Below are 64,259 nucleotides of genomic sequence, written 5' to 3'. Positions count from 1 at the left end.
CTGAAAAACAAACTGAGGGTTCTAGAGGGGAGGGGGGTGGGAGGATGGGTTGGCCTGGTGGTGGGTGTTGAGGAGGGCACGTTCTGCATGGAGCACTGGGTGTTGTGCACGAACAATGAATCATGGAACACTTCATCTAGAACTAATGATGTAATGTATGGGGATTAACATAAGAATAAAAAAAAAATTAAAAAAAAAATAAAAAATAAAAAAAAATAAAAAATAAATAACAACAACAACAAAAAAAAATACTGGTGCCTGAGCCCCACCCCAGTCAATTATATCAGAATCTATGGGGTTGGGGCCTGGGCATCAGGGTGACTTAATATACAGCCAGGATTGAAAACTGCTCTTGATGACAGTGCTCAAAAGAAAAAGATTAAGTGGTTTACAAAAAGTTTGCTTTTCCACAAAGCAGATGACCAGTTATAAACGAAGGGTAATCTATGTAAACTGCATTTAAAGAATCTCTGACCTCCAATTTTTTTTTTCTTTCTTCTTTTTCTAATATGGCTACTAGAAATTTTTTTTTATTAGTTTCAAAGATAGAATGTAGTGATTCATCAGTTGCATATAATACCCCGTGCTCATTCCATCAAGTGCCTTCCTTAATGCCCATCACCCAGTTACCCCATCCCCCCACCTCCAAAATTGTTAACCAAATTATAAATCTCATTCCAAGTGTTAACCTTTTAGATCAACAGGGCCTTGAATATCATGGGTGTTGCAAAGCCAATTTGGTGGTGCACACTCAGGTTCTTTTTGGTAGATTACGGTAACTACCAAAGAAGTTTAAGGTAAGAATTAGCTATGCCTGCCCAACTTGGTATGAGATACAATAAGAGCAAGTTTCAGACTAAATTCTGCATAAACAAACATACACTGGCAAGCAAAAACAGTTTGTTAGCTTGTTCCATTAGCTCAATGAAGTCCTGACTGGACATCCTTCCGGGAGCTCCAATACACCCCATATGAAAGGCTCACTGAAGGCAGCAACATGCCCTGATAGGGTGCTGAGCCCTGTGGGAGGTGCACTCTGTCAAAAATGCACTTGAACCAAGAACTGGACGTGGCACTGATCTAAGATCAAGCGTCAGGTACCCTTCCCTTCTAATGTTAAGTTAGTTATACACCTAGTAGATTTTTATCACCTGTTCTTACAATGGGAAGCAAGGAGGTGTCTCTAAACTATTTTAGCCAATCCACATATTTAGAATATCTGTAATTTCACCAATGAGATTTCATTTCTAACATTTATTATGCTAATTTAGAAGTTACTTGCTTTACCAATAAAACCCATTTTTGACATTCAGAATGCTGTCAAAGCTTCTGCTGTAGAAAAATAGATCACTGAAGAATTTGTAGTGGCCAGGAGTGTGGCCCTTTCTGATACAATGCTACTTGACCAGTCAACCTACTATTCTTGGCAGCATGCTAGCTGAGCAACCATGTCTAAAAGTAAAACTTTAACTGCACATATATTATGTCACTCAGATTATAAATTACAGCCCTTATAGCACAATATACAGTCCTGTATAATATACAGCCTTGTATAACACAAGGCCCATTTTGTACTAACTATATTGGGCCTGATAACACTATGAATGTGAAAGAAAATATTTCTTGGTAGCTAGTGGAAAACAGAAACTATGTGTATATGAAGTTATCTGATTTATTTGGAAAATGCTGATATTGACAGGGTTTCTAATACATGGGCCTGTAAATGAATTCTTTCCATAGCTTAGGATACAGATGAACTCATGCTAACTAGCCTCTTTCTACTCCCAGAACCACTGTAGAACCAGGCCTGGGCTAACAGCAGTGGAGTTCCCAAGGATAAATGATAAAGAATAAGTGGCTTTTCTAACCTCAATTGGTTATTTGCACATGATACCTGCATCTGTTACTTCTCTGATTTAAGGAAGTTAGACTGATGTTCTTAAATTAATGTTGTCTTTAATTTTGGGGGGTCTTAATAAAGCCAATTTGCAATATATACTTTAGTGCACTGCCAATTGAAGAACATTTTTGAAAAAAATCAGTAAAATGTATATTACCTTATATTTTTGTCTTCCAAAAGCAAATCTACATTTTCACCACTTCCTAGAAGCAGATGTTCAATTTTTAAGATTTTTTTAAAACCAGCATTTACTGTAGATAAAGCAATATACAGACCCGAAAGGATGACAGACAGACATCCCTTGAGAGACATGCAAATTTCAGAGTGCATATCAAACTGAAGAGAAAGAACAGGGAAGCAGAGCTGCCCATGACTTTTTAGCAGGCCATAATGGCATGGTATCTCTTTAGAAATTGCCATTAAATAGCTCCCCAAAACATTTTCGGACAGAAAGTAAAAATAGAAACCAGCATTTAACTGTAAAACAGGCCAGCATGCTGGAGCAGAGCAGCGGCAGAGAAAAATGAAACGTGGCCTTTTTATCGTTGGTGGTAAGTGGACACAAATGTATCAGGCACATTTTTTATGGGAAGCAGCAGGGTTTTCAAGGTCAGCTCCAGACGACATTATTCCTTTCCTGCATTAAACAATGGCAGCATCATTTAGGGCTAAGTAAATCTTCCCAGGGCTTTGTTATGACTAATGAAGCCTGACTTGTGGATGCGAGTTCAGGGTTAGGTGGTGGGCAGAGTCCTGGACTGCAGCTTCTATTTCTGAGTCTGCCATTACAAAACCACTTTTATTTCTAGTGTTACAAGACCAAATCATTTCAACCTCTCCCTGGGTTTTTATACGTGTCACTGCGCTGTTTACATCTATTCTCTATAAAGAAAGGCCGTGGGAGTAAATCTGGCCTCCTGGGGAACAGGTGCTGTGGGCCGGATTGTCCCCAAGGAAAGCGCTGGAGGAGAAGGGTGAGAGCTCACTCCTGCGGCCAGACCCCAAGCCTACCTCGCTTATTCTGCCTGCCGTGCTTCTTGGCCAGGGTGAGTTCCCTCTGGATTCGATTTTCCAGGTACTCTTGTTTCTTGCTCAGCATCTCCTCGGTCTCCCGAAGTCGGGCCAGGGCCTCCTGGGGGCTTGGAGCAGCTCGGCTTTTAGAAGAGCCTCCCCCTTTAAAGAACTTGCCCAACTTGCTCATGGCTGTGGATTTGAGGGGCGAGCGGTCCCGGGAGTGTCTCAGGAGCTCCCCGGGCCGCGTCGGGGTAGCAGGTAAGCGAGATCGTCCTCTGGCCTCCGGGGGGGGAGGGGAGGGAGGCCGAACTAAAAGGCAGCGCTCCTGGGAATCAACAAGTCTTCGGGGGCAGGTGACACAGACTCCCGGGCATTTCCTGGCGGCCGGCTGGGCCCCGCCCCTCGGCGCGGCTGGGGCGGGGAGGGCCCTGGAGTCGGAGGTGCGCGTCCCGGCCGGCGCCACCCGGCCCTCTGGGAGTTAAAGGAGAGCAGGGGGAAAGAGAGAGTCGAAAAGATTGACAAGACTGCAACTAAGTTGCCCTTCGATCCGCACTGAGGACACACCCAGGGTTGAAGGACTGCCTAGTTGGCGAATGGCTCAGAGAAAAGCGAACCAATTTCCCAGGGGTCTCCTCTGAGTCCTGAAAGTGTGCTTTACCGACCCAGATTAAATTAAACAACAAACGAAACTTGATTCCACACATGTGTTTTTGCTTGCGAGTGTGTATGAGCACAGTGTTTCTGTATTCAGGTCTCTGTCCTTGTGAATAAGAATATTCAGGTATGTTCGTGCAGGTGTATATTGTGTGTGAGGCAAGGGCTTCCAGGCCATTTGTCTGCCGCTCGGAAGCAGGTCTGTGGGCAAGCGGTTTACTCTAGGAGCAACTGGTCTGACTGGGCTTGTCTCTGCAGATGTAGACTCCGGGCAGGTAGATGTGTGCCTGGCTGCCAGCTGGCATGGATCGATTCTAGATCATCCTCACATGGCTTGAAGTGGGTGAAAGATGGTATTCCTCTCTTTTCCTAATGTCAGGACTGAGTGTGATTGCTACATTCAATTCTGTAATTAAGCATCTGAAGCTTTCAGTGTGGATGTTGGTGTATCAAAAACCTTTAATGGAGTGCCCTTGTGTTTGTAAATATCTTCACAAAGACACCTAAGAACAAAAAGGAGAGAGCATCCTAGAAAAAAGAAACATTCTGTTCATGCTCACTATCTCAGTCCTGTTTATTAGAGCTGCAGGCAGAGAGTTTGGTAAGATGAAAGGACAGCAGCAGATAATGATTATGGATGCTGTAATACAACTGAAAACCTGTGCTGAGCATGCTACAAAGACATGGAATATGGAATTGAGCCTATGTTCTAGTTTTGAAGGGCTAGTAGATACTCCCACATAATACACCCCTATTTGAGCAACATTACCCAACATCATCAGAACCTATTTGTGATGTTAGCTAACCACTGATTGTTAAAGGGGAACAAAGCCTCCATTACTATAACAAAGACACCGTGATACCCACGATCAATAACCCAATTTTGTCTGCCATTATAGTAACACAGAAGCAGCAGGTTGATCCATTTTTTTTTAAAGATTTTATTTATTTATTTGAGAGAGAGAATGAGAGACAGCACAAGAGGGAAGAGGGTCAGAGGGAGAAGCAGACTCCCCGCCGAGCAGGGAGCCCGATGCGGGACTCGATCCCGGGACTCCAGGATCATGACCCGAGCCGAAGGCAGTCGCTTAACCAACTGAGCCACCCAGGCGCCCAGGTTGATCCATTTTATCCAACATTGGTGTAGCCAGCATCAAATTTGACAAAGAAATAGAACATTTTCACAGAAGGCTCACTGGTAGAGATCTTACACACACAAACATGTGAACTTATCATTTCCCAATAACTCTAGCCAGCCACCTCTGATCATTTCCTGCCTGGCCTTGTAAGGCGCTTATGGCCTGAGACACATATGTTACTATAATCTCATATGTGTCATAAACTGTAGTAAGTATTGTATTTCATTATTATCTAAATATTTCATGAATCTGTCTCGCAACTTATTTTCTTGAGAGTTCAGAAGGAGCACATATTCTGCTATGGTTCCCATTGCTGGTTAGTTTAACCAATCTTTATTAAAAGTATTCTATATATAAGGTACTAGAAATGCAAGTATAATCTGCCTTCTAGGAGCTTACCTTCTAGTGAGAGTAGTAACAACTGCCATCTTTTGAGCACTTACTATGTGGCAGGCACACTACATGGATCATTAATAACCCCTACATAAACCACAAGAAATAGATATTGCTATTTCTATTTGACAGATAAGGAACCAAAGGCTCAACTGGTAACTTTGCCAAGCTCACACAGGCAGTTAGAGGGTAAGAGATCTTTCTATTTTAAGCTTATGGTCTTCTCATTATTTACATGATCTTCTTTCCCTCTATGTGGCTTGGTCCAGAGGAGAAACCCATTAAGTACTTACTTAATTAAATAAAATGGGGGATGAAGAGGCTGGTATGATGCATTAACATTAAGGGATCCTCCAAGCATTATTGAATTCACTGAGGGGCATATTTGAAAAGAACTTCTCCAGTATAGCAAAATATTCTTTTGTAGTTCACTAACAACTGCTTTTTGTTGGGAGAACATTGAAAAAGTGGAAAGTTATAATGAGGAGTTGCTTACTCATCCTTCCCTCCATGTTTTCATTTAACAGATATTTATTGAGCATTGAGCATCCCTTTGTTCCAGGCATTATGTTAGATGTTGGAAAGACTATTAAGAACAAGACAGAGGGGCACCTGGGTGGCTCAGTTGGTTAAACGGCTGCCTTCAGCTCAGGTCATGATCCCAGGGTCCTGGGATCCCTGCTAAACAGGGAGTCTGCTTCTCCCTCTACCCCTCACCATGCTCTTGTGCTTTCTCTCTCTCTCTCTCTCAAATAAATAAATAAAATCTTTTTTTTAAAGAAAAAGAGATATTTTATAGTTTAGGGGGGAAGATAGGAGTTAAGCAAATTATCTCACAAAAAGTACACTTTATAAGCTAAAATTCTAATAAGTTCTATGGAGAACTTAGAAATACAGAGAACTGTAAGAACGAATAATAGAGAAAGCTGATCTTGTCTTAGGGATCCACAAGAGCCAAACTGTGGAAGGAGTCAAGATGTCCTTCAACAGATGAATGGATAAAGAAGATGTGGTTCATATATGCAATGGAATATTACTCAGCCATCAAAAAGGATGAATATCTACCATTTGCATTGACATGGATGGAACTGGAGGGAATTATGCTAAGTGAAATAAGTCAAGGAGAGAAAGACAATTATCATATGGTTTCCCTCATGTGGAACATAAGGCATAGCTCGGGGGACCACAGGGGAAGGGAGGGAAAACTGAATGGGAAGAAATCAAAGAGGGAGACAAACCATGAGAGACTCTGGACTCTGGGAAACAAACTGAGGGTTACAGAAGGGAAGGCGGGTGGGAGGATGGGGTAACCAGGTGATGGGTATTAAGGAGGGCACGTGCTGTGATGAGCACTGAGCGTTACACTCAACTAATGAATTGTTAGTTCTAAACTCATGATGCACTATATTTTGGCTAACTAAACATGATAAAATAAATTTTTTAAAAAGGTGGCCTGAAGAAGTGACATTTAAGCTGGAATGTGGATGATGAATAGAAGTTTCCTAGATGTAGAGAAGGAAAGTTGGTATTCCAGGATAAGGAATCATTCATTCATTCATCATTTTTTCTGAGTACATACTATATACCCAACACAATTCTAGATGCTAGAGATTCAGCAGTGAAAAAGAAAGACTAAAAGCCATGTATTTTTTGGAGTCTACTTTCGAATTAGGAGAAGACAGGCAATTAATTAATTAAGAAAGTAATAAAGCAGGCAGGGCTAAAGAACTAAAATTTTAGACAATATGTGCAAATATCTTGAGTGTGAAATATTAGGATTTGAAAGAAGGCCAGGGTGGCTGGGGTTTGGAGACAGAAGAGGACAGTGCTGTAAGATTGCCTTTAAAGGTAGGCAGAGTCCTGATCACATAGGGGCCACATGATGGATGAAGCATCATGTATTTTATCCAAAGAGCAAATGAAAATCAATCAGAAATTAAAACAAAGGATTTAGTCATTAATTTATAATTCAATAAAAAATCAGTTTTAACCAATTTAATGTGTAGAAATGCATGTGGTGTGCAAAGCAAGATACATTTGAATTAAAAATCATTCCCTTCAATTAATACATAACCTCAATAGGGAAAAGATAATTCTTGTAAGCAAGTAAACCATCCAAATATATATTAGTGTTTAATCCAGCAATGGGATATAGAGAATACATTTTTAAACCAATGATGTAGAAGCTGAAAATAACACATTTATCATCATTCAATACTCATTCTACAACTGTGGTTTCATAAAGAGTTCTCAGCATCTAGTGTATTTTTCATTTTCTAATCTCAATTGATCTCAGTCAATAAGGAGGCTGTTGTTCAAAAGAATGATCTTGTTCAGGATGATTTACCATGGTTAAGATGGCAAAGGAAATTGGAAATTTATAGATCTGTTAAAAAGACCTAGATGTCAGGCTAATTGATACATTTTGGCCACTGCTTGAAATTACATCCATTTTTAGAATGCCAAATGAATTCTCTAAAGCAACAGAAGAAGAATTACCCTTTAAACACACTGCAGAATCATCATCAAATAGTTATTTGTTAAGCAGCTCAACAAGCATGTACACATTCTTTTCATCAGCAGTTCCTTTTGTTTCTTAGAACCAAATATTCATTGTATATAATAATCACAATAATGAGTACAAAGGTAGCCCTTGTGAAAAAATAATAACTTTGCAAAAATAACTTTTATTGCCCTCATTCATAATGAAGATATACGGTGCCTGTGACTCAGTTTTGCCTGCATAGCTCTTTATCCATGTTTTCCCATATCTCTGCCTATTCCTGATCAGAAAGAAGTTACAGAATCTAAGAGTTATCAGATTTGGCTGTAGAATGTTTTCTATACCAACCGCTTAATGAATATAAAATGAGATGTAGCCCTCTACCTCAATATCACCCTTATTGCACAATCTACCCAAAGCTGATTCTTGCACTTTCCTTTACCTCCAGAATTTCCTTATACCTGAGTGCAATCACATGAGATTTTGTACCTCATCGAGGAACACACAAATTGTTTCTTTTTTTCTAAATATTTTTATTTATTTTTTTTTATTATGTTATGTTAATCACCATACATTACATCATTCGTTCTTGATGTAGCGTTCCATGATTCATTGTTTGCGTATGACACCTAGTGCTCCATTCAATACGTGCCCTCTTCAATACCCATCACCAGGCTAACCCATCCCCCACCCTCTCCCCTCTAGAACCCTCAGTTTGTTTCTCAGAGTCCGTAGTCTCTCATGGTTCGTCTCCCCCTCTGATTTCCCCCCTTCATTTTTACACAAACTGTTTCTAATTCAGCTCCTTCCCTTCTCAAATAATGATGCCTTCCTTTTGCTCAGTCCAAAAGCTCTGGAGTCATCCTTCACACCTCTCTTTCTCTCACTCCATCTAATCCATCAGCAAGCCCTACGTGCTGAAACTCCTACAGAAACCTGATCACTCCACCACCACTAACCCTGCTAACATCCTGCTCCCAGCCACTCTCATCTCTCAGCTAGACATCACGGACTTCTAACTGACTTCCCTGTGATCATCTTGACCTTGCTGCTATTTCCCTATAAAGCAGCCAGAGTGAGCCTGGGTCAGACCTCTCCACCCCCAACTGACTTCCCATCTCATTTCATTAAAAAGCCAAGCCCTTCACAGTATCTGCAAGTCCCCGTAGGGAGTGCTACTGTCACATCACTGTCAAATCACCAGGACCTCCCTGCCCACATATCCAGCCATTCTACACTCCCCCAACCCCAACCCTGTCCACTCTGCTCCAGTCACACTGGCCTCCCCAGTCTGACTGGAATTCACCAGGCACATTCTCACTGCAGAGCCTTTGCACAGCTCTTCTGCCTTGAAACCTGTCCCAGACACCCATGTTGTTCACTCCTTCATGTTCTATAGGTCTTGATTTATGTCCCACCTTCTCGCTCCACCCTCTTTAAAATCGCAGGCCTCTCCCCTCACCCTCCTACTCCTACAGAACTCCTACTCACTTTCCCAGCTTTATTTTTCTCATAGCACTTACCACCATCCATCATATGCTGCATTGGTTTTGTTATTGTTTATTTTTCATGCCCCTCCCCATGAGAATGCTCCCCATGAGAGCAGGGATCTTTGTTTTGTTTACCAGTGTATTCCCAGTTTCTAGAACAGATCCCGGCACATCAAAGGCTCTATATCAGTATTTGTTGAATAAGTGAATGAAGAAATACAACATAAGTGAGAAAATATTCAAATGGTGGTATAAAATATGAAAATATTGGGAAGCACATTCTCTAGATCCAGTAATCTGTGTTATCATTCTGATACAGAAGAGAAACCTATATTTTGCTTTAAATCTCTGAGGCCAGTATGCAAAGGTTCTCACAAAATTTCTGGCCTTATTAATTGGGGCAATGGAAAAACTCTGGACAGATGTTGCACTTAGCACTTGAGAAGGAGGTAATCACTTTCTCATATTTTAAAAATGTACACTCTAGAAACTAACTCACATCTTAAAATATTTGATTCCTTTTTATTGGTGAGAATTTCCAGGAGTAAAGTTAATAATAGCTGTTATTACACATCAAAAAATCCTTTTTTAAAGATTTTAAATATTATTTATTTATTTGAGAGAGAGAGAGCACGAGAGGGGGGAAGGGCAGAGGAAGAGGAGAAAGCAAACTTCCCACTGAGCGTGGAGCTGGGTTCAGGGGCTTGATCCCAGGACCCTGAGATCATGATCTTAGCCAAAGGCAGACACTTAACTAATTGAGCCACCCAGGTGCCCCTACACGTCAAAAAAAATCTTATCATTAGCACCCTGCAGGCCAATGTAGAGGGGCTTTTCCCTTCCCCACTATCTCTGCCTAAGGGGTACAGGTGTTAATATTAAGAAATGATTCCTGGGGTGCCTGGGTGGTTCAGTCAGTTAAGTGTCTTACTCTTGGTCTCAGCTCAGGTCTTGATCTCAGGGTTGTGAGTTCAAGCCCCATGTTGGGCTTCATGTTGGGCGTGGAGCCTTCGGAAAAAAAAAATAAAGGTAAAAAAAAAAAAGAAATGACTCCCCATCTGGGTCTGAGGGGCAAAGATGTTGATGTGCCAGGCTTGGAAGTCCAGACTTGTTTTGGGGGAAAAATAAAGCTTCATGAATGTAAAAAAACAAAGAAAACTTTACAGTTAATTAATTACATGTGAATATCCAATTTGTGCCCAAACACAATTTAAGTCATCATTTCAAAATAATTTTATGTATGTTTATCAGGACAACTAAATTACCCCTCTAAAAAGTAATCACTTATGAAAATGTTACAAAGTTTCCTTCTGAAACAAACTGATGCTAAAAAAAGATGATGCTTTCCAAAACACACACATGCACATTGGCTGCTATAATAATAGTGGTTTTGGTAGTCTTGATGATGGGGGTTTTCCTTGCCTCACATCTTTCCTCAATTCTGCTGATTAAGCCCTAAGCATTAGCCTTTTTACATAATACTGTTTCTCATTCTTCACTATCCTTTTGCCTTCCTTTATTTTTTTAAAAAAGATTTATCTATTTATTTGAGAGTGAGAGAGAGAACAGGTGAGCAAGGTGAAAAAACAGTTACAGATTTCAGGGATTAGAATGTGGACAAATTTATGGGACCATTATTTTACCTACTCCAATATACGTTCTCATACTTCCCAGAATTGAAACATGGTAAGGCCTCAAAAAATGTCTACTGAATCAGTGAATGAACAAGTCAACATTGACATACAACCCCTCCAAAAGCATTTTATTTATTTTTTATTTAAATTCAATTAGCCAACATCATTGCCCGAAACCTGTAACTATTTCTTTATATGTCAAAAGGGACTTTGCAGATGTGATTGAGTTAAGGCTCTTGAGATGGGGAGAGTAGCCTGAAATATCCAGGTGGGCCCAATGTAACCACAAGGCTTTTTAAGAGAGGAAGGCAGAAGGGTCAGAGTAAGAGGAGACTGATGTAAGCGGGGAAGCATGAAGGGCAGGAAGAGAGACGTTCAAGGATGCCATTTTGTCCTTGAAGATGGAGGAAGGCGTTGTCATGAGCCAAGGAACACAGGTAGTTTTTAGAAGCTGAAAAAGACAAGAAATTGGATTCTCCCTTTGAACTCTCAGAAGGAACACAGCCGTGCCAACACACGGGTTTTAGGACTTCTGACCTCCAGTAAGGTAAGGTAAAAAATTTACAGTGTTTAAAGTTACTAAATTTGTGGTAATTTGTTACAGCAACAATAGGAAACCGGCGGGGGTGGGGGGGGGAAACAAGTCTTAAAAGCCTCTTTTGAGAGCTGAAAGATGAGGAGGAGATAGGTAAACTGGGGAAAGGAGAAAGAATTCCAGACTAAGAGATTAGTTTATGAGGTTCACCAGGAAGATAGCTGGTAAGTGTAATCAATTAAGTCAGTGAGGAGATGAAGAGGGAGAGCAGTTTCTGATGCTGGAGACAAGGAGGCAGGAGTTGAATAATTTTTCTAAGAAATTCTATGAAATGAGAACAATAATATCTAAAAGTGTTAAGATTAAATGATCAATTTAAGTGCCTGGTACAATAATAAAGTACTCAGAATTTTAGCTGTTATAACTGTTAAGGTTTGAACTTAGGATGTTCAAAGATTTAATGTAGAATATGGTATGCAAAATAAACTGTTATTCAGAGGTAGAAAAAATCTGCAGAAGACTGCATAAACATAGGGAGACAGATTAACAAAGAGTTCTACGGTGAATATCTATATAATCACCAAACCAGGCCCCTGTCCTCATGGAGCTTACAGCTTAGATAGGGAGACAAACGCTAATCAAATAATCATACAAATACAAAATCAAATCTGGGGCAAATGCTTTGAAGGAGATACAGAGTGAATGTAGTAACAGCAGGATTTGTCCTAGTCAGGAGAACAAAGAATTTCCTAAGAAAAAGATACTTGAGGTAACCGCTAAAGGAAAAGCAGAAACAAACCAGCTCAAATGGGAAAGCAAAAGAGCATTCCAAATAGAAGGAACAGCACCTTTAAGGGTCTGAGGCTATGGTGAGCACAGACTATGGAGAGGCCTTTGAGCGATAATGAGAAAGGTAGGTTGGGCAAAAATTTGAAAGACTTTAAATGCCAAGCAGAGATATTCTTCCCTAGACTTTGTGAGCTCCTTGAGGTCAGAGACCATGTCTTATTCAATTTTGTATCAAATCTAGGATAGGTTTGCTAAATTGAGTGCAGATTTTATTTGCTAGCTAATAGAATCCACTGAAAGTTTTTTTGGTCAGGTGAATTACAGTATTGCTGGCTAGTGCTAGTACGTAGCGATTGCTACCATAGCAGGTGCCTGATGTCCTGGAGGACTGAATTTTGTTTGAGCACTCAAAACTTTCCCAGTTGAAAGGATAACAGAATTATATTCTGAAGGTGGAGTAAAAGAGAAAACTGTTTTTTAAACTGATCTGATAAGAATGAATGTGAGAGCACTTGTTAAAGATCTAGCTTCCCAGGACCCATCCCAGACCCTCTAAATTAGACCCAGGGAGGGGTATGGACAGCTGTACTTACTAACAAGCACCCCACCTGATTCTTATTCTCAGAGTTTGGAAGACTGGTATAGAGCACATTCAAGGGAAAAGGAAAGGCATGTACGTATGAAAGAAGCAGAAGATACATTTAGGAAATTATTGGAGAGTAGGGCGCTTGAGGGGAAGTAGTTATTGCTGAGGCTGAGATTGTGAAAAGCTTTACCAATAAAGCTTTTCCTTACTAAATTAATCTCTTGTGAATAATGGAGAACCATCAGAAGATCTTAGGTAAGAGAGTGAGTTTTTTGGGGAGGAAATAACCTGAGCAGTTGAAGAGTATACATTTGAGAACTTTCTGAGGCATAATTGATAGTTTTAGGGCTACTTCCATGAGAGAAATAAGAACTGAGTGGTGAAGAATAAATTCAGGGTTTCCAATGTGGTAGACTGTTCCAATGTGGTAGACTTTGTTAGTGGTAAGAAAGCATCCCATTTTGTTTTAAGTTTTGTTTTTGTTTTTGCTTAAAGATCTTACTTATTTGACGAAGTGGGAGAGGGAACACAAGCAGGGGGAGTGGGAGAGGGAACACAAGCAGGGGGAGTGGGAGAGGGAACACAAGCAGGGGGAGTGGGAGAGGGAACACAAGCAGGGGGAGTGGGAGAGGGAGAAGCAGGCTTCCGGCTGAGCAGGGAGCCAATGTAGGACTTGATCCCAGGACCCTGGGATCATGACCTGAGCCGAAGGTAGACGCTTAACGACTGAGCCACCCAGGCGCCCCTGGTTTAAGTTTTATATGAGAGATGACACTAAGTGAATATGTCTACAGACAGAAAGAGACCTTCAGTCTGGGAGAAAGTTCTCAAGATAAAGAATATGGTTATGGGAGTCGTTTGGAACCAGGGGAATTTCACTTCTATGAGTATGTAAATTGATAAATGGACCAAGCACAAAATTAAGGGGAAACACATGTTGAAGTAGCACCTAGAGGAGAAACTGGCAAAGGAGACTAGAGATGAAAGAGCTAGCAACTGCAACCTTGGCTACTCTATCTGATGCTCCTTATATTCCCAGGGTAAGTGAACTGAAAAAATAAAGAGTGTTTTAATTTTATGATTGGACTGATAAAATATTTGCCACCTATTTAGGACATTCTAAACACTTAGTAAAACTCTAGAAAACCTGCTGTTGATTGACCCAACCAGCTAAAAGAAACATAAAAATCAGGTAACCTGCTGATTCTTCAAGAATACCAGAAGTCTTTGATACTTGAATTTTAGTCCTGGCTCTTCCACTAATTTGGGCAAATCATTTGAATGCTATGAACATGTTTTCTCATCTTAAAACAAAAACAAAACTGATGCTGGGATAACTAAATGATCGGTTGCTTCTAGCTCTAAAATCTACAGTTTCTCGAGACCCAAGCAAGTCTTTGATGGAAATCTTAAACAGATTTATGCAAGAGCAAATCTTGAAGTAATAACCATTTCTCAATCTCAGCCTTTCCCCTTCTCAATGAATATTGATTTGGATAGACCCTGTTATATACAAGGCATTGAATATTTTTTCCAGTTCCTGTCATGAGTACATTTTTGATTGCCGCTCATCCCACTCTGAGTCGTGTCTGGTGTCACATCAATGGAATGGCATCCATTTGTACCCCACCTAGAAGAGCCTCTACTTGGTGCCTTTGAAGTGGCTCATCAAATACACGAGATTCCCCTTCTTCCCAATGGCATCACAAGCTTTCTTCAGGGAGTTGTGTTAAATTAGACGGGGCTCTCTAAACTGAGGAACTCAATGCGGTTCAGTACACACTTGGGACCTCAAAAGCTACAACCCCCCCCCATTTAAAAAAAAATACAAATAAAGAAAAAAACCCTTACTTTTCAACAAGCCTAATGAATCCCTTGCAAGAGGGATTTACTTTATATTATTAAGTAACTAACACTGGTGCAGGACAAATAGGAATTGAATAAGGTCCTTCACTTGATTATTGCAAATACTTGTGCCAGGCACTGTGCCGGTTCGGAGATTTACATCAATTAAAAAAAACACCATCTTTGCGAGGTCGTCCCCAATTTGGGTTGCAGCACGGAGGGAACTTCAGCACGCAGCCTTCCAGAAGGGTAACTCGGTATTTCCCCTTAAGGACTGGCCGCGAAGACTTCCGCCCAGGAAAAAGACAAACAGACCAACTCCCTTTTCTTCACGCTGCCTCGCTAGACGCCTAGATCGCATATACACTCACAACTCAACGCACTCCCAACAGCTGGACTTCTTCCGGTGGACGCGCCAGCCAGGCGGCAGGCTCCGCCCCGAGGTCCGCCACACTCCCAGGAGGCGCCGCGCGTGCGCCGTAGCCCTGCCTCTTGCGGCGCTGTGATGGCGGAGTTGGACGTAGGGCAGCACTGTCAGGTGGAGCATTGCCGGCAGCGAGGTGACCTAGCAGTCCTTAGCCACGGGCGTGGTAGACCTGGATCCCACTATGCCTTCACGGAGAGTGGTGGCGGGTGAGGGGAGGTGGTGGGGCGCGGTGAAGTCTGAGGAGGCAGGGTGAGTTCGTCCCTCTTGGGTCTGCAGTGGGATGTGTTGGTATTTTTTTCTTGCTCCTGGGTCTTTGGAAGAGACTTGTGGTCTCTTTAGAAGCGAACCATGCAATTTCCGAAAACATGCTTTGCATGTTCCCTTTGTTTTTCGAGTGTGCCTGGCCAAGAACTTGTTTTGTCCCTCCCACTCCTTTCTTTTGTCGGGAGACTTGTGTTCCCCTCTGATCCCGCCACTACGACCTTGGGCAAGCCACTTTTCTTTCCAAATTTTCTGTACTTACTTGTCAGATGGAGTTGGGCGAGATCAGTTTTTCACCTGGTCTTCGCGGCTTCTCGTGCGAATGCGCTTAGCTTTTAGCAGATTCTCATCCTCAGACCATCCTGCTAGATGATCATTATGCTCACTCAGTTCTGTCATTCTTTGATTGAATATTACTGACTCAACAAACATTTACCAAGCATCAATTCTGGTGCTGGAACTACATAGGAAGGTATAAAATACAGTCTTTTCCATAGAAAAGCTTTCAGAATAATCTGTATTTTGGAGCATTAATAAGGCGCACTTCTCTCTACAGTGAACTGAGAGACTGTGATACACCTAGCCCAATCTAATAGCTAGTGGTAATGTGGCAACAAGCTTTAGGATGTCCTACATCTGGACAGGCAAGTTTCCAAAGCATTAGAGCGATACAGAATGCTCAGTCTTTGGTACCTGGGTTTTGCTCCAAATGTGTGCTGTCACATTGGACTGTTACTACATAGGGTGGCAAATAGGTTTCATCTCTCATTGCAGCTTCAGTTATTGGTTGTAGGTACCCGGTGAAAGGAGAACTCTCGAGATTTAGCCCAGTTTTAGTGAGAATGCCACGATTGATTAGTGATACCTGCTGTGGGCAAAAGGGCACAATCCCTTCTAGGTTCTTGTCACTTACAGTCTGTGTATATTTTACCACCCGCTGTCATGGCTAGCCATTCAGGAAACCTATATTTCCTTGTAGATCTTTCATAGAGAAGCTCAGCCAATTGGGTTTTGACTGTAATGTTTATCTCTGGTATACCTGATTACTACATCCATGGTATCTGCCAACTTCAGGGATCTCTTAAAATACAAATATATATGAAATGAGGCCAGGGCTTAGCTCTTTTGGAGTCGTGGAGAGGGGGTTAGGATTTAGAGGGTATTCAGTATCCTAAATTTCGTTTAGCTTCTGGATGGATAGTTTTCTTTCTATCTTGATCTTGACTCTTCCCTCTAGGTCCTCTTGGTTTGTATTTAATACCTAATCACCAGAAGGCTCAAAATAGCAAGCATGTACATTTTTTCTAATTTGAAAGAGACATAAGAGTTAGAGTATTATATGCTTCAGTTTCCTCCCGCTGACAAATGAATACATAGTTTTTTGGTATGAAACATGCTCACGGTATCATACCTTCAGAACAACAGTGTCCATTCACTTGGCCTACTTCTGCAGTAGAGGAAGAACTGTATTCAGTCCCCCTTGTCCCACAAGCACAATTATCTAGGGATCCCTTTGGGTTATGATAGGACCTCTTTCTGTTTTGGTTAAGGTACCCTGTAGCATGAGACCTTTTGGGGGGCAATTGTACTCTAAAGTGTAGTGCCTTTTGTTTTCACTTTGTAAAAGTTGCACGATTGGACACATCCAGCTTCACTTGACTATATACTGTAGTATGAGGTACAAGCAAAACAATTTAGAGAGTGATTGTATCTAGTGGAAGAGTGGATACTTTTTGTCTGCTTTTCAAAAATTCATTTCCTAACAACTACCTGTTGTTCCTCAACAGAAAGGAAGGAAACAACTCAGGATTAAATTTGGCAGTATCAATCAATTTATCTATTGAATTTCTGAAATTTCTTTAAACACATTTCCCCCAAGTCACCACAGGATTTTTCTCAGAGTTCAGTATATTCAAAACAAGTTAACTGTTGCAATGATTCTTAATTAGTTACTTACTGTTCTTTTACATATATCTCGTTTGGTTTTTGCGGTTACTCTATGAAGTAGGTGTGACATACAGTCTAGAAATATACATATACACATATATGTACACAGACCTGATATGCTTATATCTATATCCCCTAATAGAGCTTTGGTTTTGTATGCATACACAGACATACACTACATTCTATATCAAATATATATATATACATATATATCCAAAGCTCTACTAAATTTTTTACTGAGTAATATAGAGGAGTCATCTTATTTTTCTATAACTTTTTAATTGACATAATCAACATACAATGTTATATTAGTTTCAGGTGCACAATCTATAGATTCAGCAATTCACCGTTGTCATCATCCAATGTTGTTATATTACTGACTATATTCCCTATGCTTTTCATTTCTGTGACTTAATTATTTTACAACTGGAAGTTTGTACCTCTTAATCCCCTTTATCTATTTCACCCATTTCCGCACCCACGCCTCCTCTGGCAACCAGCAGTTTGTGTATTTAAGAAGCAGTTTTTTGATTTGTTTGTTTTGTTAAGTTCCACATGTAAGTGAAATCATATGGTCTGTTCTGTCTTATTCCATTTAGCATGATACCCTCTAGTCCATGCATGTTGTCACAAATGGCAAGATCTCCTTTTTTTATGGTTGAGTAATATTCCATAGTATATTTATGTACCACATCTTCTTATCCATTCATCTGTCATTAGACATTTGGGTTGCTTCCATATCTTGGCTATTGAAAATAATGCTGCAGTAAACATAGGGGTGCATATATCTATTCGAATTAGTGTTTTTATTTTTTTTAGATCCATAGCCAGTAGTGGAATGATTGGATCGTATGGTATTTCTACTTCAAATTTTTTAAAGAGCCTTTGTAACGGGTATAAGGTGATATCTCATTTGCATTTTCCTGAGGCTTAGTGACTTAAGCATCTTTTCATGTGTCTGTTGGCCATTTCTGTGTCTTCTTTGGAGAAAGGTCTATTCAGGGCCTCTGCCCATTTTTTTAAAATCAGGTTATTTTTTTTTTTATTTTGAGTTGTATAAGCTCTTTATATATCTTGGATATTAACTCCTTATCAGATGTATCATTTGCAAATATCTTCTCCCATTCAGTAGGTTGCCTTTTTGTTAATGGTTTCCTTCAATTCACAAAAACTTTTTATTATAATTCCAAGTTTATTTTTTTGTTACCCTTGCCTTAGGAGACCTACTTAGAAAATGTTGCTAATGCTGATGAAAGTCAAAGAAATTACTGCCAATATTTTCTCCTAGGAGTTTTATGGTTTTAGGTCTCACATGTAGGTCTTAATACATTTTCAGTTTATTTTTGTGTCTGGCACAAGAAATTTTTTCAGTTTCATTATTTTACAGGTAGTTGTCTAGCTTTCCCCAACACCATTTGTTGAAGAGACTGTCTTTTTCCATTGTATATTCTTGCCTCCTTTGTTGTAGGTTACTTGACCATATAAGATTTTAGACCACTGTGTTTTCATTTTCATTTGTCTCCATGTATTTTTTGATTTCCTTTTTGATTTCTTGGTTATCCATTCATTGTTTGGTAGCATGTTATTTAGCCTCCAAGTATTTATGTTCTTTCCAGATTTTTTCTTGTAATTGATTTCTAGTTTCATACCTTTGTGGTTAAAAAAGATGCTTGATAATGATTTCAGTCTTCCTAAATTTATTGAGACTAGTTTTGTGGCCTAAGAGGTTATCTATCTTAGAGATATATAGATGCATGTGTGCTTGAAAAGAATGTATCCTGCTGTTTTAGATAGAATATTCTGTGTATGTATTAGGTCCCACTGGTCTAATGCTTTGTTCAAAGTCACTGTTTCCATACTGATTTTCTGTTTGGATGCTCTACCCATTGATACAAGTGAGTTGTTAAAATGCCCCACTGGTATTGTATTGCTGTCAATTTCCCCCTTTGTTAGTAATTGCTTTATGTATTTGAGTGCTCCTATGTTGGGTATATAGATACTTGTTATATCTTCTTGTTGGATTGTTCCTTTTATCATTATATAGTGCCATTCTTTGTTTCTTGTTACAGTGCTTGTTTTGAAGTCTATTTTGTTTGCTCTAAGTATTTTGGCTTCCATTTGCATGGTATGTTTTTCCAGCCCTTCACTTTCAGTTTGTATGTGTGTCCCTTAGGTCTGAAGAGAGTCCCTTGTAGACAGCGTATAGATGGGTCTTGTTTTTAATCCATTTGGTCGCCCTATATCTTTTGATTGGAGCATGTAGTCCATTTACATTTAAAGTAATTATTGATAAGTATGTACTTATGGCCATTTTGTTACTTATTTTATGGTTGTTTTTGTAGTTCTCCTGTTCTTTTCCTCTTCTCTTGCCCTCTTGTGGCTTGATGACTTTCTTTAGTGTTAGGCTTGGATTCCTTTCTCTTTATTATGTATTTGTGTATCTCTTAATAGGTTTTTGATTCGTGGTTATTATGAGGTTCATATATAACATACATATGGCAGTTTATATTGATGTAGTTGCTTACACTTGAACACATTCTGAAAGCATTATATTTTTACTCCCCCACTGACATTTTATGTATATGTCCTGTTTTACATCATTTTGTGTATCTCTTGACTTATTTTTGTAGATATAATTCATTTTACTGCTTTTTAACCGCCATGCTGGTTTTGTAAGTGATTTATCTACTACTTTATTATGTTTACTCTTACCTGTGAAATATTTTCCTTTCATAAGTTTCTTCTAGTTAGGGCCTTTTCTTTCCACTCACAGTTCTCTTCAGTGTTTTAAAGATTTTTTTTTCTCTTTATTTATTTATTTGAGAGAGAATGAGATAGAGCATGAGAGGGGGGAGGGTCAGAGGGAGAAGCAGACTCCCTGCCGAGCAGAGAGCCCGATGCGGGACTCGATCCCGGGACTCCAGGATCATGACCTGAGCCGAAGGCAGTCGCCTAACCAACTGAGCCACCCAGGCGTCCCCTCTTCAGTGTTTTGTGTAAAGCTCATGTAGTGGTGACGAACTCCTTTAAGTTTTATTTATCTGGGAGACTGGATCCCTCCTTCTACTCTGAATGATAACCTTGCTGGGTAAAGTATTTTTGGTTGCAGGTTTTTTCTTTTCAATACTTCAAATATATCATGCCACTATTTTTTTTTTTTAAAGATTTTATTTATTTGACAGAGAAAGACAGCGAGAAAGGGAACACAAGCAGGGGGAGTGGGAGAGGGAGAAGCAGGCTTCCCGCCAAGCAGAGAGCTTGATGTGAGGCTTGATCCCGGGACCCTGGGATCATGACCTGAGCTGAAGGCAGACACTTAACGACTGAGCCACCCAGGTGCCCCATCATGCCACTATCTTGTGGCCTCTAAAGTTTCTACTGAAAAGTCAGCTAATAGCCTCATGGGGTTTTCCTTGTATATACCTGTTTTGTTTTTTTCTGCTTTTAAAATTACCCTTTTTAGAGGGGACAGGTGGAGGGGGCAAAGGGAGAAGAAGAGAGGGAATATTAAGCAGCCTCCATGCCCAGCACGGAGCCCAATGCAGAGCTAGATCTCACAACCCTGAGATCATGACCTGAGCTGAAATCAAGAGTCAGATGCTTAACTGAGCCACCCAGGTGCCCCTAAAATTATCTATTATTACTTTTTGTCATGTTAATTATGATGTGTCTTGGTATGGACCTCCTTGGGTTCATCTTGTTGGAGGTTCTCTTTGCTTCTTGGATATGGATGTCTGTTTCCTTCCTGAGATAAGTTTTCTGCCCCCTTCTCTCTTCTTCTGGGATCCCTGTAATATGAATGTTAGTACACTTGATGATGCTGAGTTCCCTTATCCTATTATTTTTTCTTCTTTTACTCCAGCTTGGTTGCTTTTCATTATCCTGTCTTCTAGAGTGTTGATCTGTTCCTCTGCCTCCCCTTATCTGTTCTGTCTAGTGTGTTTATTTCATCTATTGAATTCTTCATCTCTGACTGGTTCTGTTTTACATTTTCTATGTCAACATTGAAGTTCTCACTGAATTCATCCACTCTTTTCTCAGGTCCAGTGAGTATCTTTGTGACTATTACTTGTTTTCTTTATTGGGCATATTGCTTATCGCAGTTTCTTTTAACTCTTTTGCTGTGATTTTTGTCTTGTTCTTTAATTTGGGACATATTACTCTGTCTCATATTGTGTAACTCTGCTTCCATGAATTTGGGAGATCAGCTATGTATCTTGGTCTTGAAAGTTAGTGTACTTGTGTTGAAGAGGTCCTGTGGTGCCTTGTAGTACAATGCCGCTTGGTCACCAGAATCCGGTGCTCCAGGGGTGTCTTCTCTGTGGGCTGCATGCACACTGCTGTTGTGGTTGAGCCTCATTTGCCTTCAGCCCCATTGGCTGCAGTGACCTACTTTGCTTGCTATGGGCACACTGGGCAGAGTTTGGCTCCTGCACTGTTGAGAGGCCTTGGTGGGCTTGTAAGTGGGTGAGCCAGCAATCAGACTAGGTGTGTGCAGTCAGCCTCTGTGGCCCCACTGAATGGCAGGGCTTTCTCCCCGTGTGGCCTGCTAAAAGTTGCTGGAACTTTGGGTGTGCTGGTGTGTGGGGTTATCCCCCTCTCCCCAGGGCAGGAGTCACTTTGGAGTGGCACTGGTCCCTGCTGGGACTGCTTGCAGGTATGGCAGGAGAGGAGCCACTTTGGAGGGAGTCTGCTGAGGTGAGCAGATTGGATGGGGTGGGAACGCAGGTGAATGCATGGGCAGACACACCATGCTAGCAAGGTAGTTGGAAAGTGTTAGTGCTGGTTCCTCCAAGTGTCCAGCTATCTAACCTGGGAGAGGAAAAGAGAAATGGCGCCCTCTAGCACTTCTGTTCTTGGAGAAGTCTGAAGATCCTGTCCCTCTAGCGCACGTTCTGAGATTAGTAAATAAATTGCCTTCATGAATATCCCAGGTGTTTTTCAAACTGCTGTTTCTGTGCTAGTTGCCAGCAGTTATTCTAGCTTTTTAAGGATGGGGACTCCGTTTACTATTGCCTCCAGCTCTCAGATTTTTAAAATACCTGGAGGTGAGCCCCGCTGATTTTAAAAGTTTGAAGTTTAGCCCCTCTGGTTTTCACAGCCCGATATTATGAGGACTCCTCTTCCCAGTGCAGGTTTCCAGTAGCTGGGGTGCCTGGTTTGGGCTCTCTGATCCTCTAGCTTCTCTGTGCTTGTGTTCCTCCTATTTATGGTTAGTCTTACCACAGGCTTGGTTCCTGTGTCTCCACCCCTCCTACCCTTCCAGTGTGTCCTCCCTCTCTAGGATTAAGTGGGAAGGTCTGTTTCATGTTTTCAGGTGTTTTTCAGATGTAGCTGTTATCTTGGTGTGTCTGTGGGAGATGAGCTCAGGATCCTCCTATGCTGACATCTTCCTCTTATCCCCCACAAAACTTTACTATTAAACAGTTTGCTTAGCATTGCTAGATTAGTAACTGTAGAATCAGAATTGAAACCCAGGATTTTCACTTCAAATGCAGGATTTTTGCAGCATACAGTACTCAGAAACAACACATAATAAATCTGGACATCCAAAAAATCCCAGTACTTTTTTTTTTTTTTTCCTGATTTAGCACGCTACTACAAGGAACATTTCTCCTGATAATCCAGTCATTCCCAGAGTGCTTGAGGTTGTGATAGCTTTTGTTTAACCACTAATTCCTACACTAGGATATTGGTCAAAAAGAAGAGTTCTCCTATAGATGTAGTTCAGTACTTTAAGAATCTTTTTGTTTAAGAAAACTAAATCAAAATCAGATACTGACCAGTGCATATAACATTTTTCCCTCAATTTTAGATTTTCTTCCATTTGTATGTGATGGTTGTTCAGGAGTATTTTGGTAAGTTAAACTTTTATACAGAATTTGGAAGTAATTTTAGTGTTTGTAATAAGAAATTTATTTCTGAAAAGCAGAATGATTTAAATAATTTTTATTTTAGCCATTAATATTTTATATTATAGTAATTACTTAGAAAATATAGTCCTAGGTTCTAATTACTTGTGTATCTATGTGGGTAAACTTTAAACTTTCAGAAATGAATTTGTGTGTGATTTTTTTTTTTTTTATGTAAAACTTACATTTGTGTCTTGAAATCATAGGGAGAGAACATATCCACAATATAAAGAATATGGTAGAAGAGACGCCTGGGTGGCTCAGTCAGTTGAACAACTGCCTTTGGCTCAGGTCATGATCCCAGGGTCCTGGGATCCAGTCTGGCATCCGGCTTCTTGCTCAGCGAGGAGCCTGCTTCTCCTTCTGCCTGCCGCTCCCCCCCGCTTGTGCACATGTTCTCTCTCTCTCTGACAAATAAAATCTTAAAAAAAAGAAAATATGGTAGAAAACAATCCAGGTACTTTATTAATTAAAATGAAGAGCCCAACCTATACATTTCTTAAATTGGATATCACATGTCCTTTGCACACACATCACATGCAAAGTAAAACCTGGGAACTAACCAAAGATTTTGGAAAATGTCTTTTCTTTGTAATTAAACTTTTGTGTTTTAGGCTTTTTTTTTTTTTTTTTTTAAGATTTTATTTGAGAGCACGAGCAAGGGGAGGGGCAGAAGGAGAGGGAGAAGCAGACTCCCCGCCAAGCAGGGAGCCCCATGCAGGACTGGATCCCAGGACCCCTGAGATCATGACCTGAGCCCAAGGCAGACGCTTAACGGACTGTCAGAGTTAGTTTAGAGTGGTGAATTGTTTTTATTCATACTGAAGTTGAACAGTTGGGTTTTGAAACTTTTGAGACTATAGATGTTCTATCTTTAATTTATCTGGCATTTCAGTTTATTCTTATATGCAGAGTTAATGTAGTGTGAGTAATATTAAGGATACTAACCATTAAAATATCTTTAATTACTGCAATTATCTTTAAGTACATTATCTGATTGCATTTAAACTTTTTTTTTTTAATTATTTAAGCCTTGAACACAGAACCAGGGAGTCACACAGCTGTCCTGAGGTATGTTATTAGTTGTCCTAATAAAATGTTTGTATTTATGTACTTTCATTCAGAATTTGATTGAATTTAAAACTAGTCAAGGTACCACAGATTAAAATTTGGCATACTAAACTGATTATGTAAAGAGGCTCTTAGTTCATTTTCTGTTATTTTTCTCAGTTTGTTTTAAAGAAAAATTGGTCGTCTTGTTATTTATAAATTGCTATAAATCTTGTACATTGCAGTTATGTTTAGGTAGCCCACTTACAGCTTTAGGCTCTATATTTATAAATATACAGTGGAGTTAACATCCTCATCATATATTCCTTCAAGTTTTCCTTCACCGTTTTGTTCATTTTCCCTACTTCCTAGTGTTAGGATTTGGTGGTTACAAGTTGTTCTGACTCGATCGGCCTTAGATCACCAGGAACAAACCTGTAATCCAATAAAATCCTCACCCCAATTCCGATCAAATTGAGAGATTAATAAGAGCTGTTAGATAGAAGCCAAAATATCCTTGTTACTACTCAAAAAGGATAACTGAGTGATGAAGCTTAGTGTAGTGTAGGCTGCAAAGGAAATCCAGAAGTAGGCGGATTTTCCCACTATTCACAGCCGAGCTTCCCCAGGTTAGGCCCTGAGGGCAGCTCAGTTCCAAGAGGGAAGAAGAGAAGGCTGAGCCCACCATGTCAAATGTAATTTTATCAAATTTATAAGTTGCTTCATCGCCTTTGGTCAGAGAAAGGCAGGAAGTTGAACTGAATCCACTCGATTTGGCAGAAAGCATGTGCCTCACATTTTTCAGTTGATATTTATTCCTGCCCAGCATTTACCAAGCACTTTACTAAGGATTTTTATATCTGTTTTCTCAATTGTAGAAAATTAAGGTTAAATGAGCTCCAGTCCAAATCTGGTCCTTTGAGGTTTAGGAGATTTATGTGAGGAAAATAAAAATTAACATTTTGGTATTATGCAGGATTAATTGGAGAGAAAGTCATATAGTAAACACATTAATGTTCTACAGCTTGTAAATCTCTGTGCTTTCCTTTTTCTTATGATATCATTTGAGTTCTATGAATGTCTCTCATGGAATGTCAATTAGATCTCCTTAAATAATGAAATGAAAACAATTTTACCATTAGACCAAATCTGGAAAAATAGTCAATTCCAACAGGATATAACTACCATATATATAGAGGAATGCCCTTTGGTTGTAGATTTCTAAGAAATTATTTCACTAAATACATTCAACTCTAGAAACCTAGTTACTTAAAACTCAAGCTAGCCTGACTTGGATTTTTTTTTTTAATCTTGTAAAATCTCTTCTTCCTCAATATTTGCTGGTAATATAAGAATAAATGCAGAATAGGGGCGCCTGGGTGGCTCAGTCGTTAAGCGTCTGCCTTCGGCTCAGGTCGTTATCCCAGGGTCCTGGGATCGAGCCCCGCATCGGGCTCCCTGCTCGGCGGGAGGCCTGCTTCTCCCTCTGCCACTCCCCCTGCTTGTGTTCCCTCTCTCGCTGTGTCTCTCTCTTCAAATAAATAAATAAAATCTTTAAAAAAAAAAAAAAAAAAGAATAAATGCAGAATAGAGAATGTATCATTGTAAAAACCATCTTTAACCTTCTATATCATGGATAAACATCTAAGTTTTCTCAAATATATATTTTAACTTGCTAAAATCAGCATAGAAAGTAGTTATGACTTGCCATTTGAGGGTTGATGAAATGATCACCTAAGCATATTATTATGTGGGCATCTTTGTTTAGGACTGATACAGAATAGAAGACTAAAATTATGAAGAGTAACTGAATAGTAATTTTAACTTGACTTAGAAGATAAATATACCACCGGAAGAAAGTTATGAAAATGTAGAACAGTCAGCAGAGTAATCATTTCTCACATACTTATTATAATCTGGTGTTATGTGAGAGTATGTAGGTTGTTCTGACAAGTTTAAGCAAAAATGGTATGAATGTTGCCTTCCAAAATAGATGTTGATTTTCTTTAAATGTGAAAGATATAATGCCATTTCCCTCTTTGTACATTTTCAGGTGACTATAATCAATGAGAGCCTGAAGTCAGATAAGCCTACCTCTTACCCATGTTCATTCAAGGACTGTGCTGAAAGAGAGCTTGTGCCAGTTAAATGTCCTTATTGTGAGAAGAATTTTTGCCTGAGGTGATCACTGAGACCATTCAAATTCTGTATATCTGTATAAGTCGTATGCAAATACATGAACTAGTGTCACTCTTCTGTTGCTCATAGGCACCGTCATCAGTCGGATCATGAATGTGAAAAACTGGAAATTCCTAAGCCTCGTATGGCTGCCACTCAGAAACTTGTTAAAGACATTATTGGCAAGTATCTAGAAAGCTTGTTTTGTTGTTTCCTTACTGCTGTATATCTGTTAGTTACGGGGTCCTGCTGCTTATTTCAGCTTTCACGTTATGGAAGGTGTTGTTCATGGCCTCAATGTTTGTAACTTGGTATAGATCTTGATGACATTTTTGTGACTGTATTTCTCACAAGGCCTACCTGACCAGTGAAAAATTGGAAACTCTATGGAAGTACCCTACCAGATGTTCTTTTACTGGGCCAGATCACCTGGTTAACTGTCATGGCTAGACATGGTATTCATAAAGCCAATGTAGTGGTTTGCTTTCTTTAAATACTAATCTTAAGTCTCATCAGCTGTCCTGTGAATGCTGCTGATAATCTGAGGTGCCAGGAAGAATGTATCTGTGACTTAGACCAGTCTCTCTGCCAATATGTTCAGAATTTTCATTCTGTATTAAGGATAGTACCTTTATTTAAAATTTTCTATAACCAACTCTTAAAAGTTTTCTGCAGAAGTGTTAGTGATTGTTTTGGATTAAATAGGCTTAAATTAGAAAGAAGCACATAACAGTGAGTTTTTGATATGGAGATGGCTTAGATGAACCTCAATGGTATTTTTATAATGGTCATGTAAATATAATACCAACAAAAATGAATGTGGTCTCTGTATAGCTCCATTGTGTGTAATTTGTGTACATTTCAAGGCCATAACTAATAGTAATTAATAGAACTCTGAAAAATGTAATGTAAAAATTCTATGTGATTATATGCTTATACTTATTTCTTAGATTCTAAGACCAGAGAGACAGCAAGTAAACGACGTAAAGGTGCAAAAAATAGTGAAACAGCTGCAAAGGTAGCATTGATGAAATTAAAAATGCATGCTGATGGAGATAAGTCATTGCCACAGGTTGGTTTCAGAGATTTTTGAAAAACAGAAATGTTCCAAATACGGTTGAAGCTCCCTTTTTACTCTTCCCACCCATCAAGGAACAACTAATCTGAACCTGATATGTATTGTTACTAGTATTATATGGTATATAGTTTTAAGGGTTTTTTTTCACTTTACAGAAGTGTCAGTGAACCATATGTATTCTTTTTCAACTTCTTTTCAATTGGCATCATGTTCTTAACACTTATCCATGCTGATACATTTAGTCTAGTTCATTCATTTTGGTAGGTGCACATTAATCCATAGTATGAATATACCACAATTTATCTATTTTCCTAACGAACAAGATTCAGATTTTTTCCAATTTTTTTGCCATTATAAACTGTTCTAATAGTGAAAATCCTTGTGTATGTATGGGAACATTTTTCTAGGGTGGTCCCTTTAAGACTCCATAATATCAATTATATATAATCTCCCAGTACGTATGTACATTCATGCATACATATATATATACACATACCTTAACACAGTTTTAGTAAGTAATACCTAGCTTTGTTATATACTAGCCTTATGTGTTACATACTCTGATGTTTTTTGTTCTGTTTTATTTTAAAGATTGTTGATTTTATAACCCTTAAAGGATTGAGACCATCAGTCAGATTGAAAAATGCTACTTTAGGGAATATATCTAGAAATAGAAAAGCTGGGTCATGGGGTTTGCTCATCTTCAGCTTTACTAGATATTATCAACTTTCTATTGTCAGTGGTTGTACTGATTTATCTCCTTCCTGTAGTGTCTGAGAGTTTGTGTTTCTTGTTTCTAAACTTACTGAAGTTTAAAGTTGAATTTCCTTTGTGACTGATAAGGTTCAGCTACTTTGCATTGATTTATTGGCCATTTTATGTCTGTGAACTATTCATGTGCTTTGCACATTTTTTCTGTTGGGTGTTTTGGGTTTTTTTTTTTTTTTGCACTTTTAAAAAAGTTATAGAATTTTTTATATATTCTGAATTCTAATGCTTTCTTGAGTAAATGGATTTCACATATCTTCTCAGTCTAGCTTGTCTTCACTTTGGTTTTGATCTCTTTAGTGGTTCAGACTTTAGAATTTTAATGTACTCAAATTTAATTTCCTTAAGATTTGTGCTTTTTGAAATAAGTTATTTTCTTATACTTTCCTTTAAAAGTTAAAAAAAAAAAAATTATCAACTCTTTGTTCCATTTGGAATTTAGTTGTAAGTGAAGTAGAGATACTCCCCTCCCCTCCCCCGCCCACTGGGATTTCCTATTGTAGTAACATAAGATATTGAAGAGTTCATCCTTATAATGAAACCTTTGTCATACACCAGATTGTTCTATACATGTAGGACTAATTTATGGATCTCAGTTCAGTTCCTTTGGTCTGTTTGTCTATCTTTGCATTAATAGCAAACTGTCTTAATTATCATAGCTTTATAATAAGTAGGATAAGTCATTCCACCTTATTCTTTGCTTTCAACCACATCTATTCTTGGCAGTTTATTCATTTGTAAAAATTTTAGGATCACTTTGTCCTGTTCTTTGAAATTGCAATTTTGATAGGAATTATTAAATTTTAGATTAGAGGTAGTTGACATCTTTAGAGTTTTGAATCTTCCCATCCACATCTATGATTTCCAATTTTTCTTTAGGTCTTTTTTTTTTTTTTTTTTTAAGGTCTTTAACATTTTATAATGCTTATACATATTTATATATCTTAGGCTCCTCGTCATTTTTGTTGCCATTGTAAGTGATAGCTTTTTAAAAAAAAATTATATTTTCCTAACTGGTTATTGCTCGTTGTTGTATGTTGTTCTTCTCTCTAGCAAGTAATCTAATAGTTCCCATAGTTTGTAGATTTTCTGGGATGTTTTCTGTGCAGCCATATCTTCTGTGAATGACCGTTTTGTGCGTTTTTTTCCCCCAAATTTTCTTTTCTTCTCCTATTTATCTTAGTGCATTGGCTGAGATCTCCAGAACAGTCTTGAATAATGTGGGTAATGGTAAGCATCTTCATCATTTTTCTGACTTTAATGCAAATGACTTTAAAGTTTCATCATTAAATACTATATTTGCTGTAAATCTTTGGTAGTAGCTTTTTCAGGTTAGCAGTATTTCTTTCTATTCCTAGTTTGCTAGGAATCTATATCATGAATAGCTATGAATTCTTACTGTAAGTTTTTTTTTTTTTTCCTACATCCAGTAGGATAACAGGTGTCTTTTCTTTCCTTACAAATGTTTTAAATTACATTAATCAATTTTTCTGTTGAATCACCCACATATTCCAGAATATACTACTTGATGCTGGTATGTAATTCTTTTAAAATGCACTGCTAAGTGATTAGCTAATGTATTATTTAGTGTTTGATATTAGCACCAATATTATACACCTAAAATTGAGTAGCTTACTTTTTTTATTCTTTGAAATCTTTGTAGTGAGTGGGGATTATTTGTTCTTGAAGTGATTATTATTTGTTCTTTAGTGATTATTATTGAAGTGTTGTTTTAAAGGGTGTTACAACCTTTGAATCTGTTACCTTTTTTGAGGGGAATATTTTGAATACTATTTCAATGTGTTAAAAGTTCTTGGTTTATTTAGATAGTCCTTTCTTAAATTTTGGTAAATTTTTTTTTAAGGATTTTATTTATTAAAGAGAGAATTGGATCACCCGAGCAGGGGGAGAGGTTGAGGGAGAGAGAGAATCTCAAGCAGACTCCTTACTGAGCGCAGAGCCAGACATGGGACTCGGATCTCACGACCTTGAGATCATGACCTGAGGTGAAATCAAGAGTTGGACACTTAACCAACTGAGCCACCCAGGCACCCCAAATTTTAGTGAATATTAATTTGTCTTAAAATTTACTATTTGATGTAGATTTTCCAGTTTATTGTTATAAAGTTATTCAAGTTATTCTTATGTTCCAAAATCTCTATTGTCTTTAGTAGTCATTCCATTTCATTGTTAATAATTTTCATTTGTATTTTGTTTACTCCTTGAACAATCTTGCTAGAGGTTTGTGTATGTGTTTTAATTTATATTTTAGTTTTAGAGAACCATATTTTGGTTTTATTGACCTCTACTGTTTTGTTTTTGCCTTTTTTTTTTTCTTTAGCTTTGTGTGTCACTAAATTCTGCCTTTATATTTCCTCTTACCTGCTTTGCTTAGATTTTCTGATCTTTTTCCATTTTCTTGCAGTGAATTTATTTTAACGTACTTGTTTGGGTGTGGGGTTTTTTTATTTGGTAACTTGGTAGTTTTAAAAAAAAATTTTCCATATTCTTTATCCAGATGTACCAATTATTTACATTTTGCCCTTTTTTGCTTTGTCATTTGCAGTCTTTCTCCTGCCACCACCCCTTCCCCATTTGTATGTATTCATATGCATGTCCGTGTGTGTGCATACTAATTTTTGGTCTGCTTCATCTATCAGTTTGAGACCGAGGGTGTTAAAATCTCCCACTATAACTGGTTTTGTCAGATTTCTTTCTTGTAATTCTAATGGTTTTTCTAAACATATTATCAGGTACATGGAATTTTTTCTTTATGAATTGCCTTAAATCCTATTTTGAATGCTAATACTGTTTCACTTAGCTTTCTTTTAGTGACTGCTTAGCTATTGCTTTTTAAAATCCCTTTATATTTAACTTCTCTGTTTTAGGGTGTCTTTTGTAAGCAGCATATAGCTGGACTTTGTTTTCTTTAATCCCATTTGATAGTATCTCTTTTATAGGTGAGTTGAATCCATTTATATTGTGATCACTGATACATTTGAATGTATTTCTTCCATCTTATGCTTTTTGCTCATCAACCTTTACCTTTGATTATTTCCTCTCTCCTCACGTCTTTTGTATTGATCACATTTTCTATATTCCCTTTTATTCTGCTGGTTTAAAACCATTGAATATAGTCATTTTTTAGTGATTATTATTTTCCTTTTTTTGAAGTCTTGATTTTATGGTTTTAATTACAAGCGTAGTACATGCTTTTACAAGTGTAACTTTTAAAAGATTGTATAAAGGGAAAAAGCAACACACTCTCCTCTGCCCATGTCCTTCCCACTAAAGCAGTGGTTCTCAACTGAGGGTGATTTTTGTCTCCTAGGGTTGCTTTGTCACAATTGGACATGGGTGTCCTATGGTATCTAGAGGGTGTAGGCCAGAGATGCTGCTAAACCTCCTACTATGCATAGGACAGTGCCCACAGTAAAGAATTTTCTGGTCCAGGGGCGCCTGGGTGGCTCAGTCGTTGAGCGTCTGCCTTCGGCTCGGGTCATGATCCCAGGGTCCTGGGATCGAGCCCCGCATCGCGCTCCTTGCTCTGCGGGAAGCCTGCTTCTCCCTCTCCCCCTCCCCCTGCTTGTGTTCCCTCTCTCGCTGTCTCTCTCTCTCTCTCAATTAAATAAATAAAATCTTAAAAAAAAAAAAAAAAAAGAATTTTCTGGTCCAAAATGTCAATAGTGACAAGGTTGAGAAGGGCTGCCCTAAGGTATCCAATAATACATTGTTCAAATTACTTTGCAGTTGTTTCATTACTTAAACATAATAGTCAAAACTTGTATAGCACTTACTTTGTTCCAGGCCCTCTTCTAACACATTTAATCCTCACAAGAAGCTTGTGAGATAGGCACTATTATTTCTGCCTAACAGGGAGAAAATTCAGGCACAAAAAAGGTCAAGTAATTTGCTAGTAGCATAGCTACTAAGTGGAGAACTACCAGTTGAAACCAGGTGGGCTGGCTTCAGGAACCATGTTCTTAACACAGGTAATAGTTTATCATGGGGCGTGCCACAGGTCTGTAGCTATAACTTTTCCCCTTGCATTAATGTGTGTTTGTATTTAGAAACATATGTACTTACATATATAATATATACCTATGTATATGTGTGTATACATGTGTATAATTTTACATAAATGGAAATATTTACTTGTATATGTATGCACACACAAAGTATCTTCTGGTCATTATTTCATTATTTTATAAAGATGGCATCATATCATTTAGTCACCATTTTTTTTTTTTTTTTTTTAATACCTACTATATGTCAGACCCTGGAGGGAGATACAAGAGTAAATAAGAGTCCTTGCCGACATGGAGTTTATATTCCAAGGGGCGAGATAGCTATTAAATATTATATATACTACCATGTCCAATAGTGAGTATGGCTATAAATAAGGCAGGTTTTAGGTAGGCTGTATATTCTTATCTCTCTCTATCCTTCTCATTCATGCCCAGCAGAAATTCCCTCAAGGGAGCTGGTGTGGCTTTAAATCGTTCTTTAAAAACTGGGTAAATAATTCCAGTGTGGATGTACAGGTCTTATTTTGCCGTTTTTCTCTTGATGAACATTCAGTTTGTTTCCAGTTTCGACTATTGTGCTAAGTAGTCTCAATCTGCTTTCTTATGTATGTGAGCTAAATTCCCAGGAATGTGTTTGCTTGGTCAAAGGGTATGTGTATTTTAAATCTTAATTTTTTTGTTGCCAAACTGCTTTATAAAAAAGCCTAAACAGGTTTAGGATTGGTTAGTTCGAATGATTTCAGTGGGCTCTGGGGTGTAGGGCAGCCCCTTGTTGTCTCGTATTTGGCTCTGGGTTAATGAGGTTAGGGAAATAGTGGCCGTGGAGGCAGTTGGGGGTATGGACTTCTGATTGGTTTGATTGCATATGAAGGGAACACTCACAGGTGCTACCTCTAGGAATGAGCTGATCCTGAGAGGGACAGTGGAGGCCTCCTCAGCAGGTCTCAGATGTCAAAGCATCATTAATACAGAAAATAAAAAGGCACAATACAGTCTCTTGCATGCTTAGATTAACATGATCTTCTAATTGTTCTACCTGTGTCCATATTTGCTTTCCCACAATCTAGCTTTGATGCAGCAGCCAGAGAAATCTTAAAAGTATAAATTAGGTCATGTTATTGCTCTGCTTAAAATTCTTCTCAGATCTTCTTTTACATATCCAATAAAGCCCAATTTCCTTACCTTTAAATTTTTTATCTCTCAATACTCACAACTCTCCTGGTATATTCCATAACTGGAAGTATTGGAATAGTCTATATCCTCATTTCACAGATGAATAATCTGAAGATCACTCAGGGGATGAGGCTGCCAGCCTACCCAGTTTAATATACTGCCTCTTGTGGCTAGAATGAGAGTGCCCTTTCCTCTTCCCCTGGTTTGCAGTAGCTGTTATCATCCTTTTGAATGTTTTCCAGTCTAATGGCTATAAAAAGATCTAATTGCTTTAATTTGCATGTCCTTTACACTGTTCAGTTTGAGCGTTTTTGTTTTTGTTTAAAGATTTCATCTATTTGTTAGAGAGCACAAGTAGGGGTAGCAGCAGGGAGAGGGAGAAGCAGACTCCCCACCGAGCAAGGAGCCCGATGCAGGGCTCAATCCCAGAACCCCGGGATCATGACCTGAGCCGAAGACAGACGCTTAACCGACTGAGCCACCCAGGCGTCCCTTGAGCGTCTTTTAATATGTTGGCCATGTGTAATTGCTCTTCTTTTAATCACCCATGCATATCCTTTGATCATTTTTCTCTTTGGTTGTCCATTTACCCATTCTCATGTCTTTATTTTGTTTGGTCAGCTTATGGAAACTCTTAGAATATAATAGATGTTAATTTTTTTTAAATCTATAATCTGCTTTGGAAATTTTTTCCAAAATCTATCAAATATATTTCACTTACGTATCTCATTGACATATCAGTGTTTTAATTTTTTCTAAGGTCTGTTTTTTTTCCCTGCTTTGGTTTTCTTTAGGATTTTTACTTTTTTTGCATCTTGCATTTGTCTTTAATCCATCTGGAATTTGTTTTTAGCATATACTGTGAGCTAAGGACCCAGTTTTATTTTCTTCCAGTTTTTTAGCTAGTTTTGTCATCACCAATTATTAAATCATTTCTCCTATTGAAGGTGATATTTGGTATTTCAATTCATAATAGGTTTAAGATTTATGTTTATTGGATCTATTTTTGGATTTCCTATTTATTCCACTCATTTTTTACTCATTTTTCTGTACCAAATTGATTTGATGCAATAGCTTTATAGAATGTTCTAAAATGGTAATGTAAGTCCCATCTATATTTTTTCTTAGCAGTTTTATTCTTTATTTACCCATATTATTCATCCTTATTATATTCAAATTAAAAAAACTTTCTGGTTGGGGGTTTGGCCAAAATGGGTAAAGGGGAGTGAGAGATAAAGGCTTCCAGTTACGAAATGAATAAGTCATGGGAATAAAAGGCACAGCATTAGGAATACAGTCAATGATACTGTAATAGCGGTGTATGGGGCCAGATGGGAGCTATACTTGTGGTGAGCATAGCATAATGTATAAACTTGTCAAATCACTATGCTGTACACTTAGACCAATGTAACGTTGTATGTCAACTATACTAAAACAAAAACAAAACAAACACCTCTTAGGATTTTCATGGTTGTCTTGATGGGACAGGATTTTGAGTGACAGACTCCAGTAGGCAACTTTAAAGATTTTAGGCTCTTTGAAGGAGAAATGGAGAAACTGACAGAAATCATAAATAGCAAGAGAGAACATAGCATGATCTTAGATATGTGGCTTCCCATGTCCCCCAGTTTCCCACAAGAATATAAGCTGTAAATAATAGTGCCCACAGGATGTAAAAATTTGGCCATTCTTGAGAAGCCCCCTTTGCTATTCTCAGGAGGATTTCATACCCTCTTGAACTCTTCCTCTTTGTAGTGGAGATTCTGGCTTCCTCCCTGCTCACTAGGTGTAAGTAACTGATGTAAAAGGTCCATCGATACGTTATCTAGTGATTTCTGTGAAGTTAGGTAAAGTAAAACTCACTTTCCCAGCAAGTTTGGACTATTAGCAAGTCCTGACTGAAATCATTCCTGAAGGATTCACTTTGGATTCGCACTGTATGATACAAAACATTGTCTTCCTGTCTAAGATTCCTAGAAGTCTTTTCATTTATTTAGCTCCTGTTTTGTCTTTAACATTTTATGTTTTTCTTCATTTAAATTTTATTCCTTATTTTCATCCCTAATTATCTCATGGGTTTTGTTTCTGTTGTGAACAGAATATTTCCACCTATCTCTATATCCAGGTACTTACTGCTAATATAGAGAAAGGTGTTTTCTGTTTGTTCATCTTATTCAGTCACATCACCAAATTGATTTTTTTTTTTTTCTTTGCCTTCATTTCCTAGGTAAATAATCACACCCATTAACAAATAAAGATAGTTTTAATTTTAATTTTTTAATAATTATACTACCTAATTCATTTTTTTGTACTGTATTATCTAGAATCTTCATTGTAATGTTTTATAATGCAATAATAGGCATGTGCTTACATTTTTAATTTTTAAAATATATAACTACCTCCTTTTCTTTCAGAGTCTAAAGTTACTTATATTGTATCCTCTTGAATAAGACGAGTTTAACATGCTTTCTCCAGTTGAGTATGTCTCATACATCTTTGTTCACACATGCTTTTTAAGTCAGTAGCTGTTCAAATTTACCAACATAGTTTTTGAATTTCTCCTTCCTTAGGACTCACTTTTATTTTGGCTAAGTTCATTCATTAAGAGTCTTCACTGGTGGGCGCCTGGGTGGCTCAGATGGTTAAGCATCTGCCTTCGGCTCAGGTCATGATCCCAGCGTCCTGGGATCGAGTCCCGCATCGGGCTCCCTGCTCCTTGGGAGCCTGCTTCTCCCTCTGCCTCTCTCTCTGTCTCTCATGAATAAATAAATAAAATCTTTAAAAAAAAAAAAAAAAAAAAGAGTCTTCACTGGTAAACTTTCAGCCTTCTGAAAATGCCCTTATTTTGCCCTCACTTGAACTGGATTGTCCATTAGACTCTCTCAACTCTCTTAATACACTATTCATTGGCCCCTGTTTATTCCTGAGGAAACATCTGTTAGTCTTGTTGCTTTATGGGTAATCCGTCTTTTTTGGTAGTTAAGAGTTTATCTATGATACCAATTTCAATACAATGTTTCTACATATGGATTTGTTTTGATTGCTTAGGTTGGCCCTGGAAGTACATTTTTAATTTGACTTATTTTTTTTACTTTTGGAAAATTAGTCATTATTTCTGATATTGCTTCCTTCTCTTGTTAGACATTTTTGGGATTTATAATTTCTATCTTGGTCTATTTGTGCTGCATTCTAGAGGACTTTCTCAAATACATCTTCCAATCAGTTAAACCTTTTTACTGAATATTATTGAAATTTCTCCTGTTTGAATTTATTTCAGAAACTATATTTAAAAATTTTTAAATTTCTCATTGGATCTTCATAGCTTGCCTTGTTTCATTTCTGCCTATTTTTGATTCGCACCTTCTTTTTCCTTTTTTTTATGGATATGTCCATAAAAGTATCTTTTTCAAGTTCAGTTAGTTCATCTGCCCATAGTAAGTTAACCTTTGTTTTGAATTTCCGTTTATAGATTCCACATGTCTGTCTTAAGTAGGAGGTTCTTACTATATTGCTCACTGTGGTCACTCATCTCTCCCTCTCTGGCAATTTTGCATTTTCTTCCACTGGCCCATTTACTCAGGATTTCCATTACAATCCAGGTTTGAGATTGGCAGTTTGTGCTTTTGCTCTACAGAGTTTCAGATTATTGTGGATCCACTTACTGAGTTGGAAGACTTGGCTTTGCTCACTGTCAAGAGGTTCTATCTGTGCTTCTCTGCCTTCCTGAATATTATTTCTTGTAAGCAGTAGCTTAAGTCAGCATTCAGCAGTACCTTCTTCAGCGTCCTTTCCTGCAGCACAAGCCCCATTCTAGCTTCTGCTTCCAGGCAGTGCGCCCGATCCCGGTACTTCATCTCCATGTGGTACTATTGTTTCCCACTAACCCACAGCTGAACTCTTGACTGCTACTTCCTCTTCTCAGACTTTGAAAGTCTGTGGCTCAGTCTCCCTACCTGTCACTTGTTTGTGTTTGTTTCATTTTTGATCCTCAAGGGTGCTTGTTGTTTGTTTGTTTGTTTGTTTTTGGTGAGGCTATAGCTTTTAAATTTTTTCTTAAAGTTTTTTTTTTTTTTAAAGATTTTATTTATTTATTTGAGAGAGAGAATGAGATAGAGCATGAGGGGGGGAGGGTCAGAGGGAGAAGCAGACTCCCCGCTGAGCAGGGAGCCCGATGTGGGACTCGATCCCGGGATTCCAGGATCATGACCTGAGCCGAAGGCAGTCGCTTAACCAACTGAGCCACCCAGGCGCCCCCTTTTTTTAAAGATTTTATTTATTTGACAGAACACAAGCAGGGGGAGTAGCAGGCAGAGGGAAAGGAAGAAGCAGGCTCCCTGCTGAGCAGGGAGCCCGATGTGGGGCTGGAGCCCAATGTGGGGCTCAATCCCAGGACCCTGGGATCATGACCTCAGTTGAAGGCAGATGCTTGACTGACTGAGCCACCTAGGTGTCCCAAAAAAATAAACTCTAAAAAAAAAAAAAAAAAGGCTCCTTCCTTCTCCTAATTCTTGAACATCAAATCCCGGGAAAGGACTTTGATTGGCCTAATTTTATGTCACATGCTTGTCTTTGCACAGACCACCCTAGCCTAGAGCCTTAGGTCCTATGCGTATGCATTTAGGTGGATTCTTGGGTACTGTGATTGGTATTCCCACTAAAAGATCCATCGTTAGAGGGTAATCCTCTAACTAGGAGAAGAGAGGAAGACAGGTCACCAAACAAAAACAGATGCTCTCTATTTTATATATATATATATATGTGTGTGTGTGTGTATATGTGTGTGTATGTGTGTGTGTATGTGTGTGTATGTATGTATGTGTGTGTATGTGTATATAAATGTGTATATATATATACACACATATATATGTATATAATGTGTAATCTGTATTTTAACTTTTTATCTTTACAGAAAGAAAGAGTTTACTTTCAGGTTTTCTTACCTAAGGGGAGCAAAGAGAAGAGCAAACCAATGTTCTTTTGCCACCGATGGAGCATTGGAAAGGTCATAGACTTTGCAGCTTCTTTAACCAGTCTTAAAAATGATAATAACAAATTAACAGCTAAGGTAACAACTGGTTATAATTTTTCTCTAAAAGCTTTAGGATACTGTATACCAGCATGTTTGTTTATTACAGTATGATTTATTTCCCTTAACAGAAATTAAGGTTATGTCACATTACTTCAGGAGAAGCCTTACCCTTGGATCATACTTTGGAAACCTGGATTGCTAAGGAGGATTGTCCTTTATATAATGGTGGAAATATTATCTTGGAATATCTTAATGATGAAGAACAATTTCTAAAAAATGTTGATTCTTATTTGGAATAGTCTTGTAAGGATTCTAGCCGGAAATGATGAGGAAAATTTTATGTAAAGTCAATTTCTTTTACTACAAATACTCTATATATTTTTAAAAGTTGCTTTTCAACTGATTTCCATTATGTCATAATTCATCAGTTTTCTGTTAAATTGAATTTGAATTTTTGTGTGTTAAAGTTTAACTATGAATGGACATTCAGTAATTAGCAAATTCTTACCTTTAATTTTTATTAGGTTGTGCTTAGTAACAACAAAAAAGGTGTATTTCATTTAGTTAATGTCAGATGTTGTGACTCTGCTGCGTATCCTCTTTACTCCAGGATCTAAGCTGAAGGAATGACTCCTGTTTGGGACATTGCCACTTCTAAGGCAGAGGAAGAAAGAAATGGCTTTTAGAAGATACATGTATTACTTTTGCTTTAAGCAAGTACCCTGGCCAAGCCTTGCATCATGAAGCCAGGATATATAGCCTTAACTCTATATCCAGATGTAAAAATTGATGTGTGTACATGAATCGTAGAAACTTGGAGACCATCTCATTCACTCTAAGTTTTTAGATGAGGAATCTCAGGCCTAGGAATAGGATTGATTTTTCTTGGTGTTCTCTAACTGCATTGGGGCATATCTCTGATAAAGGTCCTCCTCCAGTAGGATTTACCTTTTTTTGTTTATGTAAATGTATTACAAATGAGAGTAAGATGAGGTAGCACAACTTCATTACAGTATCTTTGTATGTATATCAAAGCAAAATACATACCAAAAGGAATTATATTTTACCTACACATTAAAATGAATGCTTCTGACTGATCTATTCCATCAGTACTCAACAAAGTACTACCATATAGAAGAAATAGAAATAATTTGTTTGTTTGTTCTTTTTCCCTTTTTGTTCTTTTGGGGAAGGCTTTGTCCCTTTTCTATCTTATTTGTCATAGACATATATAGTAGCTTTACGTATAATTAAGTAAAGGAATTAAACTCAGAATGTTCATCTCTTCATATTTTCATGCAAGGAATGGAGATAACTTCTGACTTCTGTCAGCTACTTATATGTTCATTTATTAAGGTAATTATTTGAGTACCTACTAAATAGAAGAATTTGATTGTAATTGCCATGGTGGATATAATGAGATATATGCATACTTATAATTATAATACAAAGCTGTGTAGCAGGTGCCAAATGAGTAGATAGGCAGTAAATATAGATGTTCCAGTGGTTCTTTTATTAGAAACTACAAGGCCGGAAGTAGAAATAATCCTTAAATATATTCCTAGATGCCAGAAAGTTTTAATACAGACCTTAGCATCTGTCATAAATACTTACATAAAGTAGGTGATGAACACATGCCTCATGAATTGAACTACAGTTAAATATACCAGGAAAAACAGCAATGGGGGTTGAGAAGAGAGGAGGTAAGATGGGCAGAAATTGAGTTACACCCAGGGAGAATGAAGAAGAGGTCTTGTCAGTGATTAGACAGAGAAAAGACAAAGCAGCATGGAGGGACAGACTCATGTCAACAGGCAGAGCAGTGGTAAGTTAGATCAGGTCCCAGGTAGTGTAGCAAACTAGTCTAGAGGAGACACACAGGTACCAGCATCCTCAGACTGTAGGGACCAGGGGTTCCAGCATGAGCAGTCACCTAGAGAACAAGATCGTGGGTAAGAAAGTCTCTCTAGCTTCTCATTTCTAAACTACTTTGAAATCAGACAATTTTCTCAGGCTTTCTTTTAGGGCTTTCAGTTGAGGATGCTTAATGAAATTTTAGGGTTTGACTGCCCCACCCAACCCTACTATCTTTCCACCTGCTTATAGACAATTAGAATTCTAAGTAGAAACCCAAAAAAATGGGTGGGGGGGGAGGATGTGTTACATTTAGGTAAGTATTTGTAATACCACTATGATATAAACCTCAGTTTAAATGTAATCAGCCAGTAAATACATGCAAATGATAGGAGTATCAGCTTTCTCCCAGATTTGTCAGGTTTTATTCCTGGCTGTTTTCAAGTAAGGAGAGAAGGCTTGGAGAATGTGAGGAAAGAGAAAGGTTGTTGATAGAAAGGGGGACAAAATTTGTATACTTCACACCCGTGACCTGGGAAACAAAAATTACGAATTAAGATATTTAGTCATACAAGTGTAAAAATAGTTTGGGGTTCATAAAGTTCTTGTTTTATGTCTGTTTTGTTTTGTCATTGTAAATGAGGCAAGTTCCCTGGGAATTTAACTGAGGTACTGCAGAAACATTAGTTCCGTTCCCTGTTTTCAATATTGGTACAATGTGTCATGTTTTTCCTAATGTGGTACAAGGAAACGAGGTACAAAATACAGAATCTCTTGCATTTGAAAGATTAGCCTATATAAATGGAATATTTAAAAACCTATAAAAATGTCCAATAGAAATTGGTTTGACAATTTGTCAAAAAGGGGGCAAATATTTTATAATCTAAAATACTTAATACCTAGCCATCAGAGTTGCATTTGATGAAGATTGTGTCATGATTACATGAAGGATCTGCTGAAATGGTTGTATGTTTGGAGACTACTAGATGTATAGGCTCAGTTTTGTTTTCTTTTTAAAATTTTATTTTTTTGGCCTAGCATCTTCTTTGGGAAATACAAGAGGGTTCGTGAGTCTGTGGCTTGAAATCCAAAAAAGCCTGATATTTTTCTTATTTCTCATAATACACAGGCATATGACCTAAGGTGGGTTAATTGAATGTGAATAGGGAATAGTGTTTTAGGAAGGAGTAAGAGATTAGAATTAGTGCCAGTGGCTTTCCTATGCTCCACTGTGTTGCCATCCCAATGTCCAGGAGTGTTGGCCCTGTAACTAGGTTGTACCTTTGGCCATGGATCCAGCCATCTGCTTTCCCTAGGTTTCCAAGCTTATCTGGTAATCATCCAGGAAATTTCTTTTTACCACTTAAGGACATCAAAAACAGTTTCAGTTTTTGCCTGGTAACAATCACTCTTTAGAGTTGTAAGAAAACTATTATCAGCCTAAGGATGCTACAAGGCTGATTTTTGAGAACTGCAGTTTTTGTTTGTTTGTTTTAAGTAGGGGCTCGAACTCAACAACCACAAGATCAAGACCTGAGCTGAGATCAAGGTCCGATGCTTAACTGACTGAGCCACCCAGGTACCCCTGAGCACTGTAGTTTTCTAAGAGACAATAAGCAGTTAGTGACTAAGCTCCAAGAGGGCAGAGACCACATCTGAATTGATTACCATTGTATACCCAGCTCCTAGCTCAGTGCCCCAGCAAATATGTTCAGTAAATATTTTGATTTTGACTTGAATGAATAAAATAGTAATATTTATAGGCCTCCCCAATATCTCTTTTAGATTTTTGGATGTGACTGCTTTTAGTGTGGGTTTTCCTTAGGAAGAAAGAGAATTTCAAAAATGACACTAAGGTTTTAAATTCAGGTAAATGGGAGGCTGTTTCTTCATTAGCAGAAATGAGAAGTCCGGAGGAAAGAGTGGAGGTTTCTGCTATGGCTTTTACATTCTCCTAACTACAGGTTAAATAAGTTGTTACTCACCAGATAGCTTCGTATTTTGAAAAGCACAGTAGTCCCTCCTACTAGACTTTGGTAAAGCAAAAACAACTTACCTAACAACCTCAGACTGTCACTTGAACCTGTATGAAGAATGTTCTTTAGTTTTTTTAATGGTTTTGCATATGTGATTTATTTAAACTTTCAAAACGATTAGCAAACTTGTTATTGCCCTGCTTTTGTTGTTTGTGACTCTGGGAGAAGCAAGGAAGTCATTTCTCAGTGTTCTGAATATATAAAAGACTGAAATGCTATTTTTCATAAAGACTGAAGAAACTGTCATTGTAAGATCAAGTTATGGAGAAGATTGGCCAAACTCCAGCTATCTCTTCTTGCAATTAGAAGATCTTAAACTGCTGCAAGTGGTGAATGTGACAAAAACCTAATCCGAAACCTTGCGACAGATGAAGATGGAATGACAAATTTGACTGTTTAGCTATGGGATTCTGAAGGTAGGCAAGACTCAAGAAATAACTTTAAAGTGCTTAAAGAAAAGACTGTCTTTTCAAGGTATCAATGCATATTGATTCAAATGTCCTGAATGCTTATTCTACTGATGTGCATTTGGTTGCAGTATTGAATTGCAGTGTGAAAGAGACCTTTGCCAATAATTCTCGGGGGCAGTTATACAATTTTTTTCTTATGTCATTTTATGGATTTTTTTGACACAGCTTTTGGCATCACAGGAGGCACAACATAGGCTTTTGGATTTATAATGACCTGCACATGCCCAGGAGGAGTGAGGTCTATTTCTTTGTTCTGCTTCTAAAAGGAGGTATCATTTGGTCATTTAGATAACTTGCACTTTAGTGTTACTGGCCTTGATATTGATGTTTGCCAATTTTTTTTTTTTTTTAAGATTTTTATTTGACAGAGAATACAAGCAGGGGGAAGTGGCAGAGGCAGAAAGAGAGGGAGAAGCAGGCTCCCCGCTGAGCAGGGAGCCCAACATGGGGCTTAATCCCAGACCCTGAGATCATGACTCAAGCCGAAGGCAAATGCTTAACCGACTGAGCCACCCAGGTGCCCTGATGTTTGCCAGTTCTTATATGTACAGTAGGATGTTAGGGTTATCATTTCATTTCATATTTCATATTCCTGTTTCTAAAATTATATATACCTTTTTATATTTATCATTTGGAATAGTCAAGTATAAAATACCTGAAAAAGCAAACTTCTTGGAGAGAATAAATAGAACTCTGAGTTTTAATGTCTGTAGGGATTTATTTGACTTTCAGAATGTTTCTAAAAATAGTTAACCTAGAGGTGCCTTTATTGGGTGTCTTAGTTCCTGCTCTGGGTTTGTTGTTTGGGTACTCCTTTGCTAACATTTCTGAGCTGCCTCTTCCTGTTTGTAAAGTTCCTACCAAAAATGGGACGCTAGTTTCTTAGCCCTTGCCATTATTCAGCTCTTTTTCACAGTCCAAGACCAACTTAGCTTCTGTGGCTCCTTTTACAGTGGTCATGTGTTTTGGATGTGAAATGTTACTGTTCCTTTCTGTTCTACAAGGCTAAGAAAATATATATCCTTATCATAGAAGATAAAAGGAGAAAGAAATCCCTAACAATTAAAGGACTACTGAATTCCTACTCTGAATGAGGTACTGTGAGAGATTCAAAGAATATCTAAAATGATGCCTGTTTTCAATATACTTATGATCTAATTGAAAACCTGACACTAGGGGAGTGACAAACACCCCATGAGTAGTACAGACAGTTAAATGTGCAGACATTCAGAGGAAGGAAACCACTTTTAAACTGTGTTGGTTTGGAACTGTTTTATAGAGTTGAATTTGAATATGACACTTTATTATCGTCTCATAAACAGGAAAGAGCAATAAATAATCCTTTAGTGACTGTGATATATCCCAAGTATTTATGGAAGGGCTCTCCATGTAATAGGCAGTCAGTAAATGCTCACACAGTGAATGAATATGTAAATTCCTACTTGGATCTCTCATTGGCTCGTCAGAATCAATGTCTTTTTTTTTTTGGTCTTAAATGTAGCCTCTGCTCTCATAACTGTACTTCCTCTTGTCTAGCACATGTGTCACTAAAGACATTACCATTTATCCTGAAACACAGGGTCTTCCCCCTTTGCTCCTTTCTTCCTTCATTCTCTCCTTTATAGTCTAGTTATTTACTACAGAAAATTTCCTATAGTAGCTTTTCATCAATCTCTTCATTTCCAGTAATACCACTTTTTTCTGCCCTGTATTATTGCTTCCCTAAACCTTTAACTAGCTTTTGTCCCCTCTGTCCACTCTCCAATCACTGTCAGATTAATCTTCCTAAAATCTGACTTTGATTATCTATCTTCCCTGCTACAAGCTTTTTTGCCTTTTGAATAAAGTCTGTATTCCTTAGTGAGCCATTTCTTTATTACTGTCTGACTTCATTCTCACTTTCCAGTTGTATCTCCACTCCCACTTCTTTACACACAGCCTTTGCTCCATTCAAGCCGGATGACTTGGTATCTCATGAATATGCCTTTGTTCACACTGTTCCTACAACCTGAGGGGCGGGCCTCCTCTAAATTCTGACTACTTCTGCAGGCCTGGCTCAAGGGTCAGCCTTGCCATGAAGCTTTTGCTAATCCCACTTAACAACTTGTAAGTGAAATTTTCTCTAAATTCTCAATTTTTTTTTTTTATATTTCATATTTAGCCAACTTGGCTTGTTTTACAACTATTTGTGTTCCGGTCATATTCTGTTTTGCTATAAATCCTTGAACATGAGAACTACAATCATAATATATAAACAGTATATTAGTATAAACAATATTCATTTTGATACTCCCCATGTCTAGCACATTTCCTGTGTGCTTACTCAAAGGGCTAAAGCACTAACTTAGGCCCCAGAGGACTAGTGTGCTTGTTTTATACCACTTTTGAATGATCAGTGGCAATTTTGGTATCTAGTTTGAGGTTTGCACTCTTCTCCAAAGATAGTATGGGCATCAGTAATGAGAAATATCTCTCTAAATAATTCTGCTTCTGACATTTTCTTACCTTGTAGTTGTAGGCAAATGAATCTTCCTATAGTCCAGTTTCCCTGTCTAAAAAAAAAAAAAAAAAAAAAAAATGGAGGTAATGTGAATTCTGTCAAATTGTTGTGGGAATTGTCAACCAAGAAAAGGAGGCGAAAACGAATAAGAAACAAAGGCCTTTTATTTGGGGTCTCCGAATTGCAATTCAGAGAGCACAGATTGTGTTAGCAACTGGAAAAGTGTCCCATTCATGTGGGGAAGACGAGAGGTTATTCTGAGAAAGAATTGGGGTAATATTTTGATAGAGAAAAATAAAACCCTGTTAGCTGAGCTGCTTTTGATTACTCTGACTTTAATTGGTGCTATCAAACGAAACTAATCTTAGTATGTTTTAGTTAACTATTCTGTCTTCATAAAGCTCATACCAACAGTTTTATGGTCCTAATGCCAGTTGTTCTGTTTAGCAACTCCTTGTAAAAAAGTTGCCACTTTTGGCCCAGTTCAAGAATTCACTAGTTAGAAAGGAAAATGAAGCTTCAAAATGGAGTCTCTCATGTTCAGAATTCCACAGAATTAAATGAGATCATACTTCAGTGTACTTACTTAGAACAGTACCTGGCACATAGTCCATACTCACTGTTAGCTGCTGCTATTTTATCATAGGTTAAACTTTTGACCCTGAAATATCTATTGGTTTGAAGTATGAATCTTATAACTCTGTATGGAGCCTAAAACTTTGAACGTTTTCCTCTTAATGATATTCACTGTCTTACCCATAGTATTAGGGAATTTTTAATTTGCCAGCTAATAGGACAACCACAGTTTTTTTTCTAATTTCACCAAACCCAGTATATGAATATCAAGATTTATAAAAAACTGGTTGGCATGGTGGTAGATGGTTATTCATTTTATAAAATAATTGCCTACATGGAATATTTTACTGACTCCTTTAAACAGAAATCTCCACTTAAGAGTTTATAGTTAAGCTTATACAAATTTAACTTACATTTTCATGAACATACTTTATTTTTTAAGATTTTATTTATTTGAAAGAGAGTCAGATAGCGAGAGCACAAGTGGGGAGGAGAGGGAGAAGCAGGCTCCCCGCCGAGCAGGGAGCCCAACGCGGGGCTCAATCCCAGGACCCTGGGATCTTGACCTGAGCCGAAGGCAGACGCTTAACGACAGAACCAGCCAGGTGCCCCTGAACATTATTGATTAGGAGACAAATTGCCTTTCTAGTTACATTTGATCATTAACCTTGTGACTTCGAATAAGACCTTTCTCTGCATTTCATTTTTCAAATCTGTAAAATGAGGATACTCAACTGAGGTTTAAGATCTTGCTCAATTCTTTAAGTGTGTGGTTCTGCCATAAAACGCTAGAACCTAACACCATAGGCAGGGTGATGGGACAAAGTGAAGAAGGTTCAGGTTGATGGGGAATAATAGCCCACAGCTGCAACAACAAAAATAAGGGCTTCTTGAGAGGAGGGACCAAATACTATTTTTATTTTATTTTTTTTAGGATTTTATTTACTTATTTGACAGAGACACAGCGAGAGAGGGAACACAAGCAGGGGGAGTAGGAGAGGGAGAATCAGGCTTACCGCAGAGCAAGGAGCGCGATGCAGGGCTCGATCCCAGGACCCTGGGATCATGACCTGAACTGAAGGCAGACGCTTAACGACTGAGCCACCCAGGTGCCCCCAAATACTATTTTTAATTCCCTACAGTGTTTACCTCAATGCCTTGAATAAAGTTGGTTCTTAATAAACACTGAATTAATCACCAATATCTATAAAGGTCAAGATCATATACTCTAGAACCAGATAATGCTTGGGTCTGCACTTCTAGTTCTGTCACCAGCTGGGGGACATTGGTCAAGTTACCTAACCTCTCTAGGCCTAAATTGATATGGAAATTGGGGGTAATGATAGTATGATGATAGTTGTGAAGGTTAAATGAGCTAATATTAAGGCCCTCAGAGCAATGCTTAACACCTAGTAAACTCTATTCTTTATACATATTTGAATGATCTGTAACCTTAAAAGCAGCTGAATGTGCATGATGGAAGTAGGAATATATTTTCTTATAGATCTATCATGGAAGACAGATTTTTACATGGTAAAATTTGTCTAATTTGGTTGGGATGAAGTTACTCGTTGTTTTGTTTTTAAAGATTTTATTTATTTGACAGACAGTGAGAAATGGAACACAAGCAGGGGGAGAGGGAGAAGCAGGCTTCCCGCCGAGCCCGGGGCCCGATGCGAGGCTCGATCCCAGGACACTGGGATCGTGACCTGAGCTGAAGGCAGACGCTTAACGACTGAGCCGCCTAGGTGCCCCTCAAGTTATTCTTTTTTTAAGAATGAGGCATAAAGTGTGTTGTCTGATTGCTTGAGTTCACACCATTTTATATAGCCAGGATTGGTTAGACAAAAGATCCAAAGATAGAGAGGTAAGACACTTTTTTTTTTTTTTTAAAGATTTTATTTATTTGAGAGAGAGAATGAGATAGAGCACGAGAGAGGGGAGGGCCAGAGGGAGAAGCAGACTCCCCGCTGAGCAGGGAGCCCGATGTGGGACTCGATCCCGGGACTCCAGGATCATGACCTGAGCCGAAGGCAGTCGCTTAACCAACTGAGCCACCCAGGCGCCCGAGGTAAGACACTTTTTAATAGTTTCTTTCCAGCCCTCAAGAAGGGGTGATTCTATGATACATTGTTCCAAGAATAAAAATTCTATGTGCAATTCTAATCTGTTGGGTCAAAACATGAAATCTTGTTAGGTATCCTGGAGACGCCATTCCTGAGGACCTGCACATTGTGTTAAATTTTTATTTTAAAATCAAAGTCCACTAAATAAAGTCTTGGTATGTGGAATTTTTTTTTTTTTCCAGTGAAAAGAGTTGCCATCTAAAAGAAATCAGCTCCAGACATTTAAGTAGAGTTAACAAGATACCCAAGATTCTTGGGAAAGGAATCACCACGGTGGTCCCTCTTTATTCAAATACAGGACAATTGGGCACTTACTGCTCTTGCAGATATGTGACCTAAGCACTTTGTGGCTTGATAAGGGACCTTCTTCCCCCAAACCACCCCCTCTATGTATAGTCAGGTGTCTGGGAAAGTATCAAGGGCATTGGATCTCACCTCTTTCCTATTTTGAAGTTTAGCATAATTAGAACCTTTCTCACTGATGGAAGTCTGCTGGTAGGAAAGGATATCTCAAAGACTCAGAAGAGGAATGTTCCTTTAGGGATGTCTGTAATGGTGACCTGCGTGCCACATCAGGAAGCAGATTTTGTCCTGGCATAGTGTGTGGCTGATGCTGGAATCTGACCCCTCTCTAACCCCCAACGACCTTGGAACAACAGATAATCTTTGGTACTGGGAACAATGGCTTTAGATATGATGTGGCTTTAAAAATTGTCCCTTTGGGAAGCCAAGAGCAATATACCAGGTACTGAGACCTCTGCAGCCCTCTAAACTCACAGCACTGAATAAAAATATTTTGGATTGTGTGGGACCAGTTTGCAACACTGCCAAAACCGGATCTTCGCGCTAGACTTTCCTGTACACTACAGGATTCCTCATTCATTTTCAGGCATTTGGAAGTCGAACGGTCTCTTTGGACTGCAAACCCTCCGGTTACTTGAGAACAATTGTGAGGTAGCAGCTGAGGGCCATGGAAAAAGGACTTCCTGCTCATTTGAGGTGGGAAGTGTTAAGTGATTTTAATTTGAATAAGGAATAAGATTTGATCTTCTGACTTAACATTGCTTATGTTGATTTTAGTTATAGCAGCTTTGCCAAAGTAGTGGGACCATGTTCATTTAAAGGAGACTTAAAGAGGACTCTGGTGACATTTCTGCAAATGCCTGGAAAATTTTATTTGGTTAGATCAACACTAGTCGCTATGCAGTTGGCAAGATTATTTTTTAAAGATTTTCTTTATTCATGAGAGAGAGGCAGGGAGGGAGGCAGAGGGAGAAGCAGGCTCCCTGAGGAGTAGGGAGCCTGATGCAGAACTCGATCCCAGGACTCTGGGGATCATGAGCTGAAGGCCAATGTTTAACCGACTGAGCCCCTCAGGCGCCCTAGCAAGATTATTTTAAGATACTGACAATGAAGAACCAAAAAGCTAATTTCTCAAGTTCTTGCGCAGGTTGCAGAAAGGAAGTTGTAACCAGAACTAAAGAGAGGCCAAATCTCCAATGCCTACTCAGGCCAGCGGGGCCGGGTGGGTCAGGAGCCTCCCACGGGCGCGCTCAGGGCGGCCGGCCCGAAGGAGTCACGCCCACGTGGGCGGGGCTGCAGGGGTGGGACTTCCTGTTGGGGAGATTTCTCGCTCTCTCAGGAAGAACCCAGGCACAGATTCCGCTGGTAACCTAGTGAGTCTGACGGACCCCAAGTTGAGGTAAGTCCTGCATTCCTGCGCCTTCATATGGGCTGTCGGGCCGTCTGGGTCGGAGGTGCGGGCCTCCGCGCCCGCGGCCGGAGTGGGTGGGAGCGCAGGGTCCGAGGCCGCAGCCGGGGCCCCTTTATCCCTGCGGTGTTATTCTTAGCCCCGGCCGCCGAGTGACACCGGCAACAGGCCCCACGTCGTGTAGCGGTTTCGCCCCCGCGTTCTCTCTAAACCCTTGTGGCAGCTGATGTAGAATAATTTTCTCTTTTTCATTTTTACTGATTCCAAGGAAGCTCAGACCTGGCGTATTTCCAGGGTCATGCAGTCCCAGTTTGAGCCCCTCATCTCATGTTGTCTTCAGTCGCCCTGCTGGGGACAGGTGACAGGAAGGTGGCATGGTTCCCACTGTCAGGAAGGCTGTGACCGGGACAGAAACAGTTGGGAATGTTTCAGGCGTTTGTAGGAAAGTGAAGGTGAATAGAATATGCTCATTTCCATCAAGAAATATGCTCAAAGTAGTTGTGAATATAAGGCACCTACACAAATGATCAAAATGTAAGGAAGACATTCCTGAGTGCCCTAAGTGTCATGCAGGAGCTTTATGGGCTCTTCCAGGCCAAGCGTCCTCCCAGCTTTTCACTGTGTATACCTTACTTAGGAATGTTATTCAGGCTCAGGACTCAGTCGTTGCCTACTCAGGTAGGTGACTTACATAGTATTTATATCTGCAGGTCATATCTCTTCTGTGAGCTCGGGATCCCTAGTTCAGCTGCCTAACTGACATCTCCTTTTGGTTTCACGAAGGCTTCTCCTCCTCTACTAATTAAACTTTTGATCTCTCCACCCCCTATCCAGATCTCCAAATTGACTCTTTTCTGTTACTGCCCGTTTCAGTGAATGTCACTATTATCCATTCAGTTGCTAAAAGTGGGAAATCTGGGCATCATTGAACTCTTCCTTTCATATCCATATCCAGATTATTGCTAAATGCCCCCCCAACTTTACCTCCCAAAGCAAGTATCTCTCCATTCTCTAAACTTCTCTATAAACACCTCTCCCTCCACTCTCCTAGGTCTAAGCCAACGTTCGGGTCTCCTGTGGACTACTGCATCCTAATTCTAAATCTCCAGTCCAGTCTACCCAGCACCCACTCTCCACTCCTCCCTCCAGCCTCCAATCTGTCCTCTTCTATAGCGGTGGTGAAATGATTCTTCATGGCTCTCAGTCAGAATCTTACCTTTAAGGTCCTGCCTGGGGTGATGCCTACTATCTCCCCAGTCTCATCCCTTGATCTCCTAGCTGTCACACTTAGGCCTTTTAGTTACTCTTCACTTATATCCTGCAGTTGAGTTAGTTAATGCCTATTCACTTGTCCTTCAGATCTTGGTCTAATCATGTTGTCAGGGCAACCTTATCTGATACCTAAGGCCAGGTTAAAGCTCTTCTGTTACATGGTTCTCTCATTGTACTTCTACTTAGGCTTTGTTACATTTGTGATTTTGCATGTAGTCTGATTTTATTATTAATATCTGACTCCCCACTAGCAAGTAAGTGAACTGGGCCTGTTTTCCTTACTATGATGCAGTGCACAGTGTATCATAGGTATTTAGCAGATAGCTGTCAGATGATTAAACAAATAATGAATTCTGGATGGAGAATCCCTAGAAGGGGTAGCTTTTGAAATGGGCATTGAAGAATTGGTAGGAGTTATACCTGTGCAGGTGCTGTTAGAAGGCAGAGATATGAGAGGCTTGAGCAAAGTTTCTGGCAACAAAGCAGATGCACTGTTCTGTTAATCTAGTTCTGTTAAGCCTGGAAGAGAGGAATGGAGTAAGAATGGAAAAAGAAAAAAGAATTTGGAAACAATTCTTGAGACACTCTAAGCAGTGACTTCTGTAACTTGAAAAGTGGCTTCCCTTTTACATTAAAAAAAAAAAAATCTTAGGGAAAAAAAAAAAGGGCAACTACCAGCAGAAACACCTCACTGTTTCTGCCCTTTGCCCTCTCCTCCTTTCCTCTTTCCTACACTGTGAGCACCATGGTAGGGAATTCTGAGTAATCTTTAAGGTGAAACTGTGTCAGTTATTCTCAATTATAAAAGTGACAAAATTGGGGTTGCTTTATATTTTATTTTTTAAAGATTTTATTTATTTGTCAGAGAGGAGAGAGCACTAACAGGGAGAAGCGGCAGGCAGAGGGAGAAGCAAGCTCCCTGCTGAGCAAGGAGCCCGATACTGGATCCCAGGACTCTGGGATCATGACCTGAGCCGAGGGCAGATGCTTAACCAACTGAGCCACCCAGGCATCCTTTGGGTTGCTTTATAAATGATGGCACATTTTTCTGACCACTTGCAAAGCTTCACTGTCCTAGGTTCCGATTTTAGAGTGTGGTCAAGCAAGTGGTGAGTTATTTTGGTATTCTCTTCAGAAGTCAGTGGAAAACTGGACAGTTCAAAAGACAAAAATATGGGTTTTTTTCTGGGAAATTTATTATTTTTTTAGTCCTGGAATATTCTTTTCCTCACATGTCATAATAGAAAGATCAGAGGACTGTAACATCAGAATTGAGTATATACCTTCTGTGCCTTCCTTTCAAAGCTTCTTTAATTTCAGCATTCCCAATGTTCTTTTATTTTCACTTTATTCTCTACCCAAACATACACCTATCTTTTAAAATACTTATGTGTCCTTTCTTCTCCATCCCCCAATCGAGTGTTGTTTTTTTTTTTTTTTTTTAAAGATTTTATTTATTTATTTGACAGAGAGAGACACAGCAAGAGAGGGAACACAGCAGGGGAAGTGGGAGAGGGAGAAGCAGGCCTCCCGCTGAGCAGGGAGCCCCATGCGGGGGCTCGATCCCAGGACGCTGGGATCACGACCTGAGCCAAAGTCAGACGCTTAACGAATGAGCCACCCAGGCGCCCCGAGTTGTTTTTTTAAAACGTTATGTTATGGGCACTTTGGGAAACACTTTTATAGAGTGTTTTTTTTGTTGTTTGTTATGTAAATGTTTCTACACTAGAAGTGGTTTAGGTAAGAATATTTTTTAATGGACTTACCAGTGAATCTTGAAAAACATTGAACTCTAACACCAAGAAGAGGGCAATTACATTTGTGATTTTGTACATGTGATTCATTTCCTGAATGAAAGTATTGTGCTAATCGAGATGTTTTTCTGAACTATTCTGTAATTAAGACTTAGAGATTTTTAATTGCTTTGTCCTGACTTGTGTTAAATCTATTCAGAAGATGGCTGATCCTTGGCAGGAATGCATGGATTATGCAGTAACCCTAGCAAGAGAAGCTGGAGAGGTATGAACTGAAATCTTGTCAGCCATGATGTGATGGATGTGGACAGCATGTGGTTGTCCTGTGAAATAACACATGCATTTTGATTAATTTGTATTTGTTTTCATTTTACTAAACATTTTCAATGGAGTCAATACTCTTATGTCCTTAAACCTTTTTAATGACAAATGTGAATTTAAAATAGGATGTAAGATTGTATGCTTTTGTACCTAGAATGTCATAACCACTGTAAGTTTATTTTATATACATTGTGGTAAGACATTTTTAAGAACATTTCAGACAGATTGAATGTTTTAAACCACTTCTATAGTTCATCTTTTAGTTTGATTTAAAATGATATATGCCTTTTCTGTTTGCTTATCAAAAAATCTTTTTAGGTGGTTCGTGAAGCTATAAAAAGTGAAATGAATGTCATGATTAAAAGTTCTCCAGCTGATTTGGTAACTGCTACTGACCAAAAAATTGAAAAAATGCTTATATCTTCCATAAAGGAAAAGTATCCATCTCACAGGTATTTTTTATTTTAGTTTCACATGATAAATTGAACCTTAGGTTAGAGTCAATGTACTAGACAAATTTTGATTCTAGACACAGAAATTGACTTTAGTTAACTTAAGCTGAAAAGGAATTTATTTGGAGAGTGTTGGGCAGCTCAGGAGCCCCGAGAGCAGGGCATAGGCAGAAGTCAGGAAGGCCGTGCTACAGGTGCCCAGGAGCCATTGCTTCAGATGCCACCAGTGGTAGCTTCATGACTGCTGCCTTTGGATATCTTGGCCTCATTATCTCAAGATTACAGATCCTGAGCAGGAATGTCTTGCTGAACTCCGGTTGCTTGCCCGAGCTCAAGCTGCCAGGAAGGAACAAACAGGAGGTATTTGGGTTCCTTCATAGTAAGAGGAGTGTTTGGATGCTGGGAAGCTAATATGACAAATGTCTGCCACAGTTATGATTTAGAAGTTTTATTCTCTATATCGCAAACTGTCTTATGTGTTAGAGTGTTGGTAACATTAACGAGTTTGAGAGAAAACACTACAATCAGGGCTGTCTTACAGAGACATATAGCAGAAACATTGTCATCCTTTTAAAGTTTTAACATTGTCATTCTCTACTTTTTTTTTTTAAAGATTTATTTATTTTAGAGAGAGCAAGTGCACACGGTGGGGGTGGGTGGAGGGGGAGGGAGAGACAATCTCAAGCAGACTCCCCGCTGAGCACAGAGCCTGACACAGGGCTCGAGCTCACGGCCCTGAGATCATAACCTGAGCTGAAATCAAGAGTTGGAGGCTTAACCAACTGAGCCACCCAGGTGCCCCTGATTTTCTATTTCTTGGTCATGCCATTATCTGTTCCTGATATTTTAGCCATGGAGAAGAAAAAATGTTTAAAGCTGTGGCTAAATATACTTTCTCTTAGTAAAAAGGTTTACAGCTAAGTGAAAAGGGGATGAAAGAAAATCATACTGATTATAGGATAGTTCAGTATTGAATAAAAGAAAGAAAATGAACAAAAGAAATAAAAAGAAAACCAATGAACTCAGACACCATTTACAAAATTCACCTGAGATTTATTGCATAGCATGTTTTAGGAAGGCATGTAGACACAGTAATTTTGGTGGGTAATTTGCTTTCTCATTGACTTATTTAATGTTCTCTATGTTGTCTATTGCTGCATAGCTAATTATCCTAAAAACTTTGCAGCTCTAGACAACAAACATTTATTATCTTAGAGTTTTCAAGGGTCAGGAATATGAGAGTAGCTTGGCTGCATGGCTCTGGTCGGGGTCTCATAAAGTTATAGTCAAACTGCTGGTCAGAGCTGTAGCATTTTAGGGCTGAAGGATAAGTTCACTTAGGTGATTGTTGGTGACTTCAGTTCCTCCTGGGTTTTCTGCTAGCAGCTCCCCTCATTTCTTCTCCATGTGGGCCTCTCCATAGAGCAGCTCTTAACATGGTGACTGGCTTCCCCTGGGGCAAGAAAAGGAAAGGGACAGAGGGAGAAATAGAGTAAATAAGATGGAAACCACAGTACCATTTTTATGAACGAGTCTTCACAGTTGTATATTGTAACTTCTGCTTTGACTCTTGGTTAGAAGAGAGTCACTCAGTTCAAATTCACACTCAAGGCAAGGGGTGTTAGGTTCTACCTCTTAAAGAGAAGAGCATGAGAGAATTTGTGGAGTTATTTTTAAAAACCACATTTCCTTAGTAAGTTCTCATTTGCAACAAATGTGTGTGCATACACACATGTGAGTGCCTTTATTTACCCTGGTATTGCATTTGAGAATTTTGAATTTTATTTTTCACATAACTTTGCTCTGGGGGAAATAAAGTTTTCTCACTTTATCAATCTGAAGGAAGAAGGAACAACAATAGGAAAGTGGTATATGGACTTTTGTTATGTATTAAAGTGACTCTGAATCTAAGGAAATGTTTAGGTTTGAAAATTGTTGAAAGCAGTGTGAAGATTTGGAATTTGTCCTTGCTTTTAGTTTCATTGGTGAGGAATCTGTGGCAGCTGGGGAAAAAAGTGTCTTAACTGACAGCCCTACATGGATCATTGACCCTATTGATGGAACAACGAATTTTGTACATAGGTATGTTTTAAAATGTTAATATTGTAATTACTTGTTTGTATACTAACTGAATAGACCTAGATACTTTAGAGAATTGTATAATTTGTAGAGTGAAGTGTATTATGCAGAATTTTCATCAGATATGGAAGAGATGATGAAATATTCATGCCATGGACTTTTGCAGCGAGGGGCCCTGTTCACCATTTTTTTTCTCACTGGTGGAGCCATATAAGAATGTAAGCAAGCAACAGTGCTGCTTTGAGATTAAGGAACTAATGGAGTCAATTTTGGGGGTCACATAGAATGTTGTCTATATAGAGTAGGTTCAGTCCGGGAGAAAAAACTATTAAAAAGAGCATGGGCTTTTAAGATCAACAGACTTGGGCTTGATTCCAGATGCTTTTATAGGCTTTGTGACCTTAGGCAAGTTATTTAATCTTTCTAAGCCTCCGTTGTTGTTTTTTAATGTGTAAAATGGACATCTTAATTGTACCTGCCTCTTAGAACTGTTCATGGGATTCAGTGAGTAATACTTATATATAAGAACTTAGTGTAGTGCCTGGCACAAAGTATGTAGCTCAGTATATTAGCACTAAAAGAAAGCCTGAGGGATTGCCGGTGACAGTTAAAATGGGTAGCCTGGTTTGTTGGGATTACACATAAATGTTACATTTGAAGTTGCCGTGTAGCTCTACATATCTTTACTAGTACAGAATTGTTAAAGTCTGCAAAACGAAGATCTAGAATCTATATGTAGAGTGTTAATGTGGAAAGATGCTCATGACATAACATAGAGAAGATTCTAATACAGAGTGTATACTATGATCCCATTTTTGTTAAAATGAAAACTATTAAATATTAACCTTTTTATTTTCAGTAGTTGAACACATTTTTCTTATTTTGTTCATCTTGACTCTTGAGTCAGAAATTACAGCCTGTGTGTTCAGACTGTCCTGCAGCCATAGCAATAGCTGTGCCTAATGGTTTACTTTTAACATGTGAAACTCCCAAGTTTGGTATTAAAGACAAGTGACAGTTCGTTCTGTACAATTTGATATCTGTGTTTATAGGTCCTTACTATGGGAGAAATGACCAAAGAAAAGAGACTTTTTAACCATGAACAATTAAAAAATTTTTTAATTTGTTTTTATTTTTTGAAAAAAAAATTTTACAGTTACTATATTCGTTGCATTTGACATTCCAAAGATATAAAATGTCATGCAGTGCAAAGTGTCCTTCCCACTTCTGACCGCAGTTTCTCAGGACCCATCTCTGGAGGTGGCCACTGTTACCAGTTTCTTGTGAATTCTTTCAGAGATGTTTCATGCCTGTAGAAGCTAGAAGCATCCTATATGTATGTATATGCACCATCTCTCCCCATATTCCCCCTATTTACACAGAGGGCTGCGTACTATACACACTGTTCTGTGGGAGGAGGGGTGAGACTATTTGTATGAAAAGTTATGTAGTCAATTACATTATGAAAAAACATGTTTATTGAAAATAATTTTATCTTGGTAAATTTGTATATGTGTGTGTGTGTTTTTTTTTTAAAGGTTTCCTTTTGTAGCTGTTTCGATTGGCTTTACTGTAAATAAAAAGGTACGCTGTTTAAATTTATGGTAAAATGCCTTGCTCCTATTTTCTGAGAAAGAGTACATGTGTCTGTAATAAATTTAGGTTTGTCTCTATATTCAATTTATATAGCTGCGTTATTTCAAAGTAAGCTGCAGAACTGTTAAAATCGGCATGATACTTTTTCCATTAAAGAAAATTTAATGTCTGAGAAGCAATAATTAAAAGGAAAAAATACATGCAAGTAACTGAAATACAATTCCGTATTTAATCACCATTATATATGTAATAGAGTCAGATATGATAGGAGTTGATGTGTGATCTAAAATGCTAACTGGAAGAGGTGGGATTTGAGCTAGGAATGCCTTAATAGGCGTCAGTGAAGGGAGACTTTGAAAGACCAGAAAGTGGTAGAGGCCAGAACATGGTTGGGAAATGCTGAGTATGTTCAGGAACCCAAATACTTGCTATATCTAAAACCCAGTAGAATACGATCTGTAGCAATTGCATTTCCTTGCTGTTTGGCTATTTGATCGATCAAACAATGAATGATGTTTACTAACATCTTACACACCTGTCTTCAAGGAGCTTGTGATATATTTGATCAGCATGTGCACAAGAGAGTTAAAAAAAAACTATGAAAATTAAAACACATCTTAGGCACAGGGTTGCGCTCATTAGTGAGAACATCTGAAAGAAGCTAAAGGAACCTTTAGCATACAATCAGCCTTGGGCTATGTGCTGTTCCTGCCACTGAACTAACTCGCAGTTCATGCACAAGTTAGATGTGCGAACAGATAAATACGTAGTGGAACTATGAAACAATGCCGTGGGAACATGAAGAGGGTGTATCTGATTCTGCCCAAGAGTGGTTTGGGGAAATCTTCATACAGAAGGGGTCTTTAGAATTTGGTCATGTGAGTTGGGTTTTAGAAACGTAGGAGTTTTTCAGATTAAAGAAGAAAAGGAGGAAAGCATTTTAATCAGAACAGCTTGGAGAAGAGCATGATGTGTGTGGGGAACGAGATGTTCATTGTGAGTGAAACTATGAAAGTGGCAGGAGCAGAATTGATGAGGTGAGTTAGTTGTGGTTTTATTGTGAGGCACTGTGGCCTATGTCAGAACATTTAGATTTTGTTTTTAGGCTGTAGAAAACCAGTAGAGGTTTTTCAAGTACAGAGTGACAGATAATTCTAGCAATGCAGAGATCATACCAGAGGGGCAGGCTGGGTGATTCTGAACTAAGATGGGGCAGTGAGGGTGGCTGAGGAAATGCCAAAATCAAGAAGTGCTTTCAAGATGAGATTTGAAGAAGACGACACGTGGGGAAGGAATGAGGTGTGATGAGGTAATGAGTGATCTTTGATCTCTTCGGTTGAGGTTTCTGCAAGATGAGCTGAAGCATAGGTTCTTACCTGTGACAATGGGATTATAGGTGGAACAGGCCACAGTTAAAGGTGGTAGTTGAATTTATGGACTGGAAAGAACAAACCTCTAAGAAGATAGACATCCAAGAGGGGAATGGAAGATATGGAAGAGTGAACAAATCCTGACCTACACAACTTTTAAGGGTTGGACAGAGAACAAGGTCTTTCGAAAAAGTGACACAAAGATAGATTAGTGAGTGAGGTAGGACTAAGAATCTGCCAGAAACATGGGGGTACTGGATTAAGTAATGAAGTGTGGATGATGGTCCGCAGTCTCCAGTGCTTTGGAGATGGCATTTGGTTAGTAGGAGTTCCTGGGTAATCTCTTTTGGGGAAGTTTCAGAAGTGTGTGTGATCAGGGCAGAAGCCAAATTGTAATTTTTATTAAGAGGAGAATGGGAGAGGTGAAGTGTAGACTACCCTTTGGCAGGGAAGGGAAAAGGAGAAGATAACATCTTGAAAATTTTGTGGGGGAGGTAGAAATTTGGTGTGAAAGTACCAGAATGAAAATCTGAGAGAAGGAGGATCAGTTGATAGAGGAGTTTTTCAGAGACATTTGAGAGGGTAGGAATTATAATATGGAAGGAAGTAGGAAATATTTACCTACCTGGGGCAGGAGAGCGAGAGGTCAAGGTGGGTGCTCTTAAGTTGAGAAATGGAAGGGGCAAGTGTCAAGGATTCAAGTCTGATGATCTCCTTTCTCTGTGTAAGCTGGAAATTATCATTTTTAAGTATCCCATAGTAGTTATTTGAAAACATTCTCAATATAGTGGATTTTTTTGTTACTGCCTTTAACAAAAAGTATTGATTTAATGGTGAAAAATACTCAGGTTTGGTAAAGGAAACTTTTGTCCTTCTGCAGATGGAATTTGGAGTTGTATACAGTTGCCTGGAGGATAAGATGTATACTGGCAGGAAAGGAAAGGGAGCCTTTTGTAATGGTCAAAAACTACAGGTTTCACAACAGGAAGGTAGGTTTATCCTCTCATTTTTGGTGTGGTTGATATTATATACATGTATTTTATTGTTTTTGAGTTAACCAATGGAGTTCTCCCAGTTGTTAACAGATTCATAAATTATGTGTATTTTCCCTTTACGTTTTTATTTCCACCACAGTTTTGAATGTGGTAGTGGAAGCAAAGAAGGCAAGTGTAGTCCAGCAAACACCACTTCAGACTCAGCAGCTTGCTAAGTGCTGGGGATAGAAAGATGAATAAGAATGGCTTCCTGCCCCCATGGAGTTCATGGTTTATTGTTTAAGCCACTACATCTCAAATTCTTTGTCAAATTCCTCTAATCTGATGTTGCTGGGACCAGTTGTTAGACTGTAAATCTGAGGGGGGGGGAAACGTCTATTAATGTCGGGAATCATTAAAAATGAGGTCTCTACATTTTTTATGACCTTGATGATTGGTATTTTGTCTTCTGTGTGACAGCTCATTGAAGTTTTGAGTCACCTTTTTTCCATAAACCGTGTCCAACATTTCCCACAGTTTGTATTTCAGATTCTTTTAAGTGCATCAAGAGCTTAAAGATACTTGCAAATCAATCTAAATTCAGAATCCCCCTACACTTTTATAATTTTTCTCCTTGAACACTTAATTTGAGAGCAGATTTTTAGTTCATTTTCTTTTTATAGAACTCTAAGACCCCAAAGATTGGGATGTGCATCATTATTTTTAAGATGATTAACATGTGAAAAAACATGGCATCTTATAATCAAAGTAATGTGGTAGCTTTTGTAGAAACTAAACCTTTCCCTTTTTATAATTTTTTTGCTTTTTATAGTTTTTAATTAGATTATGTGATTATTAGAAGAAACAGTAATTGTAAACATGTTCAGAACAAGTTGGTAAGCGTACACTGGTGGGAGGAGATGAAGTGTAGGGTATGCTACACAGGGAGCCTGTTAGCGGAGAGTGTTGAGTGTGTTATGAGCTTCAGTCATGTTGTTTCCAAGACAGAATGGAAAGCATTGGGTAATCCATCAATTTAGTAAATGGAGGTCAGCCACCACTCAAACTTCTGTTTTATTTCAAATCTATATTTAAATTATTTAATTTCTAAATTCTACTTTTTAAATATTTGAGGTATTTGCTTGTTTCCCACTAAAGGTATCATGCATGCAAGCAAATTGGTTATATTCTACACTTTTGGGGGATGATCTAAGAAGCAGACTCCTTGATTATAAAAACAACCACTTAAGGATAATAAATTTATCAGAATTTTAATACCTCAAGGCTTAGAATGAAAGAAATATGGTACAACTAGGGTGAGGGATAAAAATGGTCCTATTTTATTCTGAATTACAAGTATCACATTTTTAAATAAGAGTTCTTATTGTTAAACTCTAGTGATTATTTAAAACATTCTCTTTTAGATATTACCAAATCACTTTTGGTGACAGAGTTTGGCTCTTCCAGAACACCAGAGACTGTAAGAATTGTTCTTTCTAATCTGGAAAAGCTTTTGTGCATTCCTATTCATGGGTAAGCTCTTTTCATTTCTTCCCTGAAGTTCCAGAGAATTTAACATTTTCAAGAATGAATTTTCCATAAAAATGAAATTTTTTAATAGGCTTGGGATCAGTACCATAATTATAATTTTGTAATGTATTAAAAAAACTTTCTGAGAACAATTTCAAACTTAAAAAATTTGCAGAAATAATGGGGAAAAAAGTATACCCTTTACTTATATTCACCTGTTGTTAACATTTTACCCCATTTGCTTTATCATTTTATCATTCCCTCTGTGTGTGTGTGTGTGTGTGTGTGTGTTGTACATACATGAATGTGTGCATACACAAGTGTATACACACCTTTTATCCCCCTGGACTATTTTAGGGTAAATTACATATATTATGGCTCTTTACTCCTAACTACTTCAATTTATTTCCTGAAATTAGGGATATTTTCCTCCATGACCACAGTACAATTGTTGACCTCATAAATTTACGCTCCATCTAATCTACCATCCATATATAGTTCTGACAGTTGACCTAACAATGTCCTTTGTAGCATTTTCTTCCTCCAGTGCAAGATTCAGTCTAGGGTCAAGCATGAATATAGTTGTCATGTCTCTTCAGCCACTTTTGATCTGGAATATTTCCACAGCCTAAGAAATTCCCACCTCCTCTTAGTTTTCAAATTATTTGCATAGAAGAATACAAGGTAGACTCTTATAACTTACTTCTGTTTCTCTGTATCAATAGTTACTTCTTCCTTGTCATTTTTTTTTTTTTTTATATTTGTGCTTTCTTCTTGTTGTAAATCTTGGTTAAATTACTTAGTGGTTTGTCTCCACTCCCCCCGCCCCACACCGAAAATTAGGATTATGATTTATTATTCTGATCTACAGTTTTTTTCCTCTCTGCCTTGAATTTATTTTTATTCTTTGATTTTTTTTTTTTTTTTAAAGATTTTATTTATTTATTCATGAGAGACAGAGAGAGAGAGGCAGAGGGAGAAGCAGGCTCCCAAGGAGCAGAGGACCCTGGGATCATGACCTGAGCCGAAGGCAGACGCTTAACCATCTGAGCCACCCAGGCGCCCTTTTGATTTTTTTTATTAATGTGTTAGGTTATGAATTTTTATCTTACTGTTTTAAATGTATCCCATAGATTCTAATATGTAGGGGTTTCATTATAATTATTTTTCACAAACTCTGTAATTTGTATTTTCCCTTTCACCTAAGAGTTGTGTTCTTAAATTTCTATAAAGAAATTTTTTAAATTTCATTTTTAATTTTAATAGTTTTATTACATCATAATGAATCTGCTATGGAGTTGACTAATATTTTATTTGTGCCTAGTATATGATTAATTGGGGGGATGGTTCTGTACACACTGAAAAGTATATTCTCCATTATTAGGGTATAATCTTTGATATATAGCCTAAAGATGAACCCTATTATTATTATTATTATTTTTGTCTACTTCACCTGTATACTGAGTGATAGGTTAAACTCTTCCATTATTGGTATGTTTCTCTATATTTCTCCTTGCAACTCTTAGAGCTTTTATTTTACATAAGGTGGAAGATGGCATTATTTGATGCCTATACATACTGTTATAACTTCTTGTATAATTTTAACTTTATATAGTATCCTTTGTCTTCTTTCATGCTTTTAGACTTAAAGTCTGCTTTGATATCAAAATTGCAAACTCTCATTATTGCTATTTGCCTGGTAAATCTTGGTCCACTCTAACTTTTAGCCTTTTTAAGTGTATCTCTTGAATACAGCATGGAATGGAGTTTTGCTTAAGAATGCAAATGAATTTAAGTATTTTTTTCTTTTAATAAAACAGGCCTCTTCATTTATTAATATGACTGTTTTGTTTAGTCTCAATTCTACCCTTTGGTCTTAGTTTTTTGCTTGACTTTAGGAAAGGATGGGGCAAGCATTTTATAAAGTTTTCCAGGTGACCTTTAGATTGTATGAGCTCATCCTCTATAGATTCCTTGAGAAGAGCACATGTGTATAAGACTCTATGAGTTCTAGCACATTCTGTACTGTTTTTCTATGACCTTGAATGTTGAACAGCCTGGCTGGATATAATACCCTTAAGAAACAGTATGAACTAAATGTCTTGAAAATGCTATTTTACTGTTGCCTTGCTTTGTATATTGCTTTTGAGAAATCTGATGCCATTCTAATTTTCTTGGCTTTTAAATTCATTTTTTGGGGTGCCTGGGTGGCTCAGTTGGTTAAGCGTCTGCCTTTGGCTCAGGTCATGATCCCAGGGTCCTGGGATCAAGTCCCCCATCGCGCTCCTTGCTCAACAGGGAGCCTGCTTCTCCCTCTGCCTCTGCTGTTCCCCCTGCTTGTGCGTGCTTACTCGCATGTGCTCACGTGTGCTCTCCCTCTCTCTCTCTGACAAATAAAATCTTAAGAAAAAAAAAAATTATGTCTTAATTGGAGGCTCTTGAGAATTTTTTTTTTTCTTTTAATCTTCCACGGCTAATAGCTTTACAAGGATAGATCTTGGAATTGCTCATTCTGGCAGAATTTTCTCCTTTAACAAGTATACTCAGATCTTTTTTCATTCAGAAAAATTTTTTTGAGTTACAGTTTTAAATACTAGTTCAGTTCTCATTTTAATTTTCTGTTCTGTTTTCATTTTCTTCAGGACACTGGTAGGAATGTTCAGTTTCCTTTGGGTCTTCTTTTTCAGCCACTTTCTCTCTGACCCTTTTTACTTCTTTCATGTATTGCTTTTCCTCATTGACTTTTTCTTTTTATTTTTTTTAAAGATTTTATTTATTTATTTGACAGAGAGAGCACAAGCCAGGGGAGCAGCAGGCAGAGGGAGAGGGAGAAGCAGGCTCCCCGAGGAGGAGGGAGCCCAAGCGGGGCTCGATCCCAGGACCCTGGGATCATGACCTGAGCCGAAGGCAGTCACTCAACCAACTGAACCACCCAGGTGCCCCTCCTCATTGCCTTTGATTAGGTTTTTTTAAAATTTTTTATTATGTTAATCACCATGCATTACATCATTAGTTTTTGATGTAGTGTTCCATGATTCATTGTTTGTGCATAACACCCAGTGCTCCATGCAGAACGTGCCCTCTTTAATACCCATCACCAGGCTAACCCATCCCCCCACCCCCCTCTCCTCTAGAACCCTCAGTTTGTTTTTCAGAGTCCATAGTCTCTCATGGTTTGTCTCCCCCTCTGATTCCCCCCCTTCATTCTTCCCTTCCTGCTATCTTCTTTTTTTTTTCTCTTAACATATATTGCGTTATTTGTTTCAGAGGTACAGATCTGTGATTCAACAGTCTTGCACAATTCA

General features: G+C 38.4%; 4 protein-coding genes and 1 pseudogene across 7 annotated transcripts in view; 4 read left to right on the top strand and 1 right to left on the bottom strand.

Annotated features, from left to right (window-relative positions):
• Positions 1 to 3,311, bottom strand: part of CHMP4C (charged multivesicular body protein 4C) — a 32,650-nt gene extending 29,339 nt beyond the window's left edge. Inside the window, exon 1 of the mRNA XM_081817127.1 lies at positions 2,912 to 3,311. Within this exon, the coding sequence (XP_081673253.1) occupies positions 2,912 to 3,101 (190 nt within the window). The 5' untranslated portion in view covers positions 3,102 to 3,311. The remainder of the gene's footprint in view (positions 1 to 2,911) is intronic.
• An 11,621-nt stretch (positions 3,312 to 14,932) lies between these two features.
• Positions 14,933 to 43,397, top strand: ZFAND1 (zinc finger AN1-type containing 1). 2 transcript variants are annotated; one of them, XM_006727132.3, is made up of 8 exons: positions 14,933 to 15,042; positions 22,933 to 22,975; positions 24,061 to 24,100; positions 26,133 to 26,260; positions 26,348 to 26,439; positions 27,208 to 27,329; positions 38,214 to 38,369; positions 38,462 to 43,397. In XM_006727132.3, the coding sequence occupies exons 1-8, from the start codon at positions 14,988 to 14,990 to the stop codon at positions 38,630 to 38,632; spliced, it is 807 nt and encodes a 268-aa protein (XP_006727195.1). In that variant the 5' UTR covers positions 14,933 to 14,987; the 3' UTR covers positions 38,633 to 43,397. The 2 variants fall into 2 exon arrangements, with proteins under 2 accessions (XP_006727195.1, XP_081672314.1); XM_081816188.1 differs by having other exon boundaries at positions 15,012 to 15,115.
• LOC102750091 (sodium/bile acid cotransporter 5) lies at positions 42,328 to 43,397 on the top strand (the record flags this gene model as incomplete). Its single annotated transcript, XM_031024772.2, is given in 7 exon segments — positions 42,328 to 42,574; positions 42,577 to 42,672; positions 42,675 to 42,725; positions 42,728 to 42,775; positions 42,778 to 42,924; positions 42,927 to 42,965; positions 42,968 to 43,397. Coding segments are annotated over 7 exon segments (822 nt in total), but the record flags the coding sequence as incomplete, so codon positions are not given.
• On the top strand, positions 43,186 to 45,609 carry LOC145720926 (sodium/bile acid cotransporter 5-like; annotated as a pseudogene).
• A 3,870-nt stretch (positions 45,610 to 49,479) lies between these two features.
• The window catches only part of IMPA1 (inositol monophosphatase 1), a 28,719-nt gene continuing 13,939 nt past the window's right edge, over positions 49,480 to 64,259 (top strand). The window contains exons 1-7 of one of the 3 annotated variants that reach the window (XR_014144269.1): positions 49,480 to 49,597; positions 52,832 to 52,897; positions 53,272 to 53,405; positions 55,383 to 55,487; positions 57,023 to 57,068; positions 59,331 to 59,439; positions 60,849 to 60,957. Coding sequence is in view for 2 of the 3 variants with exons in the window: in XM_006727135.3 (XP_006727198.1) it covers positions 52,835 to 52,897; positions 53,272 to 53,405; positions 55,383 to 55,487; positions 57,023 to 57,068; positions 59,331 to 59,439; positions 60,849 to 60,957 (566 nt within the window). In the remaining variant the exon portion in view is untranslated. The remainder of the gene's footprint in view (positions 49,598 to 52,831; positions 52,898 to 53,271; positions 53,406 to 55,382; positions 55,488 to 57,022; positions 57,069 to 59,330; positions 59,440 to 60,848; positions 60,958 to 64,259) is intronic. The other 2 variants (XM_006727135.3, XM_031025138.2) reach the window with 2 other exon arrangements.

Source organism: Leptonychotes weddellii, chromosome 4, assembly GCF_054177405.1.
Source record: "Leptonychotes weddellii isolate Sample4059 chromosome 4, ASM5417740v2, whole genome shotgun sequence".
Classification (NCBI taxonomy): Eukaryota; Metazoa; Chordata; class Mammalia; order Carnivora; family Phocidae; genus Leptonychotes; species Leptonychotes weddellii.
This window is presented reverse-complemented; position numbering and strand designations above follow the sequence as displayed.

What these genes read in the sequence shown, in the direction of transcription:
- ZFAND1 (XM_006727132.3), top strand. Translation starts at nt 14,988, where the DNA reads ATGGCGGAGTTGGACGTAGGGCAGCACTGTCAGGTGGAGCATTGCCGG. An exon ending in GGTTGTTCAGGAGTATTTTG is followed by an intron (nt 22,976 to 24,060) that starts GTAAGTTAAACT and finishes TAATTATTTAAG; the next exon opens with CCTTGAACACAGAACCAGGG. An exon ending in ATAACAAATTAACAGCTAAG is followed by an intron (nt 38,370 to 38,461) that starts GTAACAACTGGT and finishes TTCCCTTAACAG; the next exon opens with AAATTAAGGTTATGTCACAT.